Here is a 61,793-nt window from a genome sequence, read left to right as displayed (position 1 = left end):
AAGTCAACAAAAACCGGTAATATGACGAGCAGTGAAAACAAAGATCAGTGCGACATGAGATGGTACAAGAATAAAGCATCATGTCAATAGACAGGGAGAAATAGTGTAGGATTTAAGAAGCTACATGATCTACATGAAGCTACATTAAGCTACATGATGCAATGTTTGGTTTCCCATCATGACATAACTCGTCCATTTCCACAATGAAGGCATTAATGTCACTTTGACATTACCCTATTAACCAAACTTGAATCGTATTCGTTTATTTTTCTCTGCTATTTTTCTTTCAATTGTCATTCTGAATTAAATAAAACGGCTCGTGTTAAAAAAAAAAAAAAAAAAATCTTTATAGATAAACATAGGCTCTATTTTATCTAAAGATATCATCGATTTAAGGGCCCTGAAATCCAAATGCATGTTGATTTGTGTTGATTTATGATATCCTCAACATCACTTTTGCGGTGAAACGAATATCTAGGAACATCCATATCTTTAACGATTTTTTTTTCTTCAATTTTTCTTCAGATTATTTGGGAACGCCCACAAAAAATCCTTCCAAACCAATATTCTTGAGATGACGTCATCTGTCAATCATTGCTAAAGTACTGAAATGTTTAAAAAAAGACATTGGAATGCACCTTCCTCTCGACTCAGCATAACTTGCATGTTTCTGTGATATTAATTTGACTAACAGAAGACATGCCGAGAGAACATGCATATATATATATATATATATATATATATAGATATATATATATATGATACAAATAAATGTTTATGTTTCTGTCCGCCCATCACATTTCATCGATCGATGTTACATGTTTTTCAACCCTATTCCTTTCAACAGCTTGTTAAGAAACGTTTTGCAGTTATTACCAAACACAGGGCTCGACACTAACGGTGGCCCGGTGGCCCGGGGCCACCACAATTGAAAGTCGGGCCACCAAATTTCAAAAAAGGGCAAATTTGGTGGCCCGCCTCGGGCCACCAAATTTTTTTGAAAAGTACGTCAATTAATTCGTAAATTTTTGCGCCGGAAATTAGCAGTTATATTTGTTTAAAGGATGGATGAAAAAGACTGAATGAGTGCCTGAGAGTGAGTAGATGTATGTCCAACTTCCAATTCTTACTATGACTGGATAAAACTTAGATATTTGACTCATTAAAAAAAAAAAAACAGGACTTTTAATGTTTTTTATTGTTTTTTTTTGGGGGGGGCACCAAATTTTTCTCTCGGGCCACCACAAATTTGAAATTTAGTGTCGAGCCCTGCCAAACAAAACACTGGAAACGCCGATTACAAAAAACAAACAAACAAACAAACAATATGGCATCACTTTTTTCCTAACTACAGAAAACAAACTATATTCATTTCATTCAATGCAACGAAATTGTTCGAATTTGCCGAAAGCAAAGATATATTGAAATATTCAAAATGTTCTATATAATGCCTCAAAGTAAAAATTCGACATATAATCTTTCAGACATATAATCCTTCGACATTTAATCCTTGCAGACAAGGATTTGAAAACTAAATCTGAAAGATTTCAATATTCAATTGGAAAATGAAGAGATCATGAAATTAAAATTCATCCGGGTAAAATACAAGAACCAGGCACCATTCAAAAAAAAAAAAATCGTTGCAGTTTGGGAAGCAGGAAACTGGATGACACATCACAATACGCGGACTAATCTTGTGGATTTTATCATGTGGGACGCCTCTTTCATATGCACGTATCGTACTAGTGACGCACTAAAAGCCAGACATTTTAAATGCACGCATGGTACCGAACCTGATTTGATACTAACTTCGTGGTAAACGAGCAGAGAAGTTTCCTTCTCTAGATTGGCGAAACTTCTTTTTCAATTTCTCCTCATATTTTTAGAGATACTCGAAAGTAGGTGTGAGGAAATCAATCAAATAATACAGATTTGGTTGCTCTTCGAAATATCAATTTTCAATGTATTATTATTATTCAAGCGTATTATTCAACTCCTCGTAAACCATGTAAATCGAAAATAACTACTTTGAGTGTATAGGTCTTCTATCACCTCGCTCATGTCAGTTTGTGATATTATTGATTGATTGAATGATTGATTGATTGATTGATTGATTGATTGATTGATCGATTGATTGAATGATTCATTGATTCATTGATTGCTTAATGGATTTAATGATTGATTGATTGATCGATTGATTGATTGATTTTTCCTCCATTTTATCCACCAGGATTTTCATATCATACAGGAATCTGCTCAAAATGATTGACAACCGAGTATTGGTGCAGGTCGGGCTTCTTTTCATAAACATTCACTTCGTTGGTAAGAGAAAAGTCATTTAAGACTGGTTAATTTCTTCATCTCCATCATTTTGCACTTTTCGTCGTTTCGATACGTGTTTCTGTGATTAATTAAAAAAGTCTGAATCAGCACAATGCTTGGAAATCATAACGTTTAGCGGAAATTCAAGAGTGGGCATTAAGGTCGTCAAACTCATGAACACAATTTTATCTTACTGTTTCATTTAGTTTAAACAGTTTGATGTATATCATGTCATCGTGTCAATTGCATTCTTCATTCTTGCATTTAATGTATCTATTTCATTTATCCATAATATCATATCAATAATACCAGGAAAAACTTCATGATAATGACGTTATATCATCTTTTTTCCTGTGCAATATTGTTATGTGATTGTGAATAATGGATATATTATTCAGCAGACACAAGAAACATTTCTCCCATAAAAGACATTTCTTCCCATTTTGTTATGTCCGACATTATTGAGATCTATCAGTCGATATTCTTACATTTCCTTTTCAGCTGGAATGACGTTGAACCTCGAGGTACCCTCGCCTCTCCGGGCTGGCCATGAAGTCACCGCGATTTGCACAGGAAATGATGTCTCTGGCTCGGCTGTACCAACATGGTTTTTGAATGGCGTCAATATCACAGACGGCTTCACCACCACTAGCGAAGTCTTTGTGGAAAATCAAGTACAACCTACATGCGGCACTAGATAGAATGATGACTTTTTAGGCAAGGATCTTTAAATTCAGTTATTTTTAGGACTCTAAGATGCTGTCTGGACCAAGCTGATGTCGTAGTTTATTTGAACAGAATTTTCGAAAGAGCGTGAAAATCAAGACTCTTAGGGTTAGTTTTGGGGGCAAATTTCTGCTTCTTGCTTCCGTGTAATCACATCTTGGCACAGTGTCATATCAGAATTAAGTAGACGTGATGCAAGAGCTTGAATGATGTGTTCCGTGTTATAGCACAAAAAAAAAATCAAACACACATATTCACACATACACACACACACACACACACACACACACGTATATTTAGGCCCTAATAGATATATACATGTCCACTGATGAATAACGACATGGCGTTATATAGACAATGCGCTTAGGTGAAGGAGAGATGTGATGCATTCTACGAAATACAGAGACAAATGACAATTAAACTCCTCTTTTTTCTGCATTTTATTTACTTTTGAATACTAGGGATATAGTCGCATTCTAATTTCAACAGAAACTGAAAATGTTTGACAATCAAATGACAATATCGACATCTAAGGCAACAAAAGGAGAACGTCTCAAAATTGAATCCACTTACCCGGACGGAAGTCACCTTTCACCTAGTGCGATACCCACAATGGGTAAACGCACATTTATTCCGCAGATAACACATTCATTCCGTGCAGCATGATTCTAAAAGATGAAGAAATACATCGTCTACCCACACACAGCTGTAGGCGGCGAAGATTTGACAGATTGTCGAAGAAAATAAGTGTAATTTTCGTCTTCCATACATCAGAGCCGAGAAGCGAGAAAGGGAAGAAAGTTTACAGACTCTTAATGGACACTCTAATTTGTGTGTAGATGTAGGGATTACATGAAAATAAAAGAAAAACTACTTATAAACACAATTTTGGAAGAAAATATACAGGAACATGAATGAAACCCTACTGTACCCTCATAATAATCATATTACTTACAGATTAGAAATGATTAGTGAAATATGTTAGAAAACTCACCTTCGAGTTCACGTCTACAATGATGACGAAGTTACCCATATTCTGAGATGAACTCAATGCGCAGGTTGATCGGATATGAACTTTGACCGATATCAAGAGAGCGAAACAAAACGGTCTGCTTCTTAATCTTCAGAAACACTTTCTGCAGTGGGCTCATACGGCAACCTGGTCCTAAAGAATCATTGTACTTAACTTAACAGCCTATTTTTCCATTGTCATATTCAAAAACATGATAAATCTGCTTCTTTTAAGGCATGGTGGTAAATACTTGGAAGAGCGACATTAGGCAGGTTATGAGGCTTTCATAGCGGACCATCTACGCTTTTAGACTGACCGGAGAAATATTCAAAGAGATCAAGAAATGCACAGAAACCTATGCCAGAACTTTCTGGAGTGTAGACTAGCCTAGGAAGTCGTACCTTTACTTGTAAGAATACCAAATAGCTGAATCAAACTGTAGTCGTTGATGTTGGGAGTCATGCATTTTCTGCCCGTTGCTCATAAAGGTTACAAATAACATTCCTGTACCAGGACAACCTCGTATTTTTGAGGTCACAAATAAGCACTGCTGAATCCTCATCATTTGAAATACTCCAGCCAGCAATTGCATCGATGTTATACCAAGTGTGTAGAATATAGGTAACCAATTGCAAGCATATGGATGTTTCCATTGTCGAAATAAACATAACGATTAAAACCATTGTCACAGGCACGGCAAAAGGGAAAAGCATTGGAGTTTGAAAACGGAAGTGAACTTTCACCTACAATCATGAATAATCACAGAAACAAGCGTTTTAACACTCTTCAAGATTAAAATTGTATTTATTTACAATAGGCGTCTAGTGTTTGAATACTTGTTCAACTTACCGGCCTTGATATAAGTCCAACAATTTTGCAGTTTGGGCTACCTGAGTGACTTTGTTATACTCCGTGATAAAACGTGCTTTGGGAGTGATGTGTTGAATGTTATATCGTCCCCACTACTTGGAATTAGAGGGACGGCATTATGACTCTTTTTACTCATTCATACACTTTGATGCCGTCTTTGGGCAAAAATTACACTGAATATGAAAAAGGCAACTATCGATTGTGAAAACACTAAAAGATTAAAAAGACAAGTGTCAGAAAGATGTGTTCAATTCAGGTTCACATTCTGCCACTTCAGCCCCCTGGAAGTGTCTAATGTTTGACATCCTGTCTCACGGGAGTCTTGCAAGCTTCCAGAAATGAAGAGTGTGTCGGTAGTAATGGTGATAACTGACTCGAGAAAAAGCATTATGACAGCTTGGCTGACCATTACCTGATCTTCACGGACACGTTTGAATTCCGTACAGACGGAAGTGAAAGTCGATTTTTCCAACGAGTTCATGTTCATAATATGACGCTATCAACCATTGCTGCTTCTGTTTTAATAATTAGTGATGAGGATAAATCTCATTTTCTTTTCTCTTCATCCACACTCTTTAGGAAATCGTCATTGAAAACTTGATGAAAAGATGATGCCTTACGGAATGGATGGCTGAGCATCACTGACTGACAAAGGCATATAAGTCCAAGAATACAGCGGCTACATTATTTATTGCAGATGTGGCACAGGCACTAGTACATGTCCCGGCTATGAGGGTGAGTACATGCAGCTTGATTTCTTGACAACGTTCCAAAACACACACCAAACATTCAGGGCGAAGTGAAGCGGTAAAATGTGCAATTAATGTTTGGTAATTTTTCACCCTATATTCAGTGACATCCCTGCACACTAACTCACTCACTTATAGTAGGCCTAGTAATACACTCGCAGATATTTTTCATCAGACAGATGTGTCTCTTGGTCATTCAGTTTTCAAAATGCATACCCTGTGTCAGTGAATTTAAAGCTGAGAAATCGTACAGAACAATATGTTACATTAGACTATGCACGCCACAATTTTGTCTTTGTTATTTTGTTTATTTACATTTTACTTTTTATCAATGTACCTATCTTATATCTTATGTTTTATATCTTATAACTTATATTTTTATCCTATATCTTATAACTTACATCTTTATCGATTATAGTGAGGCTGGTTGGTGGATCAAGTGAAAATGAGGGCCGAGTTGAGATATCGTGTAACGGACAGTGGGGCACGATTTGTGACGATTGTTGGGATATCAACGACGCGCACGTCGTGTGCCGAGAGCTTGGCTACTCATCTGCCTCAGCTCATTATATCGGGGCCCGCTTCGGAGAGGGATCTGGACCAATCTTGCTTTCCGGGGTTGATTGTGCTGGAACTGAAAACTCCGTATTTCAATGCACTCGACCCTATTGGGGATGTGATGGATTTGATTGCCGTCACAGTGAAGACGTCGGAGTGAGCTGTGAGGGAGACAGTAAGTTTAAATCTGTAATTAATGAAAGATTATCCTGTAGCCTCCCAGTCATGAAGACGCCCAGCACTACACGTTTATGCAAGGCAATATCGACCTCACGACAGAGTTGGTAATTAAGACCTCGTAATTTAAATCGTTAAAACCCTGGGTCCAGTTCCTTTGTCCTCATTGCCTATAGTCCCTGTAGAGAGGATTTAGAGCTGTGGATTTCGTGGTTGCTTGCTTCCAAGCATCTATTGTTTCGTCAGCGGCCACCAAAAAACATAGATAATAGATAAAAGATAAACAATAAATAAAACAACATATAAATAGAAATTTGTTGTACAGTTGTATACATGTATTTCATGCATATTATATAATTTGAAAATACATTGAGAATATCTGACATATTTCCTATCTTATTCATCATTTTAGAGTTCTTCCAAAACGATGTCCGTGGAAAGGCTTCACTCGCTTTATTCTTGCTAAATAATATACGTAATATTTTGATGTGTGTGATGTAAAGTGTGATGAACTAAAAATCAGTCTGGGACAAGGCTAGAATGGACAGCGGCACAAAACATTCGACGAGGACATATGGAACAATAACAGTAGTAATTATAATAATGTTAATGATGATGATGATAATAATAATAATAATAATAATAATAATAATAATAGAAATAATAATAATAAACGATACTAAAGTACTTTTTGAAACGTGGCATTGTTGTATATGTTATAACATTAGAACTGCTGTATAACGCATGTATGACTAATGAAAGCCTTTAGAGTTTCGATTTTCAATAAAACATACTGGCGATACTGACGAATCTACTTTGCAATGCATGCTACCTATATGACAACCGAGCGTTAGTTGTGAATGCCATCCTCAAGGTGAACATCAATATCTTTTTTTTCAAGTGAAATGTTTGACGCGATGAGCCTGTAATGTTATTTTTGGTTAATTTCTCCGCTTAAAGGAACCGCAAAAGTAGATACGTACACCGTTCGTAGCGAGCTGACATTAATTCCAACTGTAGTGGACCATGGGGGCGTCCTTCAGTGCAACCTTCTCAGCAGTGAACAGTCTAGAACGCTACAAGTCCAACGTAAGTAGTTTTTTTTTTCCTTTCTTTCTTCTTTCTTAAAGGGAAACTAGTGCCGTAGAGATAATACCTAATATGGTGCAATTGTGCAAGGATAACTTCAGTCAAATTTTCCACTGTAATGTCGTCATAATATTGAATAATAGTAGGACCGAAGAATAATTTTGAAACAGAATCTAATCAGCTACAGCATAAAGAAAGACAAGAAATATATGCTCGAATAAATTCGAAATCTGATGAAGTCAATATAACATTTCATATATTTTTTCATTTCATTGGATGAAGGAGTTTGTTAACACTAGATAATTTCATAAGACGTTTACACCCACTAGATGGCATCTACCACTTATCAGCTTTCAAACTATGTAAAAATGCTGGGATTATCGTCCATCGTAACGACCTACAACGGATGTAAAATATGCACTTTTGCTGCACATTTGCACTGTATATCGCCGCTAACGCACGCACGGAATTTCAACTTTGACGGGCCGGTATGAGGGGCCTGTAGTCGAGTAAACTTAAAATTCTATGAAAATGTTCTCATTGAAATTAGAAACCGATTCCTTTCCCAGGGGACAAAAAAGTAAATAAAGATACCCTCCTTTACGGACGCACAGTAAAGCTCAAATAACGCGCGCGCGCAAAATTTTACAATGCTCAAAATGATCTGAAACGTTTGTAAAATGATTTCTAGCTCGGTTGCAGCAGTTGGAAATTTTGACGCGAGCGCATGCGTGCATATTTGCGCCTCATGGCAATTTCTTTATATTGAAAATATAGGTCATTACAGTGTACATGAAATATGCCTCTGCCAATTTTCATTGTGAAATAACTTTTAGAAATTTAGCTAGAGATAATGTGATTTTGGGAAAAATGTCATAGTGACGTCATGGTTCAAATGTCACATAGGAAAAAAATTTCAAGCATTCCTAGCTCATGAGGCATTAGTGCTATAAGTTATAAGAGTTAAGATCTTCAGCTTTTAAAGGTAAGCGAAAACAAGATTTTGTATAGAAAGTAAGAAAGTAAGATGATTCGTAATCTTTCACGTATCACAGTGAAAAGTCTCATAATAAGAAGATGATTTGACAGAACTCCTTATCGACATATATGGTTGTACAATCCTGGGAGGGGGGAAGCAAAATAGAGAACCCCGGTATAAAGTAAAGTGATATGTTTCAGAAGAAAAACAAATTGAGGTAGAGGTTCTTTTAAACGGCTGTTCTTTCGTATTTATTATGCTTCTCAAATCAAATCAAAATGAATCAAATTTAAATAAATCATCAACAAATGACAGAAGCAAGAGAAAAGCACAGTCTATACTACATGCATTACAAAATCATTCGGAAACATTATCGTTTCATATAAATACAAAAAGAAAAGAATAAAAAATGTGATTAAACAAGGAAGCAGTAAACATCATTTACTCTCTGTCTCTCTCTCTCTCTTTCTCTCTCTCTCTCTCTCCGCCACTCTCGCGCTCTTCGTATTCAGAGAGTTCACGCACGAACGATTTAAACACTCTAAAGCACTACTATGAATCAACGGATAATCTGTAATTGTAAAATTTTGCTTGCTCATTATGTTCATGGACCCATATGCAACATTGTGTTCCGTTTGTGATGTAAGCTCACATAAATGTTTATACTTTTATATAAATGTGCAATTGTTGTAAATTATACAGCTTGTACTTCTCTCCTTTTTACATGTATACTTTGCATTAAACATCGCCTTTTCTCGATGGAAGTAAAGCATTATTGAATTGAATCAAATTGAATTTAATTTAATCTAAGTGAACTGAATTGAATTGAAGTGAATGTGTTTATGTATACATAATAATAGGAAGAAAATTTACTCTGCGAGAGAATCTAATCAACGATGACTTAATTACCTCCTGTCTGGTCCTAATATTTGTCACGTGACAGATGCCCCAGCGGATAATATCACTGTGATCCAGATCAGCCAAGTCGAGGATGAACAGGGAACTAATAGCCTTCAGATCACGTGTCACGTCAACTCATGTGACCAACCATTTCCACCAATCAGGACATACGAAATTGCAATCGATGACGTCATTCGGTCGTCTTCAAACGCCCCTTCAGTGACCCTTGACCCTCCTTTAAGTGGATGCGTAGAAGTCTCCTGCACAGGTGATAACGACATCGGTAGGACGACCACCACACAGACTTACTGTACGAAAAGCTGCGGTAAGAGGACATTATCAATTTATTGATCTTCTTATGATATACATCAAGTTTCTACCAGACTTCAAATACATCCGAGATTTTGTAATTAATAGACTCACCACATGCACTTGCTTTGGGTTGGAACCACTTTCAATTTGATGGCGGTTATCACGATTATAGGGAGTTTTGGAACTTTACTCAGTGTCGCTGTTTTACTGTTATTGCGAATGTTAACACTATTACAAGCATTTCCTACACACACACAAAAAAAAAAACACACAGCATCATATTATGACAATTTCATTTCTAACACGAGTGCATTCCTCCAACGATCAATGAAACATTGTGCCTTCTATCGTTGCCACTCCTTGACTTTGACCTCCACTAGAAACCAGTGGCGATCCTCCAGCAGCTGATATCTTGTCGATCAAGACTTTGGAGTTCTTAGGCAAAGACCGTCATATGAATCTGCTAATCCTGTGCAGAGCGAACCTGAGCGACCAGCCGTACCCGTACCTCCATTCGTATTCAATTGGGGTTGATGGGACCATCCTGTCCAACGCGAGCTGGACCTCAGCCGTCTTGAGACCACGCCCCAACAGGTGTATTAATGTCACGTGTTCCGCAACTAATGGCGTCGGAATGACCTCTACGTCGAGGAGGCACTGTCCGACGGGTGAGCAATTAGGAAATTCAAAAATGTGTTTCTTTTTTTTTCCCGTCGTCTCCATATCCATATCAATAAAAAAAAAACAACAACAAAATAATCTTTGTGATTGAAGACGAATGCCCTTTACAATGAAATCTGTGTAAGTTCTTCGTTGTTCTGTTTTGAGCAGTTTACCCGAAGTAAGAAACACCTGACGTATACATTAAAAGCAATATATTATAATATGGAAACTTTTATTTTGAACTCTTTTTTTCACTACAAACTCACATGTATCTTCAACAACATATCTTCCGTTCCCCTCAGATCCACCTGCGCCTAACATCATCTCTATCAAGGTAGAAGAAGACGAGAATGACTGGGGAACGAGTCTCAATATCTCGTGTCACGTGGATCCGACCGACCAACCGTTTCCACCGATCGGTGTGTTCGAAATCGCCGCTGATGGAGACATTTTAGCAAGATCCAACGCCTCTTCAACGATCATGGAAGATCAACCTAACAGGTGTATCGATATATCGTGTACCGGTATCAGTCAATTCGGAGAGACGTTTTCTACGCGGAACTTCTGCCCAGTGAAAACAGGTAGATTTCTTTTGGGTTCTGGTTATAAAGAAAATAGTAATAGAATAAATTGTGATTGCCTGAAAATCTGTGTTTTAATGTATTAATTAGGTTTTATACGTTTCCTCAATATCATTGTGTTTTGTTTTGTTTTGTATTGGTTCCGTACGTCTTCGTCTAAAACGGACTTTTTAAAACGTCCATAATAACCAATAATCAAAGTTCGGACTTAGCATTTACCGCAAAACACAGGGTTTTCTCTTTTTTAACTCTCTTAAAACGTCAGTGGACGTTACAAAATGTTTTTGAACGTTATCGAACGTTACAAAATTTAAACGTCCCGCACCTAACGTTTACAGAGCGTTTTTTTTTTTTAAAGAAAGTTTATTAAACGTGCTAAAAACGCCGAATTCAACCCCCCCCCAAAAAAAAAAAAAAAAATCAGAACGTTCACACCCATTTTTATTATTATTATTATTATTATCATTATTTTTATTATCATCATTTTTATTAAGTCCCCTACGTCTTCGTCATAACAAAAGTTCACAAAACGTTTTTCTTAGGTCCGCTACGTCTCGGTCGCCATTTATAAACGTCCACAAAACGTCTTCATTACGTCTACTACATCTCCGTCTTTAATAAACGTTTAAAAACGTTTTTATTCTATTAGGTCCGCTACATCTTCTCTCGGTTTCTATGTTACGAATGTGCATGCATATTATTTATGAACATTCCAGTAAGAAAATCTTAAATTTCAAAACTAGTCGAAATAGATAAAAGACAATGAAATTTACAGTTTTCATCTAAATGGGTTCAAACATTTTTAACTGCGTTAAAATTGTACTTACGTTATTGTTCAGTACGTTATTAACAATTTCAAATTGTGTTATGAAGAGGTATTTGTGTATGTTAATAGGCCTAATTAAAGTATGTGTTATTTAATTTTAGTAACCATGTCTTCACGCATTACAACATTTTTGCCGGTATATGAAAGAATGTGATACAGATATTAGACAGAACTAGGATGTACTAGGTATAGGAAATACGACATTATGAACAGGTTAGGATAGAATTATAGATAGAATTATATAGGATTAGGATTACGGTATATTAATCCCAGATTATGTCTGTATAATCTCATAACTAAATAGTATGCCCAATACAACCCTTATTTTTACCCATTACGTTTTTTTTTAGAGGTTTGTTGTTTTTTTAAAGGTTCTTTGAACGTTCTTGACAGTTCATAGGAAGCTACATACATTCCTGAAAAGTTTAATACAAGTATGTGTGGGGTTTTTTTTCTGTTTTTTGTTTGTTGCATCTTTTCTAAAAGTTCTTAAAACGTTTGTTATGCACATAAGACGTTCTTAAAAGTTTTCTAGAGGTTCTACACGGTTATGAAATGTTCTTTAAACGTTCCGGAAAGGGGGTCGAGACTCTTTTAAACATTCTTAAAACCCTTTTCAACGCTCTAGGCTGTTTTTAAAGTTTTTTTTTTTCTGAAGTCCGCAGAACGACCACAGAAATTTGCGAATATTCTTAAAAGTTTTCTGAGGTCTATAACGTCCAAAAGGTTCAGAAGGTCCTTAATTTTTTTTTTTTTTTGCTTGTTTCTAACGTTTTAAAAGCTTGCTTACCGTCCCCTTGAAACAAATACGTTGAGAAAACCTTCCATAAAAAGACGCTGTGAAAATGTTTAAGCAAACCTAAAAAAAAAAAAAAAAACGTCCAAATAACGAACTTGGTATGTTTCAAGAACGTGCATAAAAGGTCCATTTGAAGGGGTCGGTGCAATATAGTGCTAACCCACACAATAGTCATTTTGAGATAATCGCTATTGAATGTTTGGAAAGTCCATACATTGTACATTAATAAAACATGAATGCATGCATTTTTACCATCTTATTGGTTGAATTCAAATACATTTTCACGGAGGTTAGAGTGAAGGATAAGGATTATGAAAATGCATGTAACTCAATTTTGACAAAAGTGTGGGTTAGCACTATATTGCACCGATCCCTTCAATTGTTAGCTGGGTCTTGTTCTAGGCCTGTAATGGCTAGATGTAAAACGTCTGAAGTTGAAGTAAATGGCTTCTTTGATTTGACATCATATTCACTGCTTTTAAGTGGCATTGTATTATAAAATATTTTATATCAATCTATGTGTCGACACAACTGTCAACGAGAGGTTTATTGTGATCACTGTTGTTTTGGAATGAAGACAAATAAATCGTATACTGGTGTATTGCCCTCATAGGTCATGCGCGCCCAGCGAGTAACATCCTCTCCATCAAGACCCAGGAGATCAATGGAGAAGGAAGCCAGGTCATTCTCGTTATCACGTGTCACGTCAGTCTTCAAGACCAGCCGTTCCCACACCTCCACACTTACACCATCGGAGTCGACAACACCGCGATCTCCTCGTCTAGCTGCGCCTCGGCTCTCTTCAGACCACGCCCACACAACAGGTGCATCAATATCACGTGCTCCGGGACAAACGGGATTGGTTGGACCTTCACCAGTCTCGAGCACTGTTTGACGTTCGGCTCTGGGAAAGGTAAGTCAGAGCGGGGTCATCCCACCGTAGACCGACACCCACGAGTCATACAGCCCACGAGTTGGACATTGAAAACAGGTCCATGAGTCACACAGCTCACGAGTCATACAGCCCATGCATGAGTTCGACACTAGGCAAATAAAGCCCATGAGTCCGACACTATGTAAAAACAGCCCATGAGTTCGACAGATACAACACGGGGCTCAATGTGTCGATCTCGTGGGCCTTGTTAGCTTAGTGTCGAACTAATAGGTTGTATGACTCGTGAGCTATATGACTCGTGGGTGTCGGTCGCGTGACGTGCACCCGTCAGAGCGAGATGCTCTGAGAATAACTAACCATAGGCGAACTATTTGTGATTTGTATTATTCTGAGTGGAGTTTATTGGTCACTCTAAGTTTATTACAATGATATGACTAGCAAGACATGTAGATGAGCTCTAATCGCAACGGCCGGTCAAATCCACGATTGTTGATTCTTTTTAGATATTGAGTTCATTTCCAATTCTACATAAACCTGCTAGGATTCACGCTGTGTTACTAACCTAAGTATCACATAATCAATTTTATTCCAACTATGCTAGGAATCAATCACATGTCTACGAATCCATCTTGCGATGTAGGTATGACATAATGAAAAGTAAATAGTTTGGAATTATTCTAATAAAAGTAACTGATAAACAAAGGGGGAATTGAAGTTTGATTGCATGTTTGTCAAAGCAATTAAGTTAACTTTTATATAATATCCTTTGGTCTTCTTCAGTCTGTTCAAAACCATTCGTGTTAAATTAATAAGTATTGATAGGAAAATAACTATTATGATGTACAAGTATGTAGGCCTTTATGCCTTTTTTCGCAGTTTAGCTGCTTTCATTGATTTTCTTGATTAAAATCTGAACTCGTTAAGATAGACAGCTTGAAGATTCCTCTATTAACTGTCTATTTGCAGCTTTATAAACGATTTTATCCCTACACATCAAGCTGGCTGAATGCTAAATTTGCTTTCACATAAAAAGAAGAAATATTTTAAGAGGGTGACACACATACATTAATTTTTTGAATATAATACATGTTTTAATATAAGTGAACCAAAAAAAAAAATGTAAAGACTGGACTTGAAATTTTAGGTCAGACGTGTTTTTGAATTTTCCCCCTCTTTTTGTTCTGTCAAACTAATTTTTTATTCCCCTCATGTCTTGTCTTGCCTTACTACAGGTCCAATTGCCGGTGTTCGCCGAGGATTTCTTCAGCAGCCGTCGACCACGTACGCCCTGCTCGTCGCCGTGTTCTTCCTGTCGTTGTTGACCTGTGCGACAGTGATCTTGAGAAGGAGGGATGTCACGGCCTTTTGAAAATTAAATGCCTTGCTATACCTTCCCTTTTATTCAGAGTTAAATAAGTCTATTAGTGAGCACTTTATACTTCAATCTCGGCTTCACAATTACGCCAGGAATAATCGTGTTTGTTTGTTTGTTTATACGAGCAAAGGAGGATAAAAACTCTTTTCTAGTTGTGCTTCATATTCTTTTACAAGACATTACCTTTCCTGTCTTTTTTTTTTTCAGTTTATATAAAAACACAGTTTTACATAATATCACTCTCGAGAAGTTTAGATTGCCGTATTGCAAATGTAAATTGCATGCGATTTACGACTTGTAATGATTTTTAATGCTGTGTCTCGGTTTGAAAGTTTAAGGTTAATATTGTTACATTTTTACATGATATCTATAACACACCTATCTGTTTGTATCTTTATTAATCTACTGATTTGAAACTTGATTAGTATGAGAAACAGTAGGACTTCTCACTTCTCGTAGTTGGTTTTGCAATTTGTTCTTTCCAGTGCTTTTGAAAGGGGAAAAAGAGCAATTAATAGGCTAGGGGAAAAGGAGAAAAGTTAAGAGTGCTCTGTCCATTCTACTTAAGTTTGTTGGAAATATCGTTTACAAACAATGACTTATAGAAAGGTTGTCTGATCAAGCTCAATACTATTCTTAACTGCACTTTCGTTAATGTACCTTTGATTAGCGAACAACTTTAATAGGTAGTTCTTCGTAAGATCGTACAGTATATAGCTTAATCAATACATGTCTCTAGTTTAGTTTCTCAACAGATAAACACGGTAAGCCAAAATGCATAACGTAAGTCACATAACGGACTGTGGTAATTACAAAGTATGTTACTCAGTAAAAAGTAGTCTGCGAAGACTGGGAATAATTTCTTTCATCTCTTGTCTGAATTCTTAAGTGAGCTTTTATATAGTCAGGGATGTTGGTCGTATTATCTTGTTCTTGCATTTTCTTTTCAAACGGAAATTGAACAATGGAATGAGTCATAGGCGGAAAGCACTGATAATTGTACAAAGTTATGCTTTGTTACTTAATCATTAGAACTCCTGGATGCGTATGTGTGTGTGTGTGTGTGTGTGGGTGTGTGTGTGTGTGTGGGTGTGTGTATGTGTGTGTGTGTGTAGGTGTGTGTGTGTAGGTGACAAAGAGAACTCTGGTTCACTGTCAGGGTAACTAAACTCCATCATGCACAACAGCACAAAAATCCATGCACTCGACTCATCCGCTTTTAATACAGTTTTCATATACTTTAATATCAATATAACACAAAATATTATACTTCCAACATTAATATATTTGCTTCTTTTCCTCACATATCTGACACAAACATGGTCATTTCTGCCACATATAATCTATATTGTACTTTCTCTTTCCCAGCATCCTCGGAACCCAGATGACTACACAATGCCAAGCATTACAGAAGTTTTACAAATGCATTTAGGAAGGTTTTTGGAGCATCCTTTTAGTTCTTTGTCAAATCAGTTAACAAGTGTCTGCTGCCAATAAACTGCAGTAGAAATGGGTGGAGTCTGGGTGGCGCTTAGATGGGGGGGGGGGGGTGAGGGGGAGTCGAAGGAGTTGAAGACTCAAGTAAGTTAGACTATAATTTGTTCATCACCATTCAATAAAGGGCTCCTTCTACTGAATCTTGGAAGAGAGGTTGATTTTTCAGCAGATGGCTCAAGTCTTCATAATGGGGTAATAATCATAATGAAGAAATGTGACAGCTTAGAGACACATACCCTTCTAACAATAACAAATGTCACAAGGGAGAAAAAAAGAAAAAAATTCGTACTATGAACAGTCAACCTTGCCTATATTATGGAATCCAAAGGAATTGGTAAAAATGCTCTGTCTTTAAAGTGAATTACTACTTAAACAACTAGATTTACATTTTTACAATCATCCAGAGCAGAGTCTGTCTTCAACTCGATCAATTTTTGGATGTGCGTTAGGACAAAATATTTAAAGGCAAGTGTGATTATATATAGTTTCATGCACATAATGTATGCAGCCCACCATTTCAAGCAGAGACTACCATTCTTACAGTACATTTATATAATGTACTGAGGACTATTGGATAAGTCTCTCCATTATGAAACAGACACTGCAAACATAGCTCTCTGCTGACACCTATTTTTCTGACAACCTAATTCAAATTATAATGGTTCAAGCATCGAGTTGCTTTTTATCGCAACTGATTGAGAAATTGGTCTTCATTAACATAAAAAACACTGGCAAAATGAGTTGTGCATAAACAGTGATTATGTCGATGAAGGGCAATTGGTCAATCATCTGCAAGAAAACCAAACATGACGCAAGAATCATCAATTTCAATAAATACACAGTACCCTCTGCTACAGTGCACTCCCATTAAAATGAACACGGTTGTAACAAAATTCCGGTTACAAAGAAGTAAAAATTAGGGCCGCAACATTATCCACTTTATGTATTCTTATTGTTTATTTGTTCGGCTATAACAAAATTTCGATATAAGGAAAGAAAAAAGCTGGTCCCGAGGACTTCTTTATAACAGGAGTCCACTGTATTAGGGATCAGAACCATTACTTGCTAGCAGGTGGAAGCTCAGTAGTATAATGCAGGGCTGCCAACTCTCATGCATTGAGCATGAGACTCACTCATTTTGGTCCTTTCTCACTCTAAAACTTTATTTCATTTGCATGCATTTCTATTGACCTCACTCACTTTGACTCCTAAATTATAGCATTGGCCTATGGGAGTCTCACTCTCAACTAGTTTCCAGTGTTGGCAGCCCTGCCAGTGCATGTGACACCTTTTGAGCGATCAGGAGGGCATTTGCTTGGGTCTGTTTTTATAATGGAAACAACTCAAAACATTGAATAATCGGTGTCAATTTACATCGATGACAGGCAATTCTAAATCACGTCCACTAAACCTCACATTAGCTTTTCACATTTCACCATCTCATTTCCTTTCATACAGAATCCTCTTTGAATGTGACAATACTACGAGTAATCCGTCACTTCACAGGTTCCAAAAATTCTTAACAAAAAAGAAAACATAACCTGAACATAAAGCATTGATACATTCCTCAATTATCCATATGCCTCAATATATTCTATATAACCTTCTTTTTTTTTTCATCAATGCCCTTTAACAATACCAACCTAAATTCATTCACATGATCATTACATGACATGGCATACTACAGACAAATAAAACAAATATAGTAGTACTTTGTTTCCAGCAATGGTATGTATTCATAGATTTTCAATATTTACAACAGCTAATACATTGTACTTCCATTTTTCTCTAAGACTAAACTGATTTTATTTCTGATCTACAATACCTAAAGAGTGACTAGATGATAGATGACATTTGAGAAAGAGAAGCTTGAGTAGAACACGGAGGTGGAATGACATAAAGAAAATACAGGAGTGGTCCGTTGGTCTTTCCATAGCACATATCAGATAACAAATTTCAAGCGAATCATTTCTCTATACAAAATCAAAGAAACAAGCCACATGGAGTCATCCCCATATTCAGATTAGCGAACTAAAGTGGTTAAACACTGGACTTTACAATTAGATCATCATGATAGCAAAATGCTTTAAAAAAATGAGCACAAGTCAGAAAAATTGAGCATGCTGTATCCATCACATGGATTTTTTATCTATCTGTATACATGCATATGTTTTGTTTGTTTGTTGCATGAGCTATTTGCATCATTTTCGACTTCTCTTCTGTTGCGCCACGTCTGTGGAACTCTCTACCAGTCCCGCTTCGGAATTGCAACAGCCTCAATATCTTCAAATCTAAACTGAAGACTCATCTTTTCCAGCAACTTTGTGAATGATGTGTGACACTTTGTGGGAGCTGGGCACCTTTGAATGTTTCTCCAGGTAAATGGCGCTATATAAATGTCATTTTATCATCATCATCACTGCAGACACTGGTAGAGTGTAGTTTGCAGGCACAAACCCTTGTTGGTCGTTAAGGAGTCTGCGTGCGCCAAGATTAATACACGCACCACTGCACTGCAGCCTCTCCCAATGGGAGAAGCTACAACACAGGGCCTATGGGACAGCGCGGACTGGTGCATGTAGTAGTCTTGATGCAGCAGACTCCTTTACGACCAACATGGGTTTGTGCCTGCAAACTAGGTAGAGTGCAGGACCGTGTAGCCTAGAGTTTTCAAACTGAAAATATTCCTTAACCCTTTCTCTGCCAATGAGTCAAATGTGCATTAATTTCAAACACATGTACATAAAGACTGGGAATGAATGTAGCAAGCAGAGTGATAACAATGCTTTTTTGTTGCATTAACCGATTCTGTGACGCGCTTTGTGTATTATCGGCATGGCCAGCGTCATTACTGCGGTGTCCCAAATGCCTCCCCTTCCCTCTCCCCCACCCCCTCCTTACATTAGCACACGCACGGAATGAAAAACTGATGCATGGTTGCTTTAGCCAATAGGTGTCTCGTACTGAGTGCGCGAATGCTTGCTTAGTGCGCGAACCTTTGTTACAAGTGCGCGATAAACATGTTGCCCGTGGGGTGGGGGAGAGGAGGGGGGTCGGCTGGGACACCGCAATTTGAGCTAATGGCTGCGCCCAGTGCCACAAAATGTCTGCTGCCCTCAACGAACCCGAATTGGTCAATAAGAAAAGATGACTTCTGCATTTACACAAATTAGACACGATCACAATGTTGATGCTCTTTTCCTAACAGACCAACAAATGTGTTCTGTCAGTAAACAGCTTCTATCTAGTCTGCTGGAATCAAGTGTCTTATTCCTGTGCATTCGGGGAGATTTACTAATGCTAGCAAAAACAGAATTGTTTTGTTGTCGTTGTTTTAATCTCAGGAGGTGACGATTGTAGGCAAGCAATAGTGAATGTTAACTTGCTCAAATTCCTTGTCTGAGAATGTGATCCATTACAACCTAACATATTGCTCACTTCTGCAGAGAAAATCCAGTATGTAGCAGAGACCCTATCTGCTTACAATACTGCAAATTGGATTGTTCAATTCATGTTCAAAGGAAGAGGAAGTCTGCATTAATTTGACTACTCAGATCCAGAAAGAACTCAAAATAGAGAAATTCTGAAATTCTGAATCCCTTGGCACAAAACCAGACCAAGGAGAATTTCACAAAACATTTCAGGTATTGACTGGAAAAAAAAAAGAGAGAGAGAGAAAAAAAGAATAAAAAGACAGAGAAGGAGATTACAAGTATATCTGCCAAACAGCTCACTCCTGTCCACAAACAGAACAAGATAGAAATGCAATGTAACCACAGCTTACGATAAAACTATCAGATCTAGACGACACATAAACTAAAGTATTATTGCCCCATGTACCAAGCAAGGAAACACCCCCCAAGTGTTACTTAGCAATATGCTTTACAGGAGACGTGCTGTGTCTACTGCCCTCTGGAGGCATAGTTGTGGCAACTGCCCATTCTGAAATGTCCAACCAATCATTTGCTGCTATTGGCAAAGTTGGTAAAGAGAGGGTGAGAGTTTGGTCCAGATCTCAAAAGTTTGAAACATATTACTAATATACTCTTTGACATGAATATGAGTACCCTTAGTTGAGAACATGGTCACCATACTAACAGATGAAGTGCACCCCCTCTAGGCAAGATATGTGTTCCTGTAGCATGCATCAGGCACCTAAATCTCTCACTATCTAAATGCATACGGTACTGTAAAACATGATATATTCACGGCACGAAGTTTTCGCAAATTGGAGCGAACGGCCTTTTTCGTGGCATGAAATTTTCACGAATTGCCACTGGCGTTCAATGCATATAGTGTAGACAAGAAATTTCGCGGGCATTTTAATTTTGCGAATCTTGGCGCTCACGAAATTTGTGAAATTAAAATGCATGCGAACATTCCTCGTTTTACAATACATTGCACATAGACAATGAGATCATGAAACTCTCCCTTTCTGTGCACACAGCCTTCCATGAAATGCAAGAGGAGGCTGATTCATCCAACAGCCTGGACATGCAAGTAGAAAGATGCCCAGTGAGAACTTCCCCCTTTGGGTAGCACATCGCACTATGGACATTCATGATGGGCAGTTTCCACAGTGTGACGAGTAGAGCACCAAGTCGTGTGGACGCGAATGGGGTTTCCTTGCGAGATGAGAGTTGAACGAGGGTTAGTCGCAGAAATTGATGTGGATTGGGTAGAAGACATAGGGGTAGTACTCTTGGTTGGCGAACATCAGGCCAGGAACATCAACAGCCTAGGGACAAGAGAGGGCGACAAACAGGACAGGCCATGAATAGAATTCGGTTCAATCCTATCATAGAAATTGTGACCCCTTATGGAATCAATATTTTTCATCACTGAAAGAAAGCAAGGTATAGCTGTGACTCAACAGATTCAAAGGGCCCCCACTTCAACTAGTTCAACATTCTGGAGTTGCCAATTTGAAGAAGCTACACAGAAAAGAAATCAGAATTATACAATGTACATCTTTTTTTGCAGGCATTTGTCAATTTGAAGAAGTGGTATAGGATTGGAGATTTGATACCATTTTAGGGTCCTTCCCCGTTAGGTTGCTGCCGTCCAAGTGACCGTAGAGCGTGGTCAGAACCTCCCTCAGCTTCCTCTGCGTCTTCTTGTACGGCTGCAGGATCATCGGCTGGAAATTGACAGGAAGTCCATACCTGTCGAGAGGTCAGAGGTCATGGGAGGAAATGGTGAGATGCTAATGGAGATCAAGGGTTTACCGGTCTGAGGAAAACGGGTTTAGAAATCGATTGAAAAAGCTGTCAGGTCAGAGGTAAAGAAAAAAAAAAGTTTACATGTCAATGTGGGGCAAATTACTTGTAGAGGGCCCCATTTTTTCTCTCTTCTTTCTTTCTTTAAAACAACAACAATGGAAAGAGTTCAGAGGTCAGAGGTCAATTGGAAGAGGAATTCAGAGGTCATTTGAAACAAGAGTTCAGAGGTCAATTCAAAGAGCTCTGAGGTCAGAAATAAATTAAGTTCAGAGGTTAATGGAAAGAGTTCAGAGGGCAATTGGAAAAGGAATTCAGGTATGAATAGAGTGAAGTTTAGAGATAGATGGGAAGAAGAGTTCAAAGGTCATGGTGTGAAGAGATCATTCATGGAGTATAAAAGGTGAACTGAATTTCCGCATGGCCGCTTCAACTGCTATCCAGACTGGGGCAGTACAATGTATAATAATTTGTCAAATCAACATCATAAGGATATAGACCTCGACACAAAGGGGACAAAATTACAACCTACAAGGTTCTCATCCGGTGATGATGTTACATTAGCCACAAACTACGCTATGCTTCCTAATAACGTCGAGAAGCTTGAGCACACAGTCACACTACAGATAAAACTACGCATAGTTTCAGTGATACAAAACTCCAGGAGGAAAAAAATCCAAACATGCCACAGCATACAAAACAATACACAATGTGCATAAACAACACGAATGGATCCATTATAATGTCCCAAAGTTTCAGCAGTGCGTGGTCACACTACACAAAACTACACATAGTTCTGCGAGAAGTGAGAAACTTCCAAATTACATGCAGGAAGTTCTGCAGGATGTTTCACCGCTAACTTCTCAAGAAGTTTGCCCAAACTATAATGTCGAGTAGTGAAACTACAGTTTTGCGTAGTGTGACCGCGCCTATTGTGTGTTTCGTAGAAAGTGGGAAGTTACAGGTCAATCCATATGGAGCTTTCCCACTGCCCTATCGTAGAATCCAAACCACAAGACCGATTTGTACATAGCAATTTGCAAATACTGTAAAAGTGGATATTTTCGCGCGACTAATTTTTCGCGCTTGGCCAGGTCAGAAGAGTTTCGCGTGTTTTTAATTCCGCGGAATCTAGACATCACGCACAGGGACATATGGCAAGCAAAAATATTCGCGGGATTTTATTTTCGCGCTAGTTTCTGGTTGCGCGAAATGCGCGAAAATTTCAACACCGCGAAAATTTCCACTTTTACAGTACTTTGCATTTTATTAAAAGGCAGAAATGAAATTGCACAGAAACTGCACTAAGCATAGAACATCAGATCAGTGAAATATTATGTAAAATATCTATTAAAGATATGCATTTAAAATCTATGAAAACTTTATTGTCAATAAATCATGGGAGTGAGGACTAATTCTGTGTTACACCGGTAAATTTAAGACACTCCTGCACATAATCATGCATTGTTGTGCTTAAATAATAACCAAAAAAAAAGTTTGTAATTTCACAATTCTTCACACCATTCTGTCCCTCACGTTTCCAACATGACAAGGATGTCTTGCCATTTACACACCCTTTAGATGCAGTATTCTTGCACAGAAATTCAAGAATCTTCCAATCTTCCTGTATGCAAATACAAGAGACCCGCGGGTCTAGCGCTCACCTGAGTATCGCAAGTTCACCTTTCACGCAGTCACTAATCTAAATTATTCACAGCTCTACTAAAATTTGACCAGGCTTCTCAAGTAGAAGATGAAAATGTACAATAAGGGCCGAAATTTTTAAAGATTCCTTAATTTGGGGGGATTGGGGGCCCCCCTGGGGCCCTCTGGGTGGGGCATGGTGCCCATTTTGATAAATTGAGATCCTGACCCCCTAGGGATGCTACCTGCCAAGTTTGACGAAAATCCATCATGAGGTTTTCAGGAAGAAGATGAAAATGTACAATTCAGGCCCCCATTTGGACCTTCCCAACCCCCCCCCCCCACCCCCCACCCCCCCCCCCCCCTGCCCCCAAGAGGGGCACCCCTGGATTTGCTATGAACAAACTTGAAACTACAGTCATTAATGTACTCACTCATAGTTTTATCTTAGCTCTATAACTTCTGATTCTAGAGAAGATTTTTAAAGATTCCGTCATTTTGGGGGGTTTGGCCCCCCCTGGGGCCCCTGGGTGGGGCATGGTGCCCATTTTAACAAATTGAGATCCTAACCCCCTAGGGATGCTACCTGCCAAGTTTGGTGAAAATTGGTCATGGGGTTCTCAAGAAGAAGATGAAAATGTATAATTTAGGCCCCATTAGGACCCCTCCCCACCCCCCTCCCCTGGGTCCCAAGGGGGGCACCCCTGATTCTGCCATGAACAAACTTGAAACTACAGTCATCAATGTACTAACTCATAGTATTAACTTAGCTCTATCACTTCTGGTTCAAGAGAAGAAGATTTTTACAGATTCCTTAATTTTGGGGGGTTTGGGCCCCCCTGGGGGCCCCCTGGGTGGGGCATGGTGCCCATTTTAACAAATTGAGTTCCTAACCCCCTAGGGATGCTACCTGCCAAGTTTGATGAAAATAGGTCTTGGGGTTTTCAAGAAGAAGATAAAAATGTAAAAGTTTACGCACGACGGACGACGGACGACGCACGACGGACGCCGGACGAAGGGCGATCGCAATAGCTCACTTGAGCCTTTGGCTCAGGTGAGCTAAAAAGTCAATCAGGATTTCAACCCATGTATCTTGCTCAAATGACTACGGTCACTACTTTGGTCACAAAGTGTCCGATGAAACTCACCTCAGGACAGATTCGACGAAGACTCGCAGCGCTTTGACGTGGACCCAGGCCTGGAAGGCCTCACTGAAGTTGATCTTCAACCACCTCACGAGGGGGCCCTTCAGAAGTGAAACAAGATAAAACAAGTCAAAACAAAGCTTTACTCAAACTTCTCTGAAAATAGATCCACATTTTTGTGCTGTAATAACCTAGGTGCAGTGACTTGTAGAAGTTGAGGTAAAGCAAATGATAGAACTATAAGAAGGTGAAATTAACACCTTAGTTCATTTCTGGTTGTGAATAATGTCGACAATCACTGTAATCATGTATAACTTTGAATGTCAATATGCCTATTTAAGATCTGATTTTGATGACACTGCTTCGATGACACTGCTGCCATTTTGTGCAAATGTTGTACAGATTATAATACTGAATATTAATGGCACAAACTTTTTGAGGTATTGTGTTTAGAATGATGCCTCACACTGGATCAACTGTCACGGTTTGTCTAACTGAGTCTTAAATCCTGAATCTCTTCGTCGATAGAAAGATGCATTACCAATAAAACTCACTTCCACACTCTATTTACCCGTTGACGACAGGCTGATTTTGCTACAACAAGCACTTCTCATAGACCCCTGCCCGACTATACTCGGGACTCGTCCTGAACAGATTAAAGGCATTGTATAGTTTTGGTTGAGACCTAATTTCAGGTTTCTAACATTTTTTGGTGAGATGATGAGAAACCTCTCATGAAATATGAAAGAGCATGTAATTCCATGAGGAATTCAATGTTTATTTGATGAATATTGGTTTTGAAATGGCTGAGATATCCAAAACAGAGCGAATGTAATAAAGTGTGGGACCCGCCTGTTATTACAATTGCTTTGTTTTACTTTGTTTTGGGATGTTTCAGCCATTCCAAACCTGATTTTCATCAAATAAACTTTGAATTCCTCTTAAAGATAATATAAAGTTTTGGTACCTCAAAAGTTTCCCTGAATTTTTGTGTTTCAGGTTAAAGTACCTTTCATATAACTAACACTGTGAGACTTACTCGCCCCGAAGTCTTAGTCTTAGTAATCATGCAATAATGGTTTCGTACCACAGCCGCCGCCGTACGGCGTCGAGGTACTGTAGTACACGTATTGTACGAAACCATTCACATGCATTATTGCATGATAACTGCGACCAGCAGCGTGCAGCCCCATACGCATACTAGATACCTAACTGCGACCAGCAGCCCCATACGCATAGCTAAATGATGCTTCGCATTGTAGCATCCAGGATCATGACAGATTTAGTATCGTGGGTAAATATCAACTTCAAATCCAAAAATTTCTTCAATTTGAAGACTTACCAGTTAAGTTGGAGTATTGAAAACAGGCTTTGGGCAACGTTTGGTTTTGCCAATAGTCCCATTCTGTTCGAATTGATGACTGAATGTGACTCGGTCGAGAGGACCTTGGGAGAGCTACACTGAATTGACGACCAGCGCATGCGCACACAAACATTTTATCCATTCATGGATTTGAAATTTGTGCGCATGTGATGTGTGCGCATGCGCTGGCCGTAGTATTCAGTGTATGTAGCTCTCCCAAGGTCCTCTCGACCGAGTCACATTCAGTCATCAATTCGAACAGAAAGGGACTATTAGCAGAACCAAACATTACCCGAAGCCTGTTTTCAATACTTCAACTTAATTGGCAAGTCTTCAAATTGAAGAAATTTTTGGATTTTAAGTTGATATTTACCCGCGATACTAAATCTGTCATGATACTGAAAGCTACAATGCGAAGCCCCATTACGCTATGCGTATTGGGCTGCTGGTCGCAGTTAATTGCATGATTACTAAGACATGCAAGTACCTCGGGGCAAGTAAGTCTCACAGTGTTAGTTATATGAAAGGTACTTAAACCTGAAACATAAACTAAGACAAGGAAATTCAGGGAAACTTTTGAGGTACCAAAACTTTTTATTATCTTTAAAATGATATGTTCTGTATTATTTCAAAAGTGTTTTTTTGGTATCTCGCAAAAAGTTAAAAGCCCATTTCTCATCTCCACCAATACTGTACCATCCCTTTAAAGTAGAACACAGAGACTCACATATTGCCTCTTCTTGTCTGCTGCTAGTTTGTTGAGTTCATTCTTGCCAGCATTGAGTTCTTCCTCATTGTATGTAAACTCCCTGACGATGAATCTGGTCAATGGAGAAAACGTTGGGTGTGAAAGTGCTAGTGATAAACTTTAGGGTACGTGTTCAAGCATAGATGATCATAATCCTCCTTACTGAGAGAAACTATCTTGATCTGTCATCCAAGTGGCTCCTTGATAAAATTTTCTATTCTTTCTCGCTACTTACGGACTTCCCTCCATATGTACAACTACTACTTGACTACTACTTTATAACTAATGAAATGCATTCAAGATTCAGTACAGAATGACATGTCAACCATCTCTGTCTATCATAAGTCTTTGTATGGCGGCTATTTCTTGCCAAATACCTGGTGCAATGCAAGTTACATAGTTTAGAAGTGTTCCTCCTCTGCATAGGCAGGGTAGTCTCAGGGAAATTACATCAGATGTGATTTGTTTCTTGCCTTGAAAATAGTGACCAAAGAATTGTATTCTACAGCTACATGTTTGCTGTTGAACGATGTACAATATACCAGCAAGAAATGGGTGGAATATCTTCTCTCTCCAGCTGATATTCTGCACTCTGATAAGAAGCCGGGTGTACAAGTTGTACACTTGTATGTGCCATCAAGCCAGTCCTGCAGGGCCTTTTTCTTGGTCATTTTCATGACAAGACATTTGTGACAAAGCTCTTTATCTTTGCCCACATGAATTCTTATCACTGATTCTTTTAATGACTTTAATCCAACCTTCTTAAACCATGTTGAATCAAGCACACACCCACACTCATGAACATGGAAGGAGAAGCACAATGTATGCATTCCAATTGTCTGCAAATTTACAACACAGTGATTGCTACACATCTACCCTGATCAGAAAATCAACTATTCACCTCAGTAAGAACTTGATTCACATCTGAGTATCTGAATAGATACACTGAACCTGTCATAGGCATTTTTTTTATACTTTGACACAGAACGTTTAACTCTTTGTGTGCTTTGAGTCCTGATTGACACAGAAAACCCCATAGCATTGTACACATTGTCCACAGTCATTGGCAGAGAGATGGTCCCTTGCACAGAAAGGCTTAACCAAAAGAACTCACTTGTTTTCCCTCGCATGGAGTTTATACTCGTCAACGACCTTCTTGAACAGGGTCACACTGTAGAGACCATGGTCGCTGTCTTCATAGATCATTCTGATGGGAGGGAGACAGAAATGGCAACAGGGTCAGTATCATATGAGAAATACCGTATGTCCCCAAAATAAAATTACAACGGTGCCCTTTGCAACGATAACTTCAAAAATAGTAAATCAATCGAAATATCATTTCAGGGTATGAAACTATAACTCATTGCCCACATCTTACAGAAAACCACAATCGATTTGCGTCAGTGGTCAAAGAGAAATGAGGCTCTTTGTAGAGCATGTCACGAATCCCTTCCGTCCAAGTTCTGTCCATTGTGTTCACATATCAATGCACAATTCCAAGAGCATTCAAGTGCTAAACTTTGGAGAAACAGACCCATGACATGTTTTACAAAGATCCGAATTTCTCTGTGACCACTTAAAGATAATAAAAAGTTTTAGTACCTCAAGAGTTTCCCTGAATTTCCTTGTCTTGGTTTGTGCTTCACGTTAAAGTACGTTGTCTGTGAGAATTACTCGCCCCAAAGTGCTCTCATGTCTTAGTAATCATGCAATAATGGTTTCGTACCAGAGCCGTCGCCGTACAGCGTCGATAAATATTGTACGAAACCACTGACTGCGACCAGCAGCGTGCAGCCCATTGTACGCATAGCTAACTGCGACCAGCAGCCCCATACGCATAGCGTAATGGGGCTTCGCATAGTAACATTCAGGATCATGACAGAATTAGTATCGCGGGTAAATGTCAATTTAAAATCCCAAAATTTCTTCGATTTGAAGACTTACCAATTAAGTTGAAGTATTGAAAACAGGCTTCGAACAACGTTTGGTTCTGCCAATAGTCCCTTTCTTTTCGAATTGATGACTGAATGTGACTCGGTCGAGAGGACCTTGGGGGAGCTACATACACCATGGACCGATGCATACACTGACTACTACGGCCAGCGCATGCGCACACAAACATCTTATCCGTTGATATGGGATTTGAAATTTGTGCGCATGTGATGTGTTCGCATGCACTGGCTGTAGTATTCATTGTACATGGTGTATGTAGCTCTCCCAAGGTCCTCTCGGCCGAGTCACATTCAGTCATCAATTCGAACAGAAAGGGACTATAGGCAGAACCAAACGTTGCCCAAAGCCTGTTTTCAATACTTCACCTTAATTGGTAAGTCTTCAAATTGAAGAATTTTTGGGATTTTAAGTTATCATTTACTCCGCGATACTAAATCTGTCATGATCCTGAATGCTACAATGCGAAGCCCGATTACGCTATGCGTATGGGACTGCTGGTCGCTATGCGTATGGGGCTGCTGGTCGCAGTTAATTGCATGATTACTAAAGACATGAGAGCACTTTGGGGCGAGTAAGTCTCACAGTGTTAGTTATATGAAAGGTACTTTAACCTGAAACACAAACTAAGACAAGGAAATTTTTGAGGTACCAAAACTTTTTATTATCTTTAACAAAATTGAAAGGGGTTTTCTGCAAAATATAAGTACGATGTTATATTTTTAGACCATGCAATAGCATTTATAAAGTTTAATCACATTAAAAGTTATCAATGCGGAAATCCGTCGTAATTTTTTTGGGGGAAATACTGTACATTTGTCTTCATCAGTATAGGGCTGGACTGGCAACAAATTTAAGTGCTACCGAAAATCGATCATGTAAAAAGGGGTAATTACACATACCTTCTAAATGAGGCATTTTACCTACAAAATGTAGGCATTTACATCTTGTGTGAGTGCAACTGTTCTGCTACTGTAAACCCAGAAATATCTTCAGCATGAATATTTTGCCAATTGGAGTTAACAGCTTTTTTCTTTTCTTTTTTTCGCAACACGTAACTTTCATAAAATTACCACTAGCATCAATAGCACTTGTGTAGACAGAAACTTTCATGTGCACATTAATTTTCCAAATTTGGCTCCTCACAAAATTTGTGAAAATCTCAAGAATGAAACCATTTCTGGTTTTACAGTATATCCTCCACTTAGTTTGGGTGCATATTTAGTAGATATGCTCTCACTAAAGATGCACTATCTGCCCTATTCTCTCTCTCTCTCTCTCTTTCTTTTTTTTTTTCATTTCTATGTGCTATTCAGTCTACTTTATAACTAGAAAAGCACTCTGAGAGCGCAGACCTCTGCCAAGCAGCTAATTCATTTCCACCGATGATCTTGCTCTTCCACAGAGATCAGTGATTTCCACCCATACATACTAGTAGTATACATGCTGAAAATCACCACATTTCCAAATATAGAAGCCTTTGTTACGTCATAAACCTTCAGCTGTGCCTTGCCCTAACAGAAACTAGAACAAACCAACGGTAATGAAAACATAACCTCCTCCCTTGGCAGACTGAGGTAATAATGCTTAACACAAAGCAACCCTCATAAACCAGAGTTGACAAGAGGAAAGGAACAGAGGTGTCTAATTTATGACACAGATTACAAAGCGTAGTTTGAAAAAGCAAGCAGTATATGTGTTGCTTTATTGTACCTACCAGATCTCAGTAACTCCACGACCTTGGTACCATCTCTGTGAGAACAACTACTACCACTCTGCTAATATCTCAATCAAGACATGACAAGTCTCACCTGCTAGGCCTTGGTAACCATCTTTGTGTGAACAACTACTATGTACCATTCTGCTAATCTGTCAATTAAGAATGAGCTAGTCTTACCTGCTAGACCTTGGTACCACCATGTCTGACAGCTTCTCATACTTGGTCTGCCAGTCAATGTAAGCATTCCTGCGGAATAATATTATAGACATTATAATAATCATAATGATTAGGATACATCCATTATGAAAGAGCAGAACCTCATATCGATAATCTTCTGCACTTCAAGAGTGGCTGATAAGCTGAACAATGCTGAACAGTCAATGAAAAAAAAAAAAATTGGGGGGCTTGATTTCAGTAAGGCTAAAGATGGGGAAATCCTGTTTTCTAATGGCAAGTCATTCCACATTTTGGGGAGCTTCACAAGCAAATGCTTGCTTTCATTAAAAAAAAAAATTGTTTTTGCATTTACATGTAGGGATATGTAGATGAAGAGTGTCTTTAGAACTGTGTGGGTTATGAGTCACATTTCCTCATTTCACAGGGGGGCAATTCCACGGTAACTGACGTTACACGTAAGGATTTTCATGAAATTGTTTACCTTGTAGTTTTGTGAATGAAAGCACCTTGGGCTCGCAATTAGCATTGATGAATAAGTTCATGAGAATGAAGAAATGGGTGGAAAGTTTTTCTCTCAAACTGCATTTCTTATCACATAGCAAGTGAAAATGTGTCGGTAACTGACGTTACTGAAAAAGGACATGGGAAATTGTGGTGTAGATGAAAATGGAAATATCTCATGTCCCTGACTTTTAGCCTTTATGTGTTTAATATGGCAATACACCTAGGTTCTTAGGAACAGGTGTGCAAAATAATGTGCACTTTAGATATTTCCTTTTAGCACCACGCCAATTTCAGTGAAGGCATGACGGTAACTGACGTTACGTAACTGACGTTACGCTTACATTTGCCAAAGGGTTTACACATGCAAAATCATGATTGGGAATAGCTATGTGATATTTCATAATTCTGACCATTCAGAATGATTTGGTTGATATGGAGTCATACCTTGGTTTATCAGTCATAAATACACAATGAAATGAAACAGTAGTCCATTTTCTTTGTGTTCTATGACAACTTAAAGGTAAACATGTCAGTAACTGACGTTACGTAACTGACGTTACACATACTTTGCTGTGGGGTTTACAGAGAACAAATTTATTTAACAGGTTATTATACTGCTGCAATGTACCAGTGACAATCCCAGGCAACTACAGCAACAAATTAAAACAAAATCTAAAGACACAAATAATATTGGGTGGGCCCTTATAGGGGGCACCCCCCCCCCCCCCCATGCCATAGCACAGTTGGGCAAAAATGATGTAAATATACAAGAGGATATTTCTTGACATTTGTCTGAAGATTTAACTTTTATTCAACATTTATAGATTACACAGAGCCATTAATAGATTAAGCAGTTCCAAGTATGAATATATTGATGTGGCTAAGGGCTTTTTTGTTTGTTTGTTTGTTTGTTTTTTAATGAACAGGAAAGTTTTTTAATTTATCTACAAATTGTACATAGAGTGCTCCACCCATAATACCTTGTAGTACTACACAAAACATGGATATTTTTGTGCTTGAAAAAAATATCAAAATATCTTCCAGGTCATGGGGAAAAAAACATGTATCAACTCATAAATATGCATAAATATGTATGAAATCTATTGTGATATATTTCTCCTTCTTTTCTTTATTTTACTCCTGATGATCTCCATCATCAATTGATTTAAATGAAAAGTGTCACACTTTTAATATTTCTCTGTGAAGAAGAAAAATAAATGCTTTTTTGGTCAAAAGAGCATTATTGTTTTATTCCTAGCTTGAAGTAATTTAACTGTTTTGCTTTTCCTTTTCACTGATATATCACGGCTTGCAAATACATTTGAGATACCAAGAAATCGGACTTTGCAACGAAAGAATACTAAAATCAATATAAAAGACTCTTCCTGTTCATAATTATCATCTGTTGTATTACAAAATGTCCCTGCATGAATAGAATAAAGTAATCAACAAATACACACTGTATGAACAATATTTTTTAAACCCTATAGAATCCTCTCTCATTTTGAGCAACATCAGTGAGTTTCAAACAATAATGAGTACATGCCTTACGTACCATAATGCAAGATGAGCCATGTTAACTACACCACACATTTAAGTGCAAGAGAAGAAATATCTGTTTGTGCATTTGCCTTGAGGTAAAAACTTGACTAAGCTTCCTGAAAAAAAAAAAAAAATGCCAGCAAAAGCAAACATTGGTGAAGATTGTTAAACTGTTGGTATACAGCTGTGTAGAAGTTTGTTTGTTTGTTTTTTTTGTAGAAAATGTGGTTAACATGCAATCATGTCACTGATTAGGCCTACAAACTTTGGTAGCTTTATCATCCCGTAGGACTGGGAATGTACTAATTTGAGTGCGTACACTGCATGTGGCAAACTAAACTTCCAGATGATTTAACCTTAAACTTGTGCTGAATCAAAAATCGAAAGCTCAAGCCCCGCCCCCCCCCCCCCAAAAAAAAAAAAGATAATCATGGTAAATGAATGAATAAATGAATTTAGAAATAAAATAAAATAAAAAAAAAAATATCCATGGACATACCATGGTAATGACATCATTTCCTATGAAAGGGATTGCTGCTCTTTGTTGTACTGTAAGTTGACTTCCCAGATGTATTGAAATGGCCAAAAGTCAAAAAAATTGCCTCAGTTATAATTACTGTCATGGTAACTGACGTTACATACTCGTGTATGACGTTTCGGTAACGGACGTTACACATTTTGTAGTGTTCATTTTGACTCTCCAGTATGCCAAGTATCCTTATTTCTGGTATTAAAATAAAGGCATATGGGCATACATTAGAAATCCCAAGTTACATGATACAGCTCACTTCCTTTGATGAATTAACTTAAAAATTCCTTGTTTTTGGTAACTGACGTTACATCCATCATTATCAAAGTAATTAACAGTTTTTATCAAATTCTTTAAAGCTACCAGCTTTTTTTTCTATCGTGTGGTAAAAGACTTCTCTGGTAACTGCATGCATATGAAAGATTGTTGTTTAGGGTACTAATAAAGTGGATATACAGAGAGTAAGTTATGCGACAATACACTCTTTTCACCATTGAGTTTTAGGCATATTTTGGCAGCCATTTTGAAAATCAAAATGGCCGCTTTTATTGAAAAACATAATGATTCTTAAAACTTCAACTCAAGTACTGTCTGAAAATGTATGGTGTTTGAAACAAATATCATTTTGAATTTTTGGCACCTGTGTCCTAGTTACCGTGGAATTGCCCAGGGGTAGCCTCCTGCTAACATCAAATTTAATGTTCAACCAATGAACAAGCTTTCTCCTCAATCTAGCACGAGATAAACAATATATACTTCTTACATCTCCCTTCTCAATTCAAGATTTTAACACTTCCTAATCATCATTTCAAGGCTGGCACAATTTTCCTGGGATGAATCTTCTTTTCAAATTGATAAAATGTATTTGTTATTATCATCATTATTTTATAGCCATTATCATTATTATCATTTATGTCAATGTAGCGCAATTTGTTCATCAGTTGCAATATATCTTCTGTGTTTGGCACAATGTGCCTGGTTTATACCATTTGCTGACTACTCTCAGTCAACTGGGGCGACCACAAGGGGTGGGCACCATTAGCCTGTTTATCTTGTGTGGGTATGTAGTGGGGTGGTCCAATTTACCGGGTTTATAGCACACTGCTCTTTGTGATGAATGTAGGTGCTGGAGGATCTTTTCTGTGCACGATTCCAGGCTTACTCGAGTCACACACAGGACCTCCATTTTATGTCCTATCCGAGGGACAGAGTGTTTTGCCTCACACTATAGGAAATGGCATGGCTAAACATAACGTTACTCAGCTACATGTACGTACTAGTAGACATAATGGGAATCAAACCTGAATCGGATGATTACGAAGCAGAAGAGCTACCGACTGTGCGACATCGCCGCCCTACAAGGATTAAGGATGAATAGGCTTTCTTTTAAACATTACTCACTTCTGAACGACGACGAGTAGCGTGGTGAGGTATTCCGAGTCTGACACGAAGTCTTCCTTCTTGACGATGTCTCCAAGATTTCTGGACAGCAAGCTTCCCCTAAAAGAAGAGGTACAGAAGGAGGCATCCACGTCATCATTCAGAGAAACGCTGTGCAGCGTATGGCAAACACGTGCCATAATGCAAAGGCTGGAATACTGCAGTACTACAGCATGTGTATGCCAAAGTACAGCAACTGCTCAAAAGGACAGGCTCAGGCATATCAAAATCTACTGTGAAAGTGGAATTCTATGCAATGTTGGAATTTTTGCATATTTACCTTGACATAAAATTTGAATGCAGATAATAAGTATGCATATTTTTGGCTTGCTAATTTTTCGCAAACACTGAATGCACGCTTCAATTGTGCCTCTATGCACCACGCCACTTGTCTACAGATTTTGCTGGGTATAGGCTGAATCCATATCTACACACAATAATCTGTGATCTTATCCAATGAGCTACAACAGCTTAAACTGTGTGTGTACTGCTGAAACCATGCTTTGATATTTTACGATATCTATGAAGTTGCTTCTGGAAACTCTGTAGCCTATACCCACACTGTTCTTGCCAAAGGTGCCTATGAAAGAAAACCCTGCAGTGAACAAGCCCCTTTGTTCAAGCAGTGAACAAGCCCCAGTGAACAAGCCCCAGCAGTGAACAAGTTTAGGATAACATATCCTCAAAGACAAAAGTGGTGAAATTCGGGAAGGGCAGAAAGTGAAAGTGGCTTACGTTGCCTTTCGCTCAAGAGATTGCAGGTTGCCCTTGATGCTGTTGTAGGCTAGTGACTTGGCCTTGAGGTCTCCGTCCATTTGTGTGACTTGCTGCAGGATGAACATCACACAGATCACCAAATAAGAAATCATACTGGAGTGAAACCAACAGACTTGGTGCAACAATGATGTAACTACAGTGGCTTTCTTTTTTGCTCTAACTCTCAATGATTCAGATTTGAAAAAGTAAGAACTAACCCGAGATTTGTATCTGCATCGCCAACTGCTTTCCAGACAGAGGCACTATCGCTGATCTAAAGCCATTCATGGCAGTGACATAATGATGGCTGAGTAAATACTCGATGCCTCACCTCTCTGTCATTCTCTCCTAAGGGTAGGGAACCCAGACCCAAAGAGCAATGTGGATTGAGTGAAAGCAGTAACATTAGTAGAACACATAGTGAAAGTTTGAGGAAAATCGGACAATCAATGGAAAGTTATGCATCGAGTTTTGGTGTTGGAACCGCTGGATGAGGAGGACTACTAGAGGTTATGACGTCATGTTTGGACAACAATATAAAGAAAATATAGAAGGAATTCCACAAAAATTCATGTTTCATGAAAATTTCACATTCTTTCAAGGTGATACTGACGTATTGTATGTTAAGGGTAGTAATTATTCCCCCTGCTTTCTGAAAGCATTTAGTCAAGTGCTCTGTCATAATGGTAGAAAAGTGAATTTTTGTGGAATTTTCATTATATTTTCTTTATATTGTTGTCCATGCATACGTCATAACCTCAAATAGTCTCCTCATCCAGCAGTTCCAACACCAGTACTTTTAGATTCATAACTTTTGCATCAATTGTCCAATTTTCCTCAAACTTTCACTGATGTGTTCTACTAATATTGCAGCTTTCACTCAATCCACATTGCTCTTTGGGTTTGGGTTCCCTTTGAGTCTTGATGTAACCCCTCACTTTTAAGTCTTCAAATCATGTGCTGGACTTCCTACCAAAAGTGCTTTCTGCTTCCCGATAGTGAAACCATATGCAACCATGCACCACAAAACAAACAAAAAGTCGCAACCCTTGACTTTATGTGAGGACTCAAAACAAGTGAAATTGGTTAACTAAGTCAATCTTGAGTTTTTCATATTTTCTGAAAGAGCTATCTTTCTTCTACATTATTCTTTAGTTTGGGATCATAACATGAAAGGGAAAGTGTGTTTACAGCAGTTTTTCTACAACCCCTTTTTGTGGGAGAGTAGAATGATCAGGTATGTATTAGAGGGCCTTTTTCATTTCTTGAAATCCTTTGTACACTCTTCACTTTCAAGTCTAATAACTTTTGAAAGGATAAGGCTACTGCTTTAAAGTTGGCATTAATCATGAACAGAATGTGTTAAAAGAGCATATTTAATTTAGGCTTAATCTGATAATCTCTCCATTGGCATTGCTCCGGTGGTTGACATCCTGTGTTTTGTCCTTTTCATCGCACAGCTAGCGCGGATTGGTGCAAGATTAAGCGCTTGAATACACCCTGTACTTTGGAGCCTCTTTTCTCAGTTCACACTTTTCAAGAGTGTGTGCTTTCTTTCCAGTATTTACAGTGTAGGTAGGTTAGGGGAGTCCATTTGAATTGAGTTGTACATCATTTTAAAACTTAGAGTCTGCTCTTTCAGAATCTGCCCTTAAGTAAAAATCCATGTCTGGCGACTTTTTGTTGGTTTTGTGATGCAGGGTCACATACAGTTGTATGGAAAGTGTTCACACAAACTGGCCAGTGCACACATCTGACATTTGCTACGTACTCTACATGTATTATGTTGGATGATGATGTTTGTAATTTTCCCCATCAACAATACGAGAATCATTATTATCTATAAGATCATTCATGAGGAATTTATTGTGCTTATTTCATACCAATCCAATGGGCATCATATACATTGTACAGTTCATTATTGGTGTTCTGCCTCTTCATTTCTCATCAGTACCATTACCATCGATCATATTTTCACTTTGCAACTGACTGACAAATTTCCCTACATCGACGTAAATAAGCACTGAATTGATCAGTGTTTTTAGTAGTATCAATTCAATGCTTATTTAAGTCGATGTAGGGCAATTTTTTTCATCATCACCATCATCACTGTCACTACAATTACCATCATCATCATCATCATCATCGTCATCGCTGCTATCATCACCATCGTTATTCGTTCATTCATTCATTCAAGCATATGGCACAGTGTGCCTGGTTGATACCATTTGCTGACTATTGCTAGTCAGCTGGGGCAAACCATAAGGGGTCGGCATCATTCACCTGTAATATGTGTCAGTAGGGGAACCACATCACCCAGGTTAGCACTCTATTCTTTGCAATGAATGAATGAAGTGGGATCTGACACAAGTGTGTGTGTCATACCTAACTCACATACAGGACCTCCGTTTAACGTCTCATCTGAGAGACAAAGTGTTTTGTTTCTTATTAGAGGGGACAGAATGCTTGTACACACAACACTGCTCAGTGAGACTCCAGTATCGAACCCAGTACCCTTGGATCTGAAGGCAGACTTGCTACCAACTGAGCAATATCACCGCCCTCATTGTCATCATTTCAATTACCATCATCATCTTCACCTACTGTTCTGACTCGCACCATCACTTTCATCACTATCATCATCACTGGAATCAATTCACCATCTCCTTGGGTTATATCACAATCACCATCATCATCACCATCATCATCACCATCATCATCAACACCATCATCACCATCATCACCATCATCATCACCATCATCATCAACACCATCATCACCATCATCACCATCATCATAACTATCATCATCAACACCATCATCACCATCATCACCATCATCATAACCATCATCATCAACACCATCATCACCATCATCACCATCATCATAACCATCATCATCAACACCATCATCACCATCATCACCATCATCATAACCATCATCATCAACACCATCATCACCATCATCACCATCATCATAACCATCATCATCAACACCATCATCACCATCATCCGATTAGCACCTTCATTGATCACCACTGGTCAGTGTAGTTCAAATATCGTAGTATGAAATGGAAAACAAAGGGAAGTGGATGTCATGGCAATTGGATGCCATGGCAACAGGCATCTCGCTTACCTTGCTGATGATCTCTGAGATGCTCTTTAGAGGTTGTTTGATTGGATATTTGGCCACGTCCCACTGAAACCTAGTGATGTATGTGGTCAGGTCCACTGCAATAAATGAATGACAGGAATGTCAGTTTATAGAGAGAAGGAGAGGGCCTGAAATACATCTTCACCGAGTTACTTTGTACCTGAAAGAGCCTGATTTCAGGCTTTTGCAAAGCACTGCAACATCCTCTCAACCTGTTTTATACCACAGATTTCTGCTTAGTGTCGCCTCCACACGTTTCAGGAAGAGTGTATGCATATTTACAAAATATATACCGACATTACACAGGAATTTACTGCAAATATTCATATGATTTCATTCAGTCAAAGCAAAATACATATCATTTAAAAGTAGAACACAGCGACACGAGGAAAATCAGATAATCTATTCAAAAGTCATGAACTTGAAAGTTTGGGTTAAGTTCTTCTGCCAGTGTCGCTGGATAAGAAGGTTACAGCTGTTCCTCAAGTTACAGTAGTGGTGAGACATACATATATAGGCAATGAGAAAAGAATGCCACAAACCTTAGCCCTTTTCAATGAAAAGTACACATTCCCTCAACTTTTTATTGATATCATTGTATGCCCCAAGGGGTAATATTCTTCCCCTGGACAAATAAGGGAGGTAAGTTTAAAGATATTTCATTATGCATTAAAAAAAATCATACTAGCAATGATAATGAAATATGAAATTCCCTGAACATCTATTTTTTTTTTTTTATTTCTTCATTTTTTGTAATAATGTTCCACTACCCTGTCGTCATGTACTGTTGCAGGACATGTATTTTTATCCATAAAGGCAACAAAAATATGAGATGAAAGAGAGAGAAATGATGAGAAAGAGGAGACTACTACTGAAGACTCACTCCTGTTGGCCATGAGATTCTCTGCCAGTCGGTCTCGTTGGTCCTCTAGAACCTCTCCAAGGTAGTGGGCAAGTTTGTGGGTGATACTGGAAAGGGGGAGAAACAGCTTATCCAATTTAACTATGCTCTATCAAATAATGATAATAATTATAATAATAACAACAATGATAATGAGGATGAGGATGATCATGATCATGATGATAACAACAACAGCAACAACAACAATAAGAATAATAATAATAATAATAATAATAATAATAATAATAATAATAATAATAATAATAATGATAATAATGACAATAATAATAACAATAATAACAATAATAATTTCAATAAAAACAATGATAATGATAACAATTGAATTTGGTATGGCACTTTTAATACCGGTGCTTCTGGTATTAACAATACAATGTGAACTAAATTCCTAGCTTAAATTTGCTCTCTTTATAACAATTCATGTACAGATATTTTTTTTTTTTTTAATTGAGTCAAGATAATCATGCTGGGCTTCCGGTATGATCTTGTTAGAAATGGAAAATGAAATGAAATGAATAAAATTAAATGAAATTGAGAACATAAATGAGAGAAAGAGAAGGTGAAGCGATCAAGGGAAACATAATAAAACAAGAAGAAGAAAAAGTAGAAAAATACAGAAAGAAAGAAAACAGAAATAGTTTCCAGAAAGAAAGAGACAAAATGATGATACCTCACAAGGGAAAAGACAAAGGAATGAAATGAAAGTGAGATAAAGAAATAAAACAAAATTCAAGAGAGAAGGGAATGAAAGAGATGTAGGTTTAGAGCAACTTAGAGATCATTTCTAATGCATGAATATTTATGTTTACATGTAATAGGATATGGCCCCAAGACATCTTCATTGTATTGGTATAGCAGTGTTTTCTACTGGCATTCCCTTTAGACTCACTTTTCAACGTAGGAATCCAACTTTCCAAGCTCATCGGACAGCCCCACCAGGGTGTCCAGCGTTCCCACCTTCAGGTCCGGGATCGGGAACTTGAAGTTCATGGACAAGTCGAACCTGACGGTGGCGCCGTTCAGCCTCTCCCATGTCTGCTGGCACGTCTTCTCGCCCGGCGCCGAGATCAGCCAGAATTCACCGCTCATCTGAAACAAACCGCAGCATAAAGCAATTTGTCTCCTCAACTTAAAGGCATAATTTACCATTTGCAGATGAAATAAAAACCCAGCATTTGTGCTTCAAAATAGTTCTAAAATGTGAGTTAGGGATAGAAACAACCAATGTAAAAATCTGAACCAGCATAATTGAGGTTAAGTATTGATAAATATAAAACACGTGAACAATAGTTATAATAAAAACGTTTCCAGACTAAAATTGTCTACAGACAGTTATGGTTTATCCCCCAGCATTCCCACTGATTCCCACTGATCAGTTACTAGCCATCCCCTTTAATGAGAAAAATAGTGATATCTCCCAAATATGTTAGGTTTTATTGCAAAAATTTCATATGGTAGGATGTTTTGTGATACAACTGATCTACACATCAAATGTGATATCTTTTAAAACATTTTTTAAATCACTGCTCCCAAAGGTAAACAGGACCTTTAAAGTAAAGTGATTAACAACCTCTAGCCAAAAATGCCCTTTATACACCAATCAGACTTGGTAGCATGATCTCCCATTACTGCCGTGTCCCACCTGTAACAGTGAATGCATGACAGATACATGTATTATGTCATGGTGCAGCAGCTCACTATTACTGGATGGGTGTATGGGGAAAAGTTTCTCCAAGTTCAGAGAATGCACACAGAAAAAAAAAAAATAAAAAATACCCCCCCCAAAAAAAAAAAAAAAAAGTTTATCTAGATGGTATTTCCCTACAACTGTGATATCATAGTTGTACCAAGTTGTTTCTACAAAATATAGAATTTTACAAATGTTCCCTTTATTCATGAAAAGTACAAGTTACAGTACCTTCACTTGCTGCAGAGATGTATATCACAACTTGTACAAGTTTTCGCGCAAAATATTTGACAATGCCTTCTGAAAAGCGAAGTCACATGATATTTATCTTAATTTTCAAGGGAATAGCCATAAAAAGAAATTTTTATCTGCCTGCATTAGTCGAGTCAGAGATGGAACACGGTTTGTCAATGAAATAAGTAATAATACTTTAAAAGTGCAATCACATCGGCCATCACACAAAAATAACGATAAATACAGACAAAGAAACACACAGACAAATAAAAAAAGAACAAAATAAATACCTGTACTATCCTAAACCTGCAATATCCAAAAAAGCATGGAGTGAAGTTTCTACTGGGTCAATGTTCTGTACTGCAACTTGGGAACTTCTGTAAATGGCATGTATGCAAACCTGACCAACGATACTGATAAAATCCAAACACACATGAACTTGCAGTGCTCAACTACAATCGTGTAGCATTTTAGTCTTGAGCAAGACTTACAGATTTATCAATGCAACTCTCCCTTTTGACATAGCCATTGATACACCATTCAAACAGGACTCCAGAATCAAGGAAACATCAAAACAAACTAACAAAAACAATTTTAAAGTGAAAACAAAGTTCTGGTAAGGGCCTGAGAACCCGTCTGGCACCATTTCATATTTGCTTGCAATATATCGAAAGAGTCTACAAAGAAACTTACCTGGCTGACACGGTTTGCCGGAATGATGAGTCGTTTTGGAGTATTTTGAGAAAAATAATAAAAGTCGGTAGACCGACTTTTATTCCAGAAGGCTCCAGACTAACTCGGTCTCAGGGAAAACTCGACCCTATTTCAGACAATTTACACACAGTTCGTGATCGCCATTTTCATCAGTACTCTATACTATGGGTACCAAACGAGGCCTTGATGAGCACACAGGAAAGTGCGTGCTAATCCTGTGCAAAACAAATGGACAGCGCGCGGTCCTCAAGCCTACTACAATTTTTGTAGTATACGCACATCACCTCAGTTGCTGAGACGCGAGGTCTTTGAAGTTTTTGTTGTTGTTTATCAAGCGTCTTTGATTGTTTTTAGAGGTGCTTGAGAGGTGCACACTAATTTTGCATGCGCGCCAAAGAGGTTTTTGATGCGCGCGTTGTAACAATTCGGACCTTTACTGCGATTAGCCAGAACGCTAATGTACAATAATCCATGTAGTTTATACAGGCCGCTCCCATTATGCATAGTACAACGCTGTAAAATCCAGAGGAACAACCAATACAACTCATCCCGCCGTCAAGCAAAGCGAGGCCGAGTTATCCCCGAGTCCGAGTCTAGCCTGACCCCGTTCGGGTAAGTTCTGAGATTGAACGTTTTTGGTTAATATTTCCCATTTTCGTCGTTACCCATCGAATATCTTGTTCTTACAGCGTTATTCCGCACATTTCCTAGGCATACGTTCACATTTTGGAGCAAAATTTGACAACTTTTGCAGGCGTACCAGAACTTTGTTTGGGCTTTAACTCATTCAGCACTTCAGCACCTATAATGGCACTGAATGCAGTTATTATCTATACCACAGCAATCACTAATATGAAATATATTTGCCACCCCACCACATTTTGAAACAACACAAATTATGTGAACTGTAGCCAGCAGTGTTATCATTATATTCATCACTATGACTTTGATGATGATGTCGCAATTATAATCATTATCACTATTATTTACTAAGTCCTGCTCACTACTACCAAATTGTTAGTGCATTATAAACAGAAACTATGCCATAAATGGACACCACATAAAACACAGATCACTCTTTGACACACACAGAGAGAGAGAGAGAGAGAGCTCTGATAGGGAGAGAGGATAGAGTCTGAACCCAAGACTATCTTAGCCACAGATGATTGAGACCCAAAGTACAGGTACTGTTCATAGATTTCCTCTGCTTTTGTGTCATTTCCTCTATCGAAGCAGCCATCTTCTGTACAGCGATGGACAGCACTTGCAATTTCCACAATGTGTGTTTGTTTGTGGTTTTTTTTAAGATTGCACAGCCCATGTGTCACATTCATGATTATTGCATAGCTCAGACACTTTCATAATTTAAAGGGATAGTACAGTATAATTTGAGGTGAAGACTCAGCTTTTAGCTTTTTGCAAAATACTTACTGTACATGTAGAAACCACTTTATGAAATGTTAATGAGCATACAATTCTCAGAGGAATTCCTACAGCAGGGCTGCACACTGGCGCCGGTCCGACGGTCAAAGACCGGTAAAAGTCACTGTCGGACCGGTAACTTTTCAGGAAATCCACAAGTTACCGGTCCGACATGACCAGTAAAAAAAAAAAAAAAAAAAAAAAAAGCATTGGTGGGGTCAGTAGAAAGAAAAAGAGCAGCCCCGATCAGGGAGAAACAGAATGCAAGATATCGAACTGTTCAACAAGTTTTACGCAAATTTTCGTTTATGTCTACCGGTGCACTTTGTACAGTAAACATACATTAGTTTTGAGCACTAGCAGTCGACCAGTTACTGTAAACGTGGAAATTTTCGCGGTACATTAATTTTCGCGGATTTCGCGCTACGTTCAGCTAGCGCGAATTCAAAAACGCGCGAATATATCTTCACAATTTTCTATGCACATTTTGAACGGGATGAATTGTGTGCGCTTCATCGATGATACTGCTGCGTAGTACAATGTACAGGCATGTTTACGCTACTGTGCGAAGAGACGATACTAGTAGATTGATGTGTACTGTAGCATGTGTGTGTGTGTGGTGTGTGTCCTCGAACATGTTGTAAGTATTGTGCGTGTACGTGTGTGTAGCGTACTAGTAGCGTAGAGAGCGACGCTCGGTAATGCTTGCTGAATATCCGGCCGCGATCCTCCGATCCCATTGGCGCAAAAAAAAAAAAAAAAAAAAAATGTTGCTCCCATTGCATGCCCCCCCCCCCCCAAGCTGTGGTATGTGGACGACGTCGTGCATTTCAAGACGTACTGTAGTGAGCGCGTACCTACATACCGTGCATTCCGATTGGATTGTATGCGTGTGTATGTGGTAAGTATATGTGATGAAATCGTTGTGTGTCATGCTAGGCGTACCGGTATGCGGTACGGTATGCGGTCTATGTATGCAACGCGCATGCACTAGATTCCTAAGAGTGTTTGAATTTTTCCCGGGATTTCCTTCCGTTGGCAATTCAATCTTTGCGAAAATGCTTCGTTATTTTAAGCCAGTATCGAAGACAGATAATCTTCAGCTTTTTCCAAAGCCTGCCAACAAGATCTTGCAAGAGGATGGACTTGATCCAGCATCCATCCGATCAGCAAATGAGGAGATTTTGAAGAAAGTGGAAGAAGATTCATCGGACCAAACGCTTGGGTCTACGTTGTCTGCCGCTAGTTCTACTAGTGGCGGCAAAGTGAAACCCAAGCGTGGTCCGTATGGAGTCTACTCCAGCCAGCTTCGTGCGAAGATTGGCAGATACGCAGCTGAAAATGGCGTTGTTGCGGCGGCAAGAAATTTCACCAAGGAACTCGGACGCCCTGTCAACGAGAGTACGGTGAGAGGGATGAAGAAGGCCTACCTCGGAAAGCTGGACGAAGCTATCCCTGAACCGATCGACGAACTTGCCCGTCAGCACCGCGGCAGACCTCTCATGCTTGGAAAGGAGATGGATTTGAAGGTCCAAAAATTCATCAGGGCTTTGCGCGAGAGTGGAGGACCTGTATCAACCCCTCTGGTGGTAGCGGCAACGAAGGGACTGTTGAAAAATGAGACCCCTCCAATTCTGTCAGAATTTGGGGGACACCTAGTCATCGAGAAGACTTGGGCACGCTCTTTGCTACAGCGCATGAACTTCACGAAGCGGAAAGGCACAAAAGCAGCTCGGAAACTCCCTGATGACCTTGAGGCTTTGCGGGGGAAGTTTCAGCGGCGGATTGGCAGGCGTGTCCTGAAGTACAACATCCCAGACGAACTGATCTTGAACTGGGATCAGACTGCCGTGGAAGTAATTCCATCTGGGAGCTGGACAATGAATCATCGTGGGGAAACGCAAGTGGAGATCAAGGGAGTGGATGACAAGAGGCAGTACACTGCCCTTCTTGCATGCACCATGAGTGGCGAGCTGTTGCCTCCTCAGATTATCTATCAGGGGACCACTGAGAGATGTCATCCAAACATCAACTTTCCTCGAGATTGGGACATCTGGCATAGCGTCAGTCACTGGAGTACAAGCGACACCATGGTGCGCTACATCGAGCGGATCATTGTTCCATATGTTCGGCGCACTCAGGAGAGGCTGAACACCATCGCTCCTCCACTTCTCATCTTCGATGTGTTTGCTGCCCATCGTACTGATGACGTCAGGAGAGCAATCACGGAAGCAGGTGGTCTGTGCGTGTTCGTTCCACCTACATGCACGGATGAAATGCAGCCTCTCGATGCTACTGTGAATGCCAAGTACAAACAGGTGATGCGCACGCAATTCCAGATGTGGTTTGCCGAAAAAGTGGCAGCAATGGTAGAGCAAGGGCTTGGAGCGGCTGACATCGCGTCTCGATTGGATTTACGCACGGCCACCATCAAGCCTGTACACGCCCAGTGGCTTATCCGCACCCAAGCGATCGTGTCAAGCGAGGCAGAGATCATCAAGGAGGGGTTCAGGAAAACTGGAATCGTGCAGGCGGTGTACGATGCTCGTGCAGGTCCCGTACCTCCATGTGCTGACAGTGACGCCGAAACAGGCGAATGGGATGACGAGTAGACATCTCCCCAACTTCTTCGTGACTTTCAGTTCTAATTTGCCTGTTGTTTTTGACTTCGGATGTAGGCCTACTTGTTTTCTTTTTTTCTGGGGACGCATCCAGTGATTGTTAAGAGTTGTCCATTGATATTGCCGTTGCAACATGTTCAGAATGGAAAGTTATGTTCCAAATACGAACCAGATCAGATGTTGAATAACGTTACTGCTGTTGTTAGTGTTCACTCAGCATGTTTGTACTGTAACCTGGAATCAACTTCAACTGCTTGATGAGCTTGGAATGCAGCAATTAATTTGGAATACAATGTATTTACCTAGCTTTGACTCTGAGCAGCTGCCGTAAAAAAGTTCGGTGTGGATGTTTTTGGATAAACTTTGGAAATATTACATCTCCAATCTTTGGAAATGAGCTGGAGGCAGTGGAGCATCTACACTAGTATGGGTAAGTTAAAAATCTGAAACGTGCCAAGATTCATTATTTTTGTAAACGTCTACGAGTACAGTACACATGTGCTCTCTAGCTCTGTGGCCATGCGTACCGGCCTAGCAATAAAGTAGCGTAGCAACATAGCACTAGCAGTATTGTCGCACGCACCGCACGCACCGATGCTACATTCCCCCGTAACTACGGTACTACAGTCACAGCTGTACTACGTATTTGAGTGCTTGTACTCGCAGTCGAGCCGCTCGCTACGTCGCTTGTCGTACGCTGGCATAGCAAGCTATGTAGCAGAGGCTTTGGATGAAAGCAGTGAATGTGTACTACAGTAAAAGTAACCTGCTGCGGAGCGCGAATTTAAGAACCCGCGAATACGTTTTCGAGCCGCTCAGCGCGAAAAATTAATCGCGCGAAAATATTGACGTTTACAGTATTCGCCCTCGCTTTTTGCGCATTTGGCGCTGCTCACGCACTGCCATGCAATGCAATACATGCAGAGCATGTACAGTGTAACTGCTTTTCGTTTGCTTGCGATCGGCGGTCATGCCAGACAAGAAGCATTGATAGAAGCGCACACATCTGGGTCATTTTACTCATGATTTTTTTTTAACGCAAGATCGATCCGATCCCGGCTTCGCAGCAGCGTGGCAGTTATGTTAGAACTAATTTACTTGTGTCAATTTTTAGAAAAAGTAAAAACACATTCGATATTCAGCGATTCAGTAAATGGATCTGATTGCGTTCATTTTCATTTTACACAGTCATTTCACAAATGAATATTTTCATTCGCTCAGAATGGTCTCATAATGAAGATAGGCGCAAAAAGGATCACGAAATCGGCTCTTCCGTGTACTTTTTAAGAACGCATGCACAAAATGTGAATAGATAATACTAGGGAGGAAAAAAAAAATCACGAAATCATGGCAGTCCCGCTTACATATTTGAGGTAGAAATCGTCCCAAAAAGGATCATGAATTCGACCGGCCGCGTTGTATCTTTCAAAAGCTTATGTACGAAATGCGAGGAGATTATAGAGGAGAAAAAAAAATAATAAAGGACACATTTTGGTGAGTGCATCATAAAAGATTACAGCCGAATAACAATTCATGAAATCAACGCAATCCCGTTGAAATTTGAGGAAATAATAGGCGCAAAAAGGATCTTGAATTCAGTCCTGCATGCCGTGTTGGTTATCAAAAACGCATGCACAAATGCGACGAGATTATCGGGAGACAAATAAAAAACACATTTTACCCTTCTGGTGCGTGCATCATAAAAAATTACATCTGAAGTAGTTCATGAAATCGCCACAATCCCGCTGATATTTGAGGTAGAAATATGCGCAAAAAGGATCGTGAATTCGGCCGTGTCATATACCTTTAGAACGCTTGTACGAAATGGGAAAAGATTAGCGGGAGAAAATTAAAGGACACATTTTCACCCCTTTTGGCGCTTGCATCATTATAGATTACAGCCGAATAGTAATTCATGAAAATTTCGCAATCCCGTTGGAATTTGAGTAAACAATAATAGGCGCAAAAAGAATATCGAATTCGGCCCTGCATGCAATGTATAATTTTGAAAACGCATGCACAAATGCGAAGAAATTATCGGGAGAAAAATAAAGAACGCATTTTCAACCCTTCTGATGAATGTATCACAAAAGATTTCAGCCGAAATAATTAATGACATATCGCAATCCCACTGATATTTGATGTAGAAATAGGCGCTAAAAGGATCGTGAATTCGGCCGTGACGTGGTGACGCAATGCGAAGTGATTATTGGGTGAAAAATACAGGACACGTTTTCAAACCCTTTTTGCCCGTGCATCATAAAGATTAGAGCCGAATAATAATTCATAAAATCATCGCAATCCCGTTGAAGTTTGAGGAAACGATAGGCGCAAAAGAATCATGATTTTTGGCCGTGTCGTGTATCTTTTAAGAACGCATTTACGAAATGCGAAGAGTTTATCGGGGAAAAATAAAGGACACATTTTCAACCCCTTTTGGCGCGTGTATCATAAAAGATTGCGTCCGAAGTCATACATGAAATCATCGCAATCCCGCTGATATTTCAGGTAGAAATAGACGCAAAAAGGATCGTGAATTCGGCCGTGTCGTATACCTTTCAAGAACGCATGTACGGAATGTGAAGAAATTATGGGGAGAAAAATAAAGAACGCATTTTCAACCATTCTAGCTGGTGCGTGCATCACAAAAGATTACATCAGAAGTAATTCATGAAATTGCCACAATTCGGCTGATATTTAATGTAGAAATAGGCAATAAAAGGATCGTGAATTCAGCCGTGTCGTATACGCATGTACGAAATGCGAAGAGATTATTGGGAGAAAAATACAGGACACATTTTCAACCTTTTTTTGCCCCGTGCATCATAAAGATTACAGCCGAATAATAATTCATGAAATCATCGCAATCCCGTTGAAGTTTGAGGAAACAATAGGCGCAAAAAGAATCATGATTTTTGGCCGTGTTGTATATCTTTTAAGCACGCATTTACGAAATGCGAAGAGTTTATCCGGGAAAAATAAAGGACACATTTTCAACCCATTTTGGCGCGTTATCATAAAAGATTACAGCCGAAGTTATTCATAAAATCATCGCAATCCCGCTAATATTTTAGGTAGAAATAGGCGCAAAAACGATCGTGAATTCTGCCGTGTCGTATACCTTTCAAGAACGCATGTACGGAATGCGAAGAGATTATGGGGAGAAAAATAAAGAACGCATTTTCAACCATTCTCGCCGGTGCGTGCATCACAAAAAGTTACATCCGAAGTAATTCATGAAATTGTCCCAATTCCGCTGATATTTGAGGTAGAAATAGGCGCAAAAAGTATCATGAATTCGGCCATGTGGTGCATCTTTTTAAGAACGCACTTACGAAATTCGAAGAGTTTATCGGGAAAAATAAAGGACACATTTTCAACCTCTTTTGGCGCTTGCATCATAAAAGATTACAGCCGAAGTAATTTATGAAATTGTCACAATCCCGCTGATATTTGAGGTAGAAATAGGCGCAAAAAGTATCATGAATTCGGCCATGTGGTGCATTTTTTTTAAGAACGCACTTACGAAATTCGAAGAGTTTATCGGGAAAAATAAAGGACACATTTTCAACCTCTTTTGGCGCTTGCATCTGAAAATATTACAGCCGAAGTAATTTATGAAATCGTCACAATCCCGCTAATATTTGAGGTGGAAATGGGCGCAAAAAGGATTGCGAATTCGGCCCTGCATGTCGTGTACCTGTCTAGAACGCATGCACAATGCGAATAGATTATCGGGAGAAAAATAAAGAACCCCTTGAAGCGCGTGCATCAGAAAATATCACAGCTAAAATAATTCATTAAATCGTCGCAATCCAACTGACCACCAAGTGCAGCAGCAGCAAGTTCGTGCGCCGATGTTTAGAAAAAGTCACAAACGCATTTGATACAATCTGATTTTGTTCATTATCATTTTACACTGTAATTCACAAACATTCTATTTTTTCCTATCTTTTCTTTTTATTTCTTGTGCAATAAATAACGCAAGTTTTAAAAATAATATTAATCTGTTAAATGTACATGGGTAAGGGGGTACGTCCATAAAAAAACAAGAAAACAAGTTTGCAAGTCATTTAATGTTTTTTTAGGTTGTCGTTGTTGACCGGTAAATTTTCTGTTCGGACCGGTAAAAAATGGTAAAACGGGGCATTTACCGGTCCGACAGAGACAGGTTGGACCGGCAGAAAAAATGGGTTAGTGTGCAGCCCTGCCTACAGTACTTCATTTCATGAAAATCTGTTTTGAATTGGCCGAGATATCCAAAAACACAGTAAAACAAAGCGATTCCACAATTGTAATAAAAGGTGGGTCCCATCTTTAATTAGGATCCTTTCATTTTTGCATATTAATCAGTCATTTAAAAACCAATTTTCATCGAAAAAACTTTGAATTCCTCTTACATTGTAAAATTGTATGCTCTTTTATATCATTTCATACATGTAAAAGAGGTTTTTCACTATCTTAAAAAAAAAATCCTTAAACTTTGGAAACCTAAAGCCTCATCTCAACAGAAACTGGTATCATTCCTTTAAAACTTGCCAAGTTTTTTCATCAGTATTCTCTTTCAGCGATCCATCCAAACTTCTATTCATTGACATTAGTGTCCAGACAGCTTTCAGCAAAAAAAAAAAAAAAGGCAAAGTGAGAATTTAGTCTCAGAGGCTACGCCTTCCGTTATTATGAAATATTGCAGACCTACAGCTGTACATTGTACAAAATGTATACTGCAATTTCATACAACTTTTGAAGTTACTTTTTTTGGCACAATGCATACAATGTACTTCACTTTAAAAACCAATACAAATAATACAAAATGTACCAAAACAGAACATTCAATGACAATTACCGACAGTACCAGGTACAAACTTACACAACTTGACATTGTATCTTCAGAGACTTTAAAATGAGTGAAGATGGGTTTTGATTGGGTTTTGTTTTTGCTGTTTTGGGGGGGGGGGGCGGGAGGGGGAAGAGAATAACTAAATTATCAAAGTTATCACTTCCTTACAGTGTACAGTACTTGTAAAAAAAAAAAAAAAAAAATCAAATCATTGTAAAACCATACATTTTTTTAGTGCAATTTAATATCATGTATTTTGTGAGAGCCAAGATTCGCAAAATTAAAATGCATGTTCTTACATTGTATAAAGGTGTATGTCCAACTGCAGCTGTACATAGTTTATTCATTATAAATCTAAAATGATAACCAGCAAAATGCTATCACAACAAGCCTTCTAAAGTTCTATGCTCACATACAGTAAATTATAAAGATTGAATTGACAGTTACTGATGAAATTTTCAGTAACAATCTCAGCAATTCCGGGATGTGGTGGTGTATGTACTGTTACCAAAAATAACATTTATTCCAAAAAAAAAAAAAAAAAAAACCTGCACCAAGGTTAAACCTCCCATGTCAAACGTTGACCGCATGCGGTCAAATTTTGGGCAGCGTTATGGTCAAATTTGATATGGGCAGCTTGCTTATACCCCCTGACCAGTCCTGACTGAATATTTTACTTGTACCATACTTACTTAGGCTTAGCAATGGCATTAGAAGGCCAAAAAGTGATACAAGGTCAAGGCCAACTTGTACATGTACTGTATGCAGATCAGATATCTAGGCCTACCGACAGTGACACTTTGTTCGATGATCATGATGATAGGAAAACATCAAATATTAAACAAAATAAATCAACATTTGCAGCAGAGAATCATTGCTGTTTAATGTTAAGCGTATGCATAGTGTAAAAAGAATAAACATTGTGATACATTGATAAATATCATCATCCAATATTAATTCATTTTTTAAATTAATTTGATCTAAATTCACATGTAAAAACCAATTAACTAAATAGGCCCTAATGGTTACAGTGTTAGTGTTAGACATCTAGGAGTACAAGTAATTTAGATCTAGGACTCTAGGAGAAAGAGGGGGGAAAGGGTGGCTCCAAGAAATTCCAAAAGTTGTAAATTCAAAAGAGGTGAGCAAAAATGACTTGCCCAGAGTCAGGGCAGTCCAAAAAGACAAACAAACAAACAAACAAACATGACACGGCCATGGAAAAAGGAAATTTAAATACTGACGCAACGCTGCGTGCACAACTACATGTAACGCTAGATTTCTACAGTAACATGCCCCCGGCGCGGCAACTGCCAGCACAATGCAGCCAGGGCCAGCCCACTGCGAACATGGGTTTACGTACATCCTACCTCATTGAACACTATCGTATGAGTGTGTTGACTCCGCGTACTTACGATCAAATTCTGATGAAATCTAGCTCCTTTTTTACCACAAAATCCTTCCCTTCAGACGTCAGGGATACATCAAATGTCTGTTCACTCTCGTTGGGTTTACTGTCTTTGAGTGCTGCTGTTTGGCATTGAAATAAATTAGACCGTCTTCGCGAAGGATGGGCTATTCCTAGCGAGAATCAAAGTCCCATGACCAGTGTACAAAGAAGTGCTATAACACATCTCTCTAGATATTAAGGTGGTACGTTTATTACGTTGCTCGAAACTCAACATGACGGCAGCGATAGTTAGAAGTGCAAATTGATGGGAGTTGAGTATTATAACGGAGTATCGGGCTTGATCTGGCAAAACATGTTTTGTTTTGTTTTTTTAATAGATATTTCGAGACATTCGCTTTTTAAGTTTAAATGCTTGCTGTTTTTTCATGCAGCAATATACATAAAATGGGCATGTTCCATAACAAATAGTGAACTTAAGTTTGTTTTTTTTTTTATTTTTTTTTTAAGATTCTAGATAACAGATTACTCATAATCAACTGGCGAGATAACTTGTAAATCATACATTTTCTAACAAAATACGTATTATAGTTTTGCCAGATTAATGCTGGCAAATTCAACAACTTGAATAAATAAACTGGCAAAACGTATATATAATTATGATTAAAAAAGGGGTGTGCACATTATACCCTTGGTGCCTTTGATGCTAAAAAAAAATAATAATAATTTAGTGATGTTGTTTTTGTTGAAGCAGCTATCTTCGGAAAATTTTTCGTTGATGTGCATTGTTGCTGCAGATATTGTTTATTTTTATGTTATCATGACAGTGATGTCACTGTTTTTCTTTTTTCAGTACAAAATAATACCTTTTAAACGATATTGGTCACTATACATAAAGGTACATTTTTGAAGTTATGGTCAAAAGAAGCACACATTTTCTTATTATTCTCTTTATTTTTCTTGACCCGAATCGCAAATATCTCCATTTGGCAATAATGGACTTATCGGTTTTTGCGAACAAACTCTTTATTTCCACATCCGCGTTGTTGAATTCAGGTAAGGAATAGAAAAATAGCCTTCAGAGAGGGAGTATTTTTTTTTTTTTTTTTTTTTTTTGTCTTCATAGCTCGTTGTTCATTTGATAGCCTGTTGTTTTTACTTTTCTTTGGGCCGGAGAGAGCTTAAAGGAATAAAGGACAGACGGAAGAAGACAAAAGAAGAAGAAGAAGAAGAAGAAGAAGAAGAAGAAGAAGAAGAAGAAGAAGAAATCACGATCTCAACAAGAAAAACGTTTCGAGGAATAGAATCAGTTCTATTCCACAGCTACAATCTGCTGTGGATGTCATCCACAGCAGTTTTAGCTGTGGATGACATTGACTACCTAACGTTAGTTACTCATATCATAGCTTGTCATCAGTGAAAAAATTCAATATTACACTATAGTTAGCTTAACGTGATGAATAAATAATTGTTGTGAGATGACACACAGTGCCCAGTGTAGACAGGACGCCGCCCTTAGTGAGGACTGGTCCACTTTATTAAAAAAAAATATATATATGAAGAGTTTGTTTGCAAAAACCGATAAGTCCATTCTTGAAGATTTTGAAGTACGGTCTCTGTCAAAAGGTACAAAATAATACCTTTTAAATGATATATTGGTCACGTCATATCAAGGTAAATTTTTGATGTTATGGTCAAAAGAAGCAAAAATGTTGTTATCATTCTCTTTATTTTTCTTGACCTTTAATCGCAAATATCTCCATTTGGCAAATATGGACTTATCGGTTTTTGCAAACAAACTCTTCATATATTGTGCGACCTTGTTTTGATTTCTGCATGATCATTTTCTTTATTTTCAGGACCTGCAATTTTTGTTTCACTATTCTTTCTTCCTTGATATCTTTTTGTCTTCTTTTTGCTTTCAGATAGCAGCTCTCAAAGCTTATTGAGTCAGCTGTAAGACCTTTGAAGACAACGGGAAAAGAGTGAAACAAGAATTACAAAAGGATACAGGGATCAATAAGATTAATCAACAGATTGGCACACTTTATAGTCTTGTTAACACCACGTCCTATTTTGTTCGTTTGATTGATTGTTTGTTTTGCCATCCATACTATGCAGATTGTTGGCAATATTATATACCCCTTAAACGTATTGTATAATTTTGGTTAATGAGACCTAACTTCAGATTTCGAACATTTTTGTGAGATAATGAGAAACCTCTTATATGAATTATGAAAGAGCGTTGTATAAGAGGGATTCAACATTAATTGATGATCATTGGTTTTGAAACGGCTGAGATATAAGAGCAGTTCTAATAAAAGGTGGGGCCCACCTTCCATTAGGATCGCTTTGTTTTACTTTGTTTTTGACTGTCTCAGCCATTCCAAAACCAATTATTTCCATCTATAACAAACTTTAAATTCCTCTTAGATTATTACGCTCTGTATAATGAAGAGTTTGTTCGCAAAAACCGATAAGTCCATATTTGCCAAATGGAGATATTTGCGATTAAAGGTCAAAAAAACTAAAGAGAATAATAAGAAAATTTTTGCTTCTTTTGACCATAACTTAAAAAATGTACCTTTTTATGTAATGACCAATATATGAAGAGTTTGTTTGCAAAAAACGATAAGTCCATTTTTGAAAATTTTGAAGTACGGTCTCTGTCATAGAGTACAAAATAATACCTTTTAAATGATATATTGGTTATTACATATAAAGGTACATTTTTGAAGTTATGGTCAAAATAAGCAACAATTTCTCATTATTCTCTTTATTTTTCTTGACCTTTAATCGCAAATATCTCCGTTTTGCAAATATGGATTTATCGGTTTTTGCGAACAAACTCTTCATATCATTTGAAAGGTATTATTTTGTACTTTATGACAGAGACCGTATATGTACTTCAAAATCTTCAAAAATGGACTTATCGGTTTTTGCAAACAAACTCTTCATATTATTTCTTAAGTGATGGTTTCTTGGTATCTCGCAGAAAGTTAAAAGCTCAATCCTCATCTCCACCAATAATCTCACATATCCATACCAGTCCTCGGAAACACAAATAACTTCACACCACATTAAATTGTCAGTGATTGTGGCACCGTCGCCTCATCTCCCGCATTCAAGTAGCACCCTGGCGATTCGCTCCCTCCGAATGTCACACATATTATTGCAGTCTTCCTCTTGGAACCTTTTTTTAAAAAATATTATTATTATTCAAAATAAAGAAAATGTTACCAAGTATTGTATTCATAGGGAATTCGGAAAAACTGTTTGTATGTATGTATAATGATTGTATTTCTATCCTCCCATTAGATAACCTGTTGATAGATCATTTTGTGTAATGCTATAAGAATAAAAAAAAAAAAGAAGACACGGACTATTTGAGACGCTCATGACGACGATAACGATTATGATTGTAGAGGAGAAAGAAGGTTTTAAGTGCCATTGCCGAACTCCTGTTATTATCATCATTATACGATGTATTCCTTTTCCATATAGATACTTTGCATCACAGCCCTATTAGGCCTCTTATATTGATACATATCACAAAAATTAACAGTGTCAATAACATCATTGTCATCATTATTGATATTGATGCGGTCATGATTGTGATTACTTACGAATGAATAACCGACTTGCTTGTCTTCTTCTGTATAAATATCGTTATCAGTCATTTTTTTTTTAAATGAATTTCAAAATAATGTACTGTTGTCTCCATCGTATATAACCCGTTACGGACTGTAAAATACTAGATTTCAGAAAAGACTGAAGTTAAAGTCTCACAGGAAGAAGAAAAAAGTTATCAATTTTCGTCATTCCGAAGGCTAATCATTTTGTCCGAGAATGTACTACAAGGTTAGTGTTATTCCAGAGGTTCGCAGCCTGCTCCGAAAAACAAAATAAAATTCGTAATTCTGAAGTTTCGTTATTATGCAAACATTTTGCCCCCACCCCCCCCCCCCCCCACACACACACACAATTTCCGAGATGTGGAAGATTTTCTTTTTTTGTTAGCTTTTTTTTTGGTCCAAATATTTCAGTCAAAGCTCCCTCTGGTATGATGGAAGGGGTTGGGTAATACGCCCACCCGCCTGCTCGACTCCCCTCTATGGTTATCAGAAGGCTATACACGCTGGGGATTGACAACGCCATTTTCCAGAAATTGATGTTCCACCATAAATTAGTGTGCTGATAGTGGAAATGCCATCATAAAAAATGTAAAGGCTCCCTCATGTGCGTGTGTGTGTGTGTGTGTGGGGGGGGGGGGGGGGGGTAACTAGCATAATTATCCCATCCGTGGCTCCCTATTGGTCTCCCTCCACAGACTTACATCTCTATTCCCACACTATTCCCTTAGTTTCCAACAATAGTGTGCGCCCCTTTCACAAAGCTGTTCTTAAAGTTAAGAAGGACTTAAGTGCGACTGGTGATCAGTTCTTGTGCTGAATTATTGAGATTCTAATAGGTATAGCACACAAGAACTGATTACAAGTCGCACTTAAGTCCTTCTTAACTTTAAGAACGGTTTTAAACACCCCCCTATTAGAATCTCAATGATTCAGCACAAGAACTGATCACCAGTCGCACTTAAGTCCTTCTTAACTTTAAGAACAGCTTTGTGAAACACCCCCTGCCTGGCGCACACTATTGTTGAATTTCAAGTTAGTTGAATTTCAAGTCTATTAATGCAATAAGCTTCCAAAGGGATGCCCAAGTTAGTGTCCTATTCCTTGTCGCTCGGTGCCCCTATCTGTAGACTGAGTATGGGCCTACACTTACGAATTGATAATTTTCCGAACATTATTTCACAGATATTATACATCAGATTGTTTTATTCCTATTCTAAAAATGCAAAATCTTGTCGGCTGGCAGAGAGGACGGTATCCCCTCCCCACACACTCCTCTATAGCTTCCATTTGTATGGACGATACGAAATTATGACGCAGTGCATGCACCCCCGGAACAAGATCCGACTTACCGCGGTTTAGCCGTTCGCAGATTCTCCCTGAATATTTATTTTTCTCACTTTTTTTTCATAGATTTTTTTTTTCAGGTCTGAAAATGCAAAAACTTCCTCGTGTATGTGTGTATGCGTTGGTGGTGAGAGGGATACCCCACCCGTCATTATACTCAACTCATTTAGCTCTTACTAAGTACAGTGCTGCAGCGCATCAGTTTTTGATGAGTGATTATTAAACAGTTGGTCAGTGTCATAACTGTAATCATGTAAGGCTCTAGCGTGTGACCCATAGACAATTTGACACTTAGTGCCCTACTGGAGGTGGTTAACCCGAAGAAAAACTTATATCCTAGAGAAATTATTACATTTCAGATAGGTGAAAGTACTTATACACCAAAGTTGTTGAAGAAATGCTGGGCAGGTAGGGGAAAGGTATCGTAAAATCCAGACTATACGCTTGATTAGAGACGAGGGGCAGCTAGCTGCGAAGTCATTTAACTATAGATGGCGCTATCACCCAAAAGTGAACCACACACTGCACACTGATGAAGGAGAAATACGTGGATTCCATACGCGGTTGTGGTTTGATATCATTGTGTGTGAGACTTCCGTGTGCTAATTACTGTGTATTGTGTGCACTAGTGACTGAAGATAAGGACTCACTCTGAAAAATCAACTTCATCGGTGCTGGTCCCATTCAAGTAAAGAACATCGTCATGGAGTTTTCTGGATTTTTCGCCAAGAATAAAGTGAGTATGGCATACCGATGCATACACCCAAATCATCCATTTTTATTTCATTGTGGTAACATGCAGCATGATGAAGTTAGGGCAGTTAAAGTGAGACCTCGCACCAACAAAACACAGCGATCACGATATATCTCGTCCGTGGCTCAGTTCGTAGTAGGAGCCCATGTGATTCCACACGCCAGTCTACAACCACAATGTATGCCAATGCAATGTACTGTAGCGTAGGCCTAACGCGTTGTTACGCTTTTCAACACGATTAGGCCCTACTGGATTAAGTCCATATGTACCAGTGTACAGTGCATTGAGATAGAATTTAGAAAGAGTCGCAGATTTGACCAGAATAAACTTGACACAATGGGAAAATCGGGAGTGATTTGCTGAAAACCGCTCTAACTGGTTAGGCCTTGTTTTTGTACCTGGTTGAGTGCGTTAGTGTAGCCCGTAGGCTAACTATACACAGCCCAGTCGCTGTACATGGTACGTGTTTTCGCATAGCGTAACAGTGTCTGGTCGGGCTACCCGTAGGCTAGTAAATTAGTTGGAAGTACGTCAGATGATACAAAACCAGGCCAACCAGTGCCAGTGCAGTGCCGTGGTAATAGTCAATACGTGGGCCTAACCTCCTGTAAATTACCATGATGAATTTATCATGACTTTCTGTACGTCAAAAGGCTCCACCATGCCATACCAGTACCACTGACTGTTGTGGTGGGGTTACAGTGTAACCGTGGCAGATCAGAGTCAGGGGTCAGTGTTCCTAAACAGTGGTGTCAAACACAAATTTTGATTTAATTGAATGAATTTAGAACTAACAGTAACACTGTTAGGCCTAGGCCTACAGCTGTATTGATTGTACAGGGACTGTCAGTGTCACTGTCGGTGTGTATGTGTGGTACAACTGTAACTCAGAGTCAGACTTGACCGAAAGATCGGTCTGTATCTGGTTGTCGGGGGATACAAATTCATATGTTCCACGGAGCGCGGAGACTGCGTTTGGCTTCACAGATTCCCCTTCTAACCGTTAGAGCCGATAAAGTCAAAAAATGATCAAAGACTCTGGACAGACAGATTTTTCTGTCTACTCAGATCTACAGTACTGTAGAACTACAATACATATATTCTAATTGTAAATCTTGGTAATTTTTTCTTTGCTTTCCTGTTTTACAATTTACACACGCAATTTATAACGTACAGAAATTAATAAAGACTTACAGACTGTATTGCTTTCTCTGCACACTGTACCACAACCAGTCTGAAGAGCATCTCTCTCTGCATTGTTACTATCTGCTTGGCGTTTATAGAGGCAGAAGTTAATATGTGGATGGTAATCGCTGCACTTTTAATCATTCAAAGGTCATGCTGTCGGCTGTGCGGCGGTGCACTCTCGAGCAGCGCGCTATGGAAACGATTGCTGTAGCAGATGATCAAAGGTGACGCACATGCAGCGCTTGCTGTAAAGTACTTTGAATTTACATAGTGCAGCGATGGACAAGTTTTGCTGTCAAAAAATGCAAATTCTTCCCCCATGGACATTACAATGCACGTTATGGCTCACTATTGGTTGTCAATACCAAGTTCAAGTGCAAGCAATCTATTTCATATGTGAGTACCTGTACAGAAATTCTCCTATCATGACTGTACTTCTTGATCATGAATTTAACCACTCACAAAATTGTTGTGAAGGCCTGATTCACAAATTTTGACTCAAAAGTTTATGTACCGGTACATTATTCCAATGTATGAGTATGTGCATGGTGTCCTGATTAACCTTTAGAATATAATAGAGATGTTTAATGTTTTGTAGCTGTTTATATGAGGGGTGTTGCTGTGGGGTGTTGCTATAAAAGTGTATGGATATAAGACATGGATTCTTGTCGGTTTAGTATGGATATAGATCTACATTTTACATGAATTAACTTTATCATTTTATTATTATCTTTTTATTTTCAAACCTGAAGGCATACATTTTGTGCATTTGTATGGCTCTTTTTTATTGCATACAATTATGCATCTATGTTGTACCGTGCGTGTGTGTGTACACTGGTATGCTGAATGCAAATGGGCATTTCCACGGTAAATGGGTACTTTTCAGGGATGTCTCTGTATTTTTGGCTTCCTATATATGTGCATTACCCCTGAATCTGATCTTCTAGAACACTTCAGTGAGAGATAACTTTGTCCCCAAATTGCTTCAAACAAGCAATTTATCAAAATTTGTGCCAAAATGAATAATTTTGGGTGAACGCGTGTAACGCAGGACAGAAATCCATTACTAACATATGAAGGTCAAATTATGAATGCTCATTGAAACTCTGCTGTTTTTCAATTGAATGGCTTAATTTTGATGAGAGAAGATAGCAGCTGAAAAATTCTGTTGAAAATTGTGTTTTATGCCATTTCTAGACTAAGTGGTGAACGCGCGTAACATGGACAGACCAAAATGCGACAAGACGGTCTGTCCATGTTACACGCGTCCACCGCTATGAAAGTCTAGAAATGGTATGAAACACAATTTTTGATAGAATTTTACAGCTGTATTTATCTTCTCTCATCAAAATTAAGCCATTCAATTGAAAAACAGCAGAGTTTCAGTAAGCATTCATAATTTCACCTCAATATGTTAGTACGTAGATTTCTGTCCTGCGTTACACGCGTTCACCCAAAATTTTTCATTTTGGCATAAATTTTGATAAATTGCTTGTTTGAAGCAATTTGGGGACAAAGTTATCTCTCACTGAAGTGTTCTAGAAGATCAGATTCAGGGGTAATGCACATATATAGGAAGCCAAAAATACAGAGACATCCCTGAAAAGTACCCATTTACTGTGGAAATGCCCAAGTACTGTACAATGTGTACTGTCTGCCATTAGAATGTATATGTGCAGGTATACACTATTCATTACCATTGTCTTTGAATAGTAGTTTAGTAAATCCTTGAACAAGAAAATAAAACCTCCAACACAGTTCACCTGGTAGTGAATCTACATTGTATATTGTGAAAAATTTTAGAGTGAGTTTTGAGTACATGTACATTGTACACACAAAATGCTGGGGCACATTTAATTCATACAGGAAGTAAAGCTGGAGCAAATGGTAAGAAAGTACTTCCTTCTTTGATTCCCACACAAGTCTCAAGTATTTAAACCACTTGTAATCATTGTAATGAAAAGAGATTTTTTAATACCTAAAACCTAATTCCCGCAGAAGCCTGGTAGTTACATGTAACTACATTGTAATCATTGTCAGTGAATCCTAAATTAATATAAATCCCTATTGTGATGTCAACATGACCTTTCCTAGAGTACGACACATTGCTACACCTCAGTGAGCTAGGAATCTCAAGTTTGGATGGAATACTGTATACGCTGAATATTTTGTGAGGTTTTTATTTTTGTGAATTTCGCGAATCGGGTGCTATTCGCGAAATTAAAGACAAGCGAAAATATTGACTGATCGCGATGTGAATGTGACGTACACATGCGTGTACACATGCGTGTACACTTCTCCGTTCATTATAGGACTCCACGATCGCGACCTCTCGCAAACTCGTCGGGAAGTCCCGATTCACGAAAATTTGGTTAGACTCGCAAAATATGGCATGCAGTACTCAAGGCTACATGTACACGTGTATTAAACAGTGTATGCATTATAACAAATCTAATAAAACTATACACTCTGTATTAAAGTGCATTGGCACATAAATGGTTAACCCTAGTTCTCCGTGCCAGGGAATTTGGAAGTCCTGTGTATACAGCTCTATAAAGTTTTTAATGCTAATCAGCATTCAAAGCACACAACTGGTTAAAGACGCCCTTAATACATTGTAGTTGGAATTTTCCCCCTACCACCATTAGTGTGGATCTGACTTCCTCCTTTGCCGTATATGATAAAAATGTGTACGAAGTCTAGAGGATTTGATTTCAGTCCCACGGAAGTGGTGTCTTGTCCGTTTCCCTTTCTCATTTCCTGATCCTCATCGAGATGAATAAAACTCCTTTGGAGCAGGACGGTAG

General features: G+C 38.6%; 3 protein-coding genes across 3 annotated transcripts in view; 2 read left to right on the top strand and 1 right to left on the bottom strand.

Annotated features, from left to right (window-relative positions):
- The first annotated feature begins 10,838 nt into the window (after positions 1-10,838).
- Positions 10,839-14,827, top strand: LOC140226605 (uncharacterized). Its single transcript, XM_072307060.1, has 3 exons — positions 10,839-10,938; positions 13,177-13,476; positions 14,691-14,827. The coding sequence occupies exons 1-3, from the start codon at positions 10,839-10,841 to the stop codon at positions 14,825-14,827; spliced, it is 537 nt and encodes a 178-aa protein (XP_072163161.1).
- A 5,943-nt stretch (positions 14,828-20,770) lies between these two features.
- LOC140226611 (V-type proton ATPase subunit C 1-B-like) lies at positions 20,771-52,208 on the bottom strand. Its single transcript, XM_072307064.1, has 12 exons — positions 52,073-52,208; positions 40,029-40,228; positions 39,104-39,189; positions 38,203-38,297; positions 35,047-35,138; positions 34,273-34,371; positions 30,297-30,365; positions 27,564-27,656; positions 26,429-26,522; positions 24,342-24,439; positions 21,360-21,495; positions 20,771-21,068 (listed from the first exon to the last, which is right to left on the bottom strand). Exons 2-12 carry the CDS (start codon positions 40,226-40,228, stop codon positions 20,982-20,984), a joined length of 1,149 nt encoding a protein of 382 aa, XP_072163165.1. The 5' UTR covers positions 52,073-52,208; the 3' UTR covers positions 20,771-20,981.
- A 5,467-nt stretch (positions 52,209-57,675) lies between these two features.
- Positions 57,676-61,793, top strand: part of LOC140226603 (MOB kinase activator 3B-like) — a 22,876-nt gene continuing 18,758 nt past the window's right edge. Inside the window, exon 1 of the mRNA XM_072307059.1 lies at positions 57,676-57,780. Within this exon, the coding sequence (XP_072163160.1) occupies positions 57,748-57,780 (33 nt within the window). The 5' untranslated portion in view covers positions 57,676-57,747. The remainder of the gene's footprint in view (positions 57,781-61,793) is intronic.

This window comes from Diadema setosum, chromosome 3, assembly GCF_964275005.1.
Source record: "Diadema setosum chromosome 3, eeDiaSeto1, whole genome shotgun sequence".
Classification (NCBI taxonomy): Eukaryota; Metazoa; Echinodermata; class Echinoidea; order Diadematoida; family Diadematidae; genus Diadema; species Diadema setosum.
The sequence above is the reverse complement of the archived record's forward strand: the minus strand, read 5'-3'. Positions and strand labels throughout refer to the sequence as shown.

Bases quoted from the DNA above. Each gene is read 5' to 3' on its own strand.
- LOC140226605 (XM_072307060.1), top strand. From the start codon at position 10,839: ATGGAAGATCAACCTAACAGGTGTATCGATATATCGTGTACCGGTATC. The intron at 10,939-13,176 runs GTAGATTTCTTT...TTGCCCTCATAG, and splicing joins CTTCTGCCCAGTGAAAACAG to GTCATGCGCGCCCAGCGAGT. The intron at 13,477-14,690 runs GTAAGTCAGAGC...GCCTTACTACAG, and splicing joins GACGTTCGGCTCTGGGAAAG to GTCCAATTGCCGGTGTTCGC.
- LOC140226611 (XM_072307064.1), bottom strand. From the start codon at position 40,228: ATGAGCGGTGAATTCTGGCTGATCTCGGCGCCGGGCGAGAAGACGTGC. The intron at 26,523-27,563 runs GTGAGTTCTTTT...TCCATTGACCAG, and splicing joins CTCCATGCGAGGGAAAACAA to ATTCATCGTCAGGGAGTTTA. The intron at 24,440-26,428 runs GTGAGTCTCTGT...TCACTTCTGAAG, and splicing joins CAGACAAGAAGAGGCAATAT to GGCCCCCTCGTGAGGTGGTT.